The sequence below is a fragment of the Chlorocebus sabaeus genome, chromosome 24, assembly GCF_047675955.1.
Source record: "Chlorocebus sabaeus isolate Y175 chromosome 24, mChlSab1.0.hap1, whole genome shotgun sequence".
In the NCBI taxonomy this organism is placed as follows: Eukaryota; Metazoa; Chordata; class Mammalia; order Primates; family Cercopithecidae; genus Chlorocebus; species Chlorocebus sabaeus.
Genome location: NC_132927.1, coordinates 81,457,497 through 81,527,816, shown reverse-complemented (window position 1 = coordinate 81,527,816; position 70,320 = coordinate 81,457,497). Strand labels below are relative to the sequence as shown.

Here is a 70,320-nt window from a genome sequence, read left to right as displayed (position 1 = left end):
GCTAGGGGAATATGGTCCTAGAGTCAAACACAGGGGCATCTTCTGTTTCCACAGTTTCTAGATTGTGGCAGGAATGGAAGCTTCCTTGAGAGGTGCATTGGATATCTTTTTGCTGTGTAATGAATCATCCCAAAGCTCAATGACCATGCATTCAGGTCATGATTCTGTGGGTTGACAATTTGGGCTGGGCTCAGCAGGATGGTTATTCTGCTAGGCTTGGCTGGGTTAACTCTTGCTTCTGTGGTCAGCTGTTGGTTCTGTTGTTAGTTGGTGGGTCAGCTGGGATCTGGCTGGTTCTTATTGGCATCACACACAGGTCTATTAGTTGACTGGTTTGGGGCTGGGGTGCTTCAACACTTATCCAGTTTCTTAGCCTCACCAATACTTGTTCACATGGTTCCAGTTCTCCAAGAGCACCAGAGCAGGAGCTCCACAGCTTTACTTTGAATACCTTCTTTGATCAAAGCTAGTCACAGGCCAGTCCCTAATGAGGGGGCTGGGGGAGGTGGTGAAATTGATCTACTTCTTGACTGCAGGAGCTGCAAAGGATCTGTGGCCATTTCTAATCTGCCACAGCAGGACAGTTCTGCAGTACCATTGTGAGAGCCATTGCTGAGGCTCGACTGAAACCCTGCTCTTCCCACTGTCACAGTGCTCTTAATTCTCTCCATTCTGCCTTGATTCAATCCCCTTTTTACCAAAAGTAGCCAGGATAAGTTTTTGTTATCCACAGCTGAATCCTGTCTCCTGCAGTATTTGATACCAGAAGTGACTGCAGAGAACAGACCTTTGAGGGTGAGATTCTGGGATGGTTTCTGCGACCTGGTTGGGTTTGGGGGCCATGAGGATGAAGGGATATTTGGAGTCCATGGCACCTGGTGAAAGTTATTAAGTAACCACCCATGCTCACCCAGATTGAAGTGCCTGTGCAGTGTGGGTCTGGTATGGCAGCACAGTACAGCGGGCAGGAGGGGCACAGGGCTGTGGGATGGGGCGGCTGCTCTGAGCTGCACTGGAGAGTCTAATGAAACAAGATGACATAGTTGGGCTTTTCAAATGCTGAGCTCAAGCCATGGTCAGAGAACAAGAAGGTTTCCATAATCACTAAAAGAATCTCTTATCTCTTAAGGCTGTTGAGTCTGATGTGCCCTCAAGTCAGCCTCAGGGCATTATTGGGAGGTTTGCTGAATGCCGATGTAGACTGGACTTTCATCCTCCCTCAGGTCTCTTATGTGAGAATCAGGGCATGGACTGGGAATCAGGAGGGGAGCGATGAACTGCATACCCTGACAATCACGCCAAGCAGAAGTAGCCCCTGTTTGATGGGTCTGGTCCTGCCTTGTTTGAAGACCTTGCTGTGACCTCACCTGATGTGGTTACTTTGCAAGTAGGTGCTGACTTCCATCCCACTCCACCACTACCAACCTCACCGCTTCCAAACCTGCAATTAGAATCAGATCCCGGCATGTCCCGGGGGGATCAGCACAAACCTAATTTGGGAAAAGAAGGCTTACACATCAAAAGGTTTGCAAGATTTGTCATTTATATTGTTAGAAGACTGGGGGTGTGTAGGGGGGTGGCTTCTGCAAACACTAAACCTGGGAGAGAAGCACAAACTTAAAGATTAGAGTCTGTTGAGCTGTGTGCATTTACAAGAGATTCTGAATTCAGTATTTTTAGCTTAAGAAGCTGGAAGTAGCCGGGTGCGGTGGCTCACACCTGTAATCCCAGCACTTTGGGAGGCCGAGGCCGGCAGATCACAAGGTCAGGAGATCGAGACCATTGTGGCTAACATGGTGAAACCCTGTCTCTACTAAATATACAAAAATTAGCTGGGTGTGGTGGTGGATGCCTGTAGTCCCAGCTATGTGGGAGGCTGAGCCAGGAGAATGGCATGAACCTGGGAGGTGGAGCTTGCAGTGAGCAGAGATCATGCCACTGCACTCCAGCCTGGGCAACAGAGCAAGATTACATCTAAAAAAAAAAAAAAAAAAAAAAAAAAGCTGGAAGTGCTTTTAACATTTTTCTTCATTGGTTGATTGAAGCCTGAGCTCCAGAGTCACCTCCATCAGTGGAGGCTGAGCCGCTGAAGCGCCTTGGCATGACGTAGAGGAAGGAGTGGAAAATGAGGAAAGAGGTACTCATCCCCTGACTCTCCCCCATGAAGACCCTGAGAAAAAGTCCCTCACCATGGCCTGGGAAATAGGTGGGAGAGCAAACGCTGGCTTTTGGCCCAACCCCAAGGCTGTCCTCCTCAGGTGGGAGTGAGAGAGGGAGATGCTGCTGTTAAAACGGCTCCCTGCCTGCAGTGGGGATGATGGGCAACATCCTAAAGGGTCAGATCATAGAGAGAGAAGCAAAAATGAATGGACTTAGGTTGGTTAGAATGAATAAGTAAGTCTAGGAGCTAACTATTTGGGGATGAAATCAAAATAAAATAGAAAAACAATGAGAAAACCCAATCAAGGAGAGAAAAGAGGGACTCGCCCTCCACGTCGACTGCCTGACCCTCTTCCAAGCACACTTTCCTTCTTTTCATTCCTGCTCTAAAACTTTTGTTTTTTTTGAGATGGAGTCTCGCTCTGTCACCCAGGCTGGAGTGCAGTGGCCCGATCTCCACTCACTGCAAGCTCTGCCTCCCGGGTTCACACCATTCTCCTGCCTCAGCCTCCCGTGTAGCTGGGACTATAGGTGCCACCACCGCGCCCGGCTAATTTTTGTATTTTTAGTAGAGACAGGGTTTCACCGTGTTAGCCAGGATGGTCTCGATCTCCTGACCTCGTGATCCGCCCATCTCGGCCTCCCAAAGTGCTGGGATTACAGGCATGAGCCACTGGGCTCAACCTCATTTTTAATTTTTTAAAATGTTAAAAAAAAATTGTTTTTGAAACAGCTCACTCTGTTGCCCAGGCTGGAGTGCAGTGGCACAATCTCGGCTCACTGCAACCTCTGCCTCCTGGGTCCAAGTAATCCTCTTGCCTCACTTTCCCAAGTAGCTGGGACGACAGGTGCACACTGCTGTGCCCGGCTAATTTCTTTTGTATTTTAGTAGAGACAGGGTTTCATTGTGTTGCCCAGGCTGCTCTCGAACTCCTGAGCTCAGGCAATCCACCTGCCTTGACCTCCCAAAGTGCTAGGATTACAGGCGTGAGCCACCGCGCCCGGCCTAGATCCTGTCTTAAAAAAAAAAAAAGAAAAAAATCTGTCAATAAAAATAACATATTTTAAAAATAATATTGATAACAAAACTCCAAAATGTAGCACAATAACATAAAATTACAGGCTGTAATGGCAATCATTGCAACGTTATTGTCGTTTGCAATAACGACAATGCAAAAATATTAAATAAGATATTGGTAAATAGGATCAAGCAGCACATTTTTAAAAATCACACTCTGGGCTGGGCGCAGTGGCTCACGCCTGTAATCCCAGCACTTTGGGAGGCCGAGGCAGGTGGATCACGAGGTCAGGAGGTCAAGACCATCCTGGCTAACATGGTGAAATCCCGTCTCTACTAAAAATACAAAAAATTAGCTGAGTGTGGCGGCATGCGTGCCTGTAGTCCCAGCTACTCGGGAGGCTGAGGCAGGAGAATGGCGTGAACCCGGGAGGTGGAGCTTGCAGTGAGTGGAGATCGTGCCACTTCACTCCAGCCTGGGTGACTGAGCAAGACTCCTTCTCAAAAAAAAAAAAAAAAAAAAAAAATCACACATTACAATGGCTTGCGCCTGTAATCCCCATGTGTTGGGAGGTCAAGGTGGGAGGATTGCTTGAGGCCAGGACTTTGAGACCAGCCTGGGAAACGTAACAAGATCCTGGCTCTACAATGTTTGAAAAATTGCCTGGGCGTGGTAGTGCACACCGGTAGTCCTAGCTACTCGGGAGGCTGAGCCAGAAGGATCGCTGGAGCCTAGGAATTTGGCTTTACAGTGAGCTATGATCACACCACTGCACTCCAGTCGGGGTGACAGAAAAAAACAACATCCACTTAAAAAAAAACCCACACAACCATACTCTGAAACTGCATGACGTCTACCATGGAATCATGGAATGTAAGGGTGGCTCTTTTTTTTTTTTTTCTTTTTTTTTGAGGCGGAGTCTCGCTCTGTCGCCCCAGGCTGGAGTGCAGTGGTGAGATCTCGGCTCACTGCAACCTCTACCTCTCGGGTTCAAGCGATTCTCCTGTCACAGCTCCCGCATAGCTGGGATTACAAGTGCATGCCATCATGCCCAGCTAATTTTTGTATTTTTAGTAGAGACAGGGTTTCACCATGCTGGCCAGGCTGGTCTCCAACTCCTGACCTCAGGTGATCTGCCCACCTCAGCCTTCCAAAGTGCCAGGATTACAGGCATGAACCACTGCGCCCACCCAGGATGGCTCATTAATGGAGAATATTTTAATACAATTCACCATATTAACAAATCAGAAGGCACAAGTTATTAACCTCTCCTTAGATACTTGAAGAGGCATTTTATAAAATTTAACATATCTTATTTTGTTGAGGAAATTTACATACAGTCAAATGGACAGATTTTTAAAACAATCTTAAACCTACGGAAAAGTTTCAACTTATTTTCTGGAACCATTTGAGAGTAAGTTGCTGACCCGATGCCCCATCACCCTCAAGTGCTTTAGTGTGTGGTTCCCATAGCAAGAATATTCTCCCAAATAATCAAAATCCAACTCTCAAAGTCAGGAAACTGGCCGGGTGTGGTGGCTCACGCCTGTAATCCCAGCACTTTGGGAGGCTGAGGGGGGGCGAATCACGAGGTCAGGAGATAGAGACCATCCTTGCGAACACAGTGAAACCTCGTCTTTACAAAAAATACAAAAATTAGCCGGGTGTGGTGGCGGGCGCCTGTAGTTCCAGCTACTCGGGAGGCTGAGGCAGAAGAATCTCTTGAACCTGGGAGGTGGGGATTGTAGTGAGCCAAGATCGCGCCACTGCACACCAGCCTGGGCAACAGAGCGAGACTCTATGTCAAAAACAAACAAGCAAACAAACAAAAAACCACCAAACAAAGTCAGGAAACTGACACTGATGAAGCAGTGCCTTCTAGTTGTCAAACTCCCTGCAGATTTCATCACTTTCCTCACACGATCCCATCTGGAACTCCACACTGCATTCGGTTGCCCCATCTCTCCAGTCTCCTTCCGTTTGGATTCGTTCTTCAGTATTTCCTTGACTTTTATGTCTGGACACATTGGAAAAATCACATGCCGGTTATTTTGTAGGATGTTCCTCAGTCTGGATCTGCCTGAGGTTTCCTCGTTGTTAGACTCAGAATGTACATTGTTGTTACGAACATCTCAGAAGACAGGCTGTGTTCCCAGGGCACCCCATCAGGTGAACACACATTTCACTTTGCCCTGTTACAGACGATCTGCACCTTGATCAGTTCTCAGAATGTGAAGCTGCTCTCTCTCTCTCTGTAATTACTGAACATTTTGTGAGAAGGTATATTGAGACTATGCAAATATCCTAGTCCTCATAAGTAATACATATCAGGGTGGATTCATGAATTCTTATTTATTCAATGCATTCTAATTGTAACTTTCAGTATTTATTTTATAGCCAAATCATCCCAGATTTGACCACTTAAGCTAGCTCCTATGTCTTTTTGACATACCCCCTTCATTTGTTTTTTTGTCTGTTTGTTTGTTTGTTTGAGACAGAGTCTTGCTCAGTCACCCAGGCTGGTATACAGTGGCATGATCACAGCTCACTGCAGCTCCACCTCCTGGGTTCAAGGGATCCTCCCACCTCAGCCTCCCAGGTAACTGGGACTATAGGTGCTCACTACCAGTCCCGGCTAATTTTTCTCTGTTTTGTTGTTGTTGTTGTTGCTGTTGTTGTTTTCAGACAGAGTCTGGCTCTGTCACCCAGGCTGGAGTGCAGTGGCGTGATCTCGGCTCACTGTAACCTCTGCCTCCTGGGTTCAAGTAATTCTCCTGTCTCGGCCTCCCAAGTAGCTAGGACTACAGGTGTGTGCCACTATGTCTGGCTAATTTTTTATATTTTAGTAGAGACGGGTTTCACAATGTTGCCGAAGCTGGTCTCGAACTCCTGAGCTCAAGCAATCCGCCTGCCTTGGCCTCCCAAAGTGCTGGGATTACAGGCGTGAGCCACTGCACCCAGCGAGTCCCAGCTAACTTTTACAAAGTTGTTTGTAGAACCAGGGTCTTGCTATGTTGCCCAGGCTGGTTGCGAAGTCCTGGGCTTAAGGGATCCTCCCATCTCAGTCTCCCAAGCATCTGGGACTACAGGTGTGCACCCACCACACAGGCCCCTTCATTCTTGAAGCACAACTTACTCTCTGATAAACATGGTGTTCCAGGGCTCCCCTTATATGTTCCCTGAACCAACCTAGTTACTAGCCATTCCTTCAAGGATCCCTAATTCCTTTTAGTGGAGGAGGTATTCCAATATACAGATCTTAAGTGTACAATTCAATGAGATTTGAGAAATGTATGCGCCATTGCAGACAATAGCCTCCATCAAAGTATAAGCCATTTCCATCACCCCAAAAAGTTACTTTGCTCTTGAAGATTATTCCTAACCCCATAAGCAATCGCTCTTCTGATTTCTCTCAACATAGATTCATTTTGCCTCTGAATTCATGATTATATTCAAATGAAGAATTCATTTATTCTTCATTTGAATAGAAATATTAAGTACACATGTTTTTGAGTTTGGCGTTTTTTATTCCATCTAAAGTTTTTGAGGTTCCTTCATGTTGTGGCATACATCAATCATTCATTTTTGTTTTTGCCGCGTAGTATTTCATGGTAGGGCTCTACCACGATTTCTTTATCACCTTGATAATGCTGTAGCATTATAGGCATTGGTCACCATGCCTGACCCTTCTCTCTTTCTCTCTTTTCTAGAGACAGGGTCTTGCTCTGTCACCCGGGCTGGAGTGCAGTGCTGATCATAGCGCACTGCAGCCTCGAACTCCTGGGTTCACGTCATAGTCCTGCTTCAGTCTCCCAAATAGCTAAGACTACAGGAGTGTGCCACCAGGCCTAACTCTGTGTGTGTGCGTGTGTGTGTGTGCATGTGTGTGTGTGTGCGTGTGTGTGTGTGCATGTGTGTGTGCGTGTGTGTGTGTGTGTGCATGTGTGTGCGTGCATGTGTGTGTGCATGTGTGTGTGTGCATGTGTGTGTGTGTGCAGATGGGGTATTGCTATATTGCCCAGGCTGGTCTTGAACTCTTGGCCTAAGGCAATCCTCCCACCTCAGCTTCCCAAAGAAGGGGGATTACAGTGTGAGCCAGCATGCCTGGCCTTCTAGTTTCCATTTCACTATGGAGATTTCATGTTTGTCCATTCATGTCGCTCATTTGCTCCTTTAATCTTGGGACCTATTTACAACAGGTCTTTTAAAGTTAAGGTCTGCTAATTCCAACATCTGTTCACCTGGAGATCTGCTTCTATTTACTTCTATTCTACTGGCAGATCATCTTGAACATATCAGGCTTGACTTCTGCTTGTTTTTAAATTTATTTTTATTTTGTTTTGAGACAGGGTCTCACTTTGTTGCCCAGGCTTGAGTGCAGTGACGTGATCATGGCTCACTGCAGCCTCAAACTCCTGGGCTCAAGTGATCCTCCCACCTCAGCCTCCTGGAGAGCTGGAACTACAAGTACCCACCACCGCACCTGACTGCTTGTGTTTTGATAATATAAAATAATGTTATTAAAAATTCATATGGCTCCTGCCTATAATCCCAACACTTTGGGAGGCCAAGGCGAGAGGATTGCTTGAGCCTAGAAATTGGAGACCAGTTTCTGCAACATAGTGAGACCCTGTCTTTAAAAAAAAAAAAAAAAGTAAAAAATTAAAATAAATTAGCTGGGCATGGTGTCACGTGTCTGTAATCCCAGCTACTTGAGAGGCTGAGGTGGGAGGATTGCTTGAACCTAGGAGGTTCAAGTGAACCATGATTGTACCACTGTACTTCAGCCTGGGCAACAGAGTGAGACCCTGTCTCAAAAAGAAAAATGTTTATTCTTAATTGTAAATTGAGCAAAAGTATACATTATAAAATGATACATCTGATACCATCCCTTATTTGTAAAAATTTGACAATGGCTATATAAGCATAGAAAGGACTAGAAGGAAATATTTTACGATCATAGTAAAGTTATCCCTGGTTTGTTGAGATAATGATTTTAGCCTTCTCCGAGCCTTCAGTTTTCTGCAATGAATATGCTTGTAGATGTCCTCAGTTTTCCTTATCTAAAGTTTTTGTTTTTATGTGATAAGAACACTTAACGTGGGATCTACCCTCTGTACAAATTCTTAAGTGTAGTACACTACAGTATTGTTAACTATGGGGCGATGTTGTACAGGAGATCTCTAGAACTTACTCATCTTGCATAATTGAGACTTTATGCCCATTGACTAGAAACTCCCCATTTCCCCCTTCTCCCAGCTCCTGGCAGGCAAACAACATTCTATTCCCTGACTTTATGAGTTTGACTATTCCAGATACCTCATATAAGCGGGATCAGGTAGCATTTGTCTTCCTGTTTTTGTTTCTGTCTTCCTTTCCTGTTTTCCTGTGCTTCATCCCTCTTCTCGTGTTTTCTTTTTTGGGTTTCATTCATATTTTTGTGTTGCTATGCTTTGATTCCTTTCTCCATTTCTTCTGTGTAACTTCTATAGCTATTTTCTTTGTGTTTACCATAGGGCTTATATAAAATACCTTATAATTAAAATAGTGTGTTTTAAGCTGATAACTTCAATCACATAAGCAAATTCTACACTTTTACCATTACTCCTACTTTATGTTACTGATGTCACAATTAACATCCACTTATATTGTGCACCCATTAAAATATTTTTAGTTGTAGTTATCTTCAATAATTCTGTAATTTAACTTTTATGTTAGAACTAAAGGGATTTACCCACCACCATGACAGTAATACAGTATTCTGTATTTGTCTATATATTTACCCTTGTCAAAGAGTTTTATGTGGCTGGGCACGGTGGCTTACGTCTGTAATCCCACCACTTTGGGAGCCCGAGAAGGGCGGATTACTTGAGGTCAGAAGTTTGAGACCAGCCTGGCCAACGTAGTGAAACTTCGTCTCTACTAAAACTACAAAAATTAGCTGGGTGTGGTGGTGCGTGCCTGTAATCCCAGCTACTTGGGAAGCTGAGGCAGGAGAATTGCTTGAACCTGGGAGGCGGAGGTTGTAGTGAGCTGAGATGGCATCATTGTACTCTAGCCTGGGCAACAAGAGCGAAACTCCATCTCAAAAAAAAAAAAACAAAAAACAAAAAAATAAAAACAGTTTTATGTTTTCTTATGCTGTCATGTTGCTGTTTATTGTCCTTTCATTTCCAGTGAAATAACTCCCTTCATTATTTCTTATAAGGCAAGTTAATAGTAAAGAACAGTGTCAGCTTTTGTTTGTCTGGAAAGTATGTCTCTCAGCTTCATTTTTGAAAGACAGTTTTTTCCCAGGTACAATATTCTTGCTTGGTAGTTTTTAAAATGTCAGCACTTTGTGTATGTCATCCCATTCCCTCTGGTTTGCAAGATTTCTGAAAAATTAGTTTATTTCTTATGGAGATTCTCTTAAATGTGATAAGTCACTTTTCCCTGCTGCTTTCTAATTCTCTGTCTCTGGCAACTTGATTTTAATGTAGCCTTGCTGTAAATTTCTTTGAGTTCATCTTATTTGGGACCTTTTGGGCTTCTTGAATCTGGATGCCCATTCTTCCCCAGATCTAAGGAGTTTTCAACCATTATTTCTTTGAATATAATGGTTCTTTCCCTTATCTTTCTGGGACTCCCTTAATGCATCTATTGGTCTGCTTGATGGTGTCCCATAAGTCCCTTCTACTTTCTTTACTCCTTTTTTCTTTTTGCTGTTTGCTCCTATGATTAATTTCCAGTGACCTTTCTTTGAGTTCACTGATCCTTTTTTCAGATGGATCCAATCTGCTGTTCAGCTCCTCTTGTGAATTTTTCAGTACAGTTATCTTATTCTTCAGCTCCACGATTTCTGTTTGGTACTTTTTAGTATTTTCTGTCTCTGTTGAAATTCTCCCATTGTTTATACATTGTTTTCCTGTCTTCAGTGAGCAATTTTATGACAGTTATTTAAAATTCTCTGTCCAATAAATCATATAACTCCCTATCACTAGGGTCAGTTTCTAGAGATTTATCTTATTCCTTTGTTTGAAACATCGTTCCCTGTTTCTTCATTTTCTTTGCCTTTCTGTGTTGGTGTCTGAACATTAAACAAAGCAGGCCTCTGTCAAGTTTTCATGAACTGGCCAGGTACAGGAGAAGACCCTCACCAATCAGCCAAGCCAAAGATTCTGGGAGCCTCTCTAAACTTCCTGCTGACCCAACCCACCTTCTTTGTTTTCTTCAGCCCCCAGGTGTCTAGAGTATGCCAAGTCCTGTCAGCACTTTAGACAAGTGACTGAAAGAAGTTCTTCAGGTAGCCTCCAGAAAATTGGATTGTTGGGTGTTCTGTTCAACTGTTTTCTTCCCTAGGGAGAAGCTTGAATCTAAGATGTGTTATGTTTTTTTCCTATTCACTCTGTGCTGAGTTGGGCTGTGGTGACTAGTTGCACTCTAGATCATCCCACCATGTCTCTTCTCATGGCCCTGAGGCAGTGGGGTTATTTCAGGTCCCTTCCATGCTCTGAGACAGGCTAGACAGAAGTCAGCCCCCTGGGTAGCCCTCAGAAAAGTTGAGGTATTGAATACACAGCTCGTTTCTCTCTCACTCCATGGTAAGTTGGGAGCTAGGGGATTTCCTCGCAGTCATACTGCACTGTGCTGGGCGTAGGGATCATGCCAAGAGGGTGTCTTGAATTCCCTACTGGTTTCAATGTGAGTAGATTCATCTCACCTGGAATGCAGGAGACTCTAAACTAGTTTCTGGATTTCTTGCAAAGGGAATTTTCATGAATTGTTGTTGAGTTGATGTCTTCGTGGTTTTGAAAAGGAGAGTCCAGAGCCTCCAATTCCATCATTTCGCTGATGTCACTCCAGGCTTGGTTTTATGCTTTGTAAGGGTGAATCTGTTTGGGTTTTGTTCTTAGTGCTATGCTTTGGCCCTTGTTCTGGAGTGTGATTCTTATTCTTAAGCCACGGCCTTTCTGATTTCTCAACTGATTGCCTGAGGGGCTCAGTGAGGTTTCTCCACCCTAGCTGGGCAAGAACTGCAATGTCACCTCGCACTGCACACTGCTGGGCTTGTCTGTCAGCTCTCAGCGCCACAGCAGCAGCTTCCCGCTAGGCCTTGTGAAGGATCACCCTGCACATGTATAGCCTGGACTCACCCAGGGATCCGAGGGACCCACATGCAGCCTCTGTACCCTCATTCTACGTAGCACGCTCCCCTTCACTGCCCTGCTCTACCAATTGCAGCCACCTCAGCGCCCAAACGCTGACCTCTGCTTTCCCAGCCAGTGATCTCTGCTGCGGCTTTACCTCTCATATCTTGGTAGGAAAACCCAAGGTAAAAAGACAGGGCAAACTTGGACTCACTTCAGGTATTTCCCTTCTCTCAGGTTATCACAGTCCTGCCAGTTGTCCAATTCCTGTACATAATTGCCTTATACATTTGGCCCAATTTTATCATTGTTTATGGCAGGAGGCTAAGTATAAATCTCATTACTTGTCGTGGCCAGAATCAACTTGCATTCTCAATAATACTTCTCAATGTGCTGCCATACATTTATGTCAGCCTCAAAGCTACCCCTTTGCCAAATGGGGAAGATACTAGAAGCATCTCTGTCAAGGTGAAAACTCAGGAAGGTGTCTTCTATCATCACTGTTATTTAATTTTTTTGCAATTGGGAGAGAGAAAGAAATTAAGTTTAAAAAATGCAAAGGAGGAAATAGAATATCACTTTTTGCAGATGACATGATTAAGTCCCTGGAAAATCCAAGATAATCAATTTAATTTCTATTACAAACAATATTTAAGTTTTGTGGCTAGAGGCCAGATGCAGTGGCTCATGCCTGTAATCCCAGCACTTTGGGAGGCCGAGGCGGGCGGATCATGAGGTCAGGAGATTGAGACCATCCTGGCTAACACAGTGAAAGCCTGTCTCTAATAAAAATACAAAAAAATTAGTCAGGCGTGGTGGCAGGCACCTGTAGTCCCAGCTACTGGGGAGGCTGAGGCAGGAGAATGGCGTGAACTCGGGAGACAGAGCTTGCAGTGAGCCGAGATTGGGCCACTGCACTCCAGCCTGGGTGATAGAGCAAGACTCCATCTGAAAAAAAAAAAAAAAAAAGTTTTGTGACTGGGACAAAAGTAACATGATAATTAGCCTTCATCTATATAAAAAATGACTTGCTAGCAGGAATATTGATGAGAAAAAATATCCCATTTACCATAGCACCAAAAAAAAATTAAAACCTAGGAATAAACTTAAAAAGAAACATGTACAATCAAAAGGAATAACACTTTAAATCCACTGAGGGACATGAAAGGAGACTTGAGTGAATGAAAGGCATGTCCTGTTCTCAGACCCAGTGGCTGAACATCATAAGACAACAATCTTCACTGCTAGGAATTTATCCTGTGGATATGTTCTCATGTGTATGAAATGAGGTACGTGCAAGGTTATTCACTGTAGCATTGTCGGTAACGGTGCAGGGCAGGCAAGCCCCCAAACTGGGGCTTAGCCCAGGAGGGTTCCAGCCGTGCATGGCAGCAGCAGAGGAACTGTTCCTTGTGGAGCAGGGCCACCCATAGGTAGTGCTCAGAGGCAGCTCTGCACTCAGATTTATACCCACTTTTAATTACATGCAAATTCAGGGGTAGTTTATGCAGACATTTCTAGGATGAGGGTGGTAACTTCTGGGTTGCCAGGTCATTGCCATGGAAAGATGCTGTAACTTCTAGGTGTTGCCATGGTAATGGTAAACAGACATGGCACACTGGTGGGTGTGTCTTATGGGGAGGTGCCTCTGCCCTGGACCTGTTTTAGCTAGTCCTCAATTTGGTCCAGTGTCTGAGCCCTACCTCCAGAGTTCAGTTCCGTTTTCTACCTCAATAGCAAAAGTTTGGAAACAACTCAAAAGGTCGATGAGGCTGGTTAAATATTACACACCCAGAGTGGCGGATACTGCCATTAACAAAAACGAGGCTGGGTGGAGTGGCTCATGCCTGTAGTGTCAGCAGTTTGGGAGGCCTAGGCAGGGGGACCTCTCGAGTTCAGGAGTTCAAGACCAGCCTGGGCAACAAAGCAAGACCCAGTCTCTAAAAGAACATGTGAAAATTACCAGGCATGGTGGCACATGCCTTTAGTACCAGCTACTTGGGGGGCTGAGGCTGGAGGATTGCTGAGCCCAGAAGATCCAGGCTGTAGTGAGCTATGATTGTGCCAATGCACTCCAGCTTGGGCAACAGAGTGAGACTTTGTCTTTAAAACAAAACAAAACAAAACAAAACAAAAACAAAACCCAAGAAAACAAGAACAAGACAACTTGCCAGGCACTGATAAAGGATGATCCGCAAGATTGATGGTTCAGTGGAAAAATCAAGGTGCTAATGGGACAGTATGTGATCACTTGTGATGTATGTGTGGCATGCACTTGTGTGTCTGGTTTTGTATGTTAGAAATGTTTTATCTTCAAGTAAAAGAAAATCCAACCTAACATGAGGCCAACAAACAGGGGTTTATTTTTCTCCCTTGAGACCCAGAGGCAGTGGCCCCAGTCCTGACTCAGCTGCCCAACTATGCCATTGCCATCTTAGGCTTCTCTTTCCATTCTGCTCTCTGAAGCAGAATGGCATTTCCCTCAGTCTTGCTGCCTCCTATTTGCAAGATGGCTGACTCATCTCCAAACATGATGGCAATGCAATGTTCAAATTAAGAAGAAAGGGGAAGTGCAAAAAGGTGATTGGTCCTACATGTTACTGGAAAAGCAAATGCTTTCTGATTGTACCACTCAGCAAGTGTTTCTTGTATCTCATTGGCCAGAATGGAGTCACATGACTGTTTCCTAGCTGCAAGGGAGGCTGGGAAATAGAGCATTTAACTTCCAGGACTCTGCAATAGAGAAAGGCAAAGGAGAATAGGTCAAGAATGAGTGGTAGGGCTGGGTATGGTGGCTCATGCCTATAATCCCAGCACTTTGGGAAGCTGAGGGGGGTAGATTACTGGAGCCCAAGAGTTCAAGACTAGCCTGGGCAACAAGGTGAAACCCTATCCTGGAAAAAAAAAAAGAGTGGTAGGTGACTCACTTTACTACATTGGTCATACTTAGAAAGTCTTCAAAAAGACACATATGAAATTGGTAACTGGGAGTTCAAGACAAGCCTGGCCAAATGGTTAAACTCCATCTTTACTAAAAATACAAAATTTCGGGTATGGTTGTGGGTGCCTGTAATCCCAGCAACTCTGGAGGCTGAGGTAGGAGAGCTGCTTGAACCCAGGAGGCAGAGATTGCAGTGAGTTGAGATCGTGCCATTGCACTCCAGCCTGGTCAACAGAGTGAGACTTCGTCTCAAAAAAAAAAAAGAAAAGAAATTAAAGTAATCACACCTGTATCCCATCACACACACACACAAACACACTTCCCAAAGCCCCAGCACAGCAGTATTCACAGCACCCATATCCCAGACCTGTGGGGAACAGATAATCCACAGGATAGGATATGTCTGTTGTTCCAGAAAATGAGAGGTTAAGGGAAAGTGGTCCCACCCATTTGATGAAGCTCTGAGACAGCTCAAAATGGGAACACAAGTAAATTGCAACCCAGTTTTATAAAAATCTTGAAGTATCAACTAACCAAAATCCAACAGAATACCAAGGTCACATAAAGTTTATCTCAGGAATATCAGAAGGGTTCAAATCAGAAATGTTAATACAGAAATTCACCAGGTTCAAGAAGAAAAGTAAAGTCCTCATGGGGGCTGAGCGTGGTGGTGCCTGCCTGTGGTCTTGGCTACTTGGAGGCTGATGTGGGAGGATCACTTGAGCCCAACAGGTCGAGGCTGCAGTGAGCCGAGATCATACCACTGCCCTCGAGCCTGGGCAACACAGTGAGACCTTGTCTCAAAAAAAAAAAAAAAAAAAATTGTAATCATTATATAGATGTAGAATATGGCATTTGATAACATTTACTATACCCATGATTTAAAGATTTTTAAAAGCAGAGAATAAGAACGAGAGGGCATTTTCCTATGACTGTCTTTCTCACACCCGTGGCCGGCATCACAGGGAGACTGCCCGTGACCTCCCTCTAAGGTTAGGAGGCACTGGGTGGCTGCTGTCAGTTACTCTTCCATATCATCCTGGAAGTCCTGGCCAATGCAACAAGACAGGAAAAAGAAATCGGGCTTCGAGGAGCAATACCAAGGGAGGCAAAGTCATGTTACTGTGTCTTTCATGATAACGTGATTGTTTAATGTTGAATTTCCCAAATAACCAACAGTTAACTGTTAGCACTAATCAGAGGTCAACAAGGGGGCCCAATATAAAGACGTCAATAGCATTCTTTAAAGCCAGTAAAAATAAATAAATAAATAAATAAATAAATAAATAAATAACAGGGAAGAGCTTATTTTCCGAAAGAACAAAAATTATAAAATATTCAACAATTAACCTTGAAATCCACCTATCTTTTATGGGGACCAAAAAACAAAAAAAACAAACAAAACAAAACAAAACAAAACAACAAAAAATAAAACCAAGCAATCTGAAATCTCTTTCCAGGCCATGTCAGAAGACTGGGCGAGAGGGTGCCATTCAGCCCCGTGTGGAGAGGCCTGGCGGGAAGTGCCCACTGTTGCTGTGGCTGTGCTTGCCAGGTTCCAGTGCCCACATTCCTGCAGCTTTGGAGGCCTGGGGGAGACTCTGGGCTGTGGCAGGTGTCATGGCCCCTCTGTGCCTGCCTTGAACCTCAGCTGGCCCAGTGCTTTGAGCTGCCCCGGCCCCCTCTGCCCTCCCCATAAGCAATGCTGGGACCTGGCTTTCCCATGGCGGCCCCTCCCCTGCTGGGCTATGTGGCTCAGGGACAGGACGCCCTGGCCCCTCGGCCCTACAGCTCAGTCACAGGTCAGTGGGCCGTGCTGGTGCTCTCTGTTCAGACCTCCAGGGCCTGAGCTCCTGAGATGCCAGGTGCTGACCAGGCCTGTCTGGGATCTTCCCAGCCACCAGGTTGGGATGCCAGGGCGTGCTGGAGCCTGCCCGCCCAATGCCTGGCTCAGCCAAGCTGCTTCAGGTAGGGGTGTGTGTGTGTGTGTGTGTGTGTGTGTGTGTGTGTGTGTGTGTGGTGTGTGTTGTAGAGGCAGGGGGACAGGGGTTGGACCTGCAGGGAATGGAGTCGGCTCCCTGAGCCTGGAGAGCAGCTTGAGCTTCTGGAAGGACTTGGAGGGGATGGGCCCAGGGCTCCTCCCTTCTGTTTAGTCACTTGGGCTTTGGATGTGCTGTGTGACACTAAGTCAGTGACTTCACCTCTCTGGGAGGCTGCATCCCAGACAGGGGCTGAGCATCTCATTCTGCAGGCTCTTGGTGAGGGCTCTCCTTGTTGTGGTTTGGGGAAACACAGTATTTGACTCCAGCTTGGGGCTGGAATGGCAGGGCCCTGAAACCCAGCCAGGGAAGGCCAGAGAGGCAAGGGCTTCTCAGCTGATGCAGACACAGGTCAGGTCAGGGGCACAAAGGAGGGTGTAGAGCTGGGTGGGACTCAGAAGGAGGGCAGTGGCAGGACAGGGTTTGTAGAAGCAGCAACACCTGAGTTTCAGTATGGGGGACAGAACCTGGGTAGGGGGCCCTGTAAATAGCCAGACATAGCCTGGTGGGTGTGGGCTCTATTGAGGTTGTGGCCACAACAAGAACTTGGGTTTGATCTTGCAGGTACTGGGGAGCTATGGTGTGCTTTAGAGCACAGGAGGGGGCATGTCAGATGTGTGTTTGAGATGCTGTCTTGGCAGCCAGGATGGAGACAAGGTGAGTTGGGGAGCTGGGAATGGGACAGGTGAGGAGGGGTCAGCACTGGAGTAGGGCCCGGCAGTGCTCAGAGTAGACGGAGGTTTAGGAGGTTGAACTGATCAGTCAGGGAGGGAAAGAGGTGGCCTGAACTGCCAGGGGAGGGGTGCCTCTGAGAGATGGAGGTCTCAGGCCACTGGAGACCCGCATCACACTTTGGAGAAGTGCCAGGGCTGGAGACAGATGCATGTACAGGGTGGCATCACTGCCCTGCTCCCGGGATGGGGAGACCGAGGCTGGGGAAGGGGCTTAGGGATTGGCAGGATCTCTAGCACAGAGAAGGTGACCAAGCTGTGGGCATGATGAGTGTTCAGGAGGAAAGATCAGATCCCAGGTGAGGGAAGAGGGCTCAGGGAGAAGGTGCATTGTGGGCACAGAAGAAAGAAAGACCTCCCTGGGGCACCCGTGGGACAGGAGCCAGGTGGGGTGTGGCCCCGGGGATGGGGGTGGTGTATGCACCCTCACAGGGTTGGCCTGGTGGGCCAGGGCCAGGTTGCATGGGCTGAGAGAAGCTGACAGCCCTGTCTGTGACCTCCGGGACCCCTGGGTCTGCCTCTGTGGGCCCCTAATCCTGGGCTCACAGACCCGCCAGCCTCCATGGGTGCTGGCCTATGCCTGGTGGGCATGGTTGGTGCAGGCTCCAAGGGGGCCTGGCAAAGCCTGGAGCTGGCTCAGGGGAGGCCACTCCTGGCCAGGGAGTCTCCTGACCCCCACCTTGGAGGGATGTACCAGCCCCGGGGAGGCTTCTCAGACTCATTCTGGAGTTTCTCAAGGGTGTGAGATCAGTTTGGCCGAGAAGGGTGCCCTGAATGTGAGACTGCTTGTCAGGAAGCGCTGCCAGGCCCAGTGAGATGTGGAGATTCAGCAGGGAACACCCGGCCTGAGTGGGCTGTCCTGGAGGAAGACAAATTACACCCTTCCCCTGATTCCTCAAGGACTAGACGTGGTCCTGCTATGCGGGAGGTGCCTTTCTGTGCAGCCGAGGCTGTAAAATCTGGAAGGGCCTGGCCCAAAGTCACGAAGTTACTGCAGATCAGGGCCAGGGGCCGAGCCTGCACCTTCCTTCCACCCCAGTGCTAGGTGAAGTGTTCAATGTCTGTTTAAATCTATAGAAAAGGGTGAACTGGAGAGCTGAAGATTGACCAAACTTCTGGCAGTTAAGTCCCTGGGAAACGGCACCAAAAGAGATAATAAAGGAACCAAAAGAAGAAACCACACAGGAGCAGATGGAGGCACCAACTGCACAAAGAATGGTGACTGCACGCAGGCAAGATGCACACAGTAGGTGGGAAACTTCTGTAACAAGTATGTCCATGGGCAGATCACCTTTACCTGTGAGGAGTTTGCGTGCATGAGGGCAACCTCGCAGTGACACCCACCACAGAATGCTGATGGCTCAAACCTGGTGGAAGTTTATTTAGGGCACGGAAAGCCAGAAACAAGGGCTTGACTGGCAGCAGCTCTGCAGCAGGTGGAGATTTGGACAGTGAGGGCTGTCCTGGAGGAAGTCCCAAGGTCCTCACTTCGCTCTGTAGGCCACCCTTGGTGTGGACAACAGCTGCAGACAGGAGACACGGAGGGGGCACACAGAGGTCTTAGAGTCTGGCCTCAGGTGATGTCCATCACACCTCTTTCTGTCGGTGAGAGCTAGTTACTCGGGCCCCCAGGGTGCAAGGCTGAGATGGCATGGCATGCAGACCACCTAGTAGGATCTTCTTGCCAGCTCAGGGGACAATGCACACGTGGAGAAGTGCAGTTGGCTACTAGGCATCTGGGAAAATGCACATACTTGCTCTTTTTCAAAGAAATTCAGGTTCCAAAACCAAACACCATTAGAAAATAGACACCCGTCAACACAATCAAGATTAGAAGGTCTATGGTGAGACCACTGATGGAGCATGAAGCTGGCCAAACTCTGGAAAGTGGCTGATGTTACGTATCAAGAATCCAAAATCCCGCAAGGCATGGTGGCTCACGCCTGTAATCCCAGCACTTTGGGAAGCCAAGGCGGGTGGATCACATGAGGCCAGGAGTTCGAGACCAGCCTGGCCAACATGGCAAAACCCTGCCTCTACTAAAAATACAAAAATTAGCCGTGTGTGGTGGTGTACACCTGTAGTCCTAGCTACTCAGGAGGCTGAGGCATGAGAATCACTTGGTCTTGAGTGATTGCAGTGAGCAGAGATTGCACCACTGCACTACAGCCGGGGTGACAGAGTGAAGTGAGTCTCTAAATAAATAAATAAATAAATAAATCTGAAATTCTAGAAATCTGTTTAATGACTCAAGATGTTATCTTTCCAAAACTCGAATCTGGCCCTGTCACTCCTCTGCTCAAACATCTCCAATGGCTCCCCACTGCTATCCTGGCCATGTTACAGCCCAGGCCCCTCCCTCCAGCCTCATCTTCTGTGCTGAGGAGCACCGTCCTGACCAGTGCCCAACCTGGGCCTGGGGCACAGAGGGGTCGGCACAGGTAGGCTGAGCTGAGCTTTGGGAAATGAGGAGGCCAGGCGCTGGGAGTGGTGGCCTTGCTCCAGGCCGAGATGAAACAGCTGGCAGCTCAGCCTGCCCTCCACCTGACCCCCGGGCCCAGCCTTCCCTAGTGGGCCACGACCTTCCCACCAGGGCCCTCGGCCCTGCTCCTGCTGGCCCCTGCAGACCTCAGCTGAGTCCAAGCTCCTGGAGGGCAGGGAGGGTGAGCCTCTCGTGTGTCCCCAGCGCACAGCTGCGCCAGCTCCCGGTAGGGATTTGTTACAGGAGTGAATGGGGTGGGGGTTGGAGGAAGGGTTGGAGGAGACGGAGGCAGGCCGTGACGCTGGCTCCTGGCGCACCCTCCAGGCCCTCTCCATCGCGGCTCCGCGGCTCCGGCTCTGGCCCCACCCCAGCCTCCCCCGCCCTGCCGGGAACCTGGGGCCTCAAGGACCACGCAAGCTGCCCACACCTCTGCGGCTCCGCGCTCTCCTCTCGCTCCCCTAGCCTAGCCTGGACCCTCCGCTCTCCAGGGCTCAGCAGCGACCCCGATCGGTCACTCGCTATGGCCACCGCCGCGGCAAGCCACCTGCCCCAGGACGCCCAACCAACCCCTCGGGGTACCAAGCCCGGGGACTTCGTCCCCAATCCCAGGCCAGCTAAGCCACCCCACAGGGGCCCTGCCTGTCCCATCTGCAGCCTGCTGGGGTGTCCATGCTTGCGGTGATCAGGAGGGTGGCACGGCCCTGGGGTTACAGCCGGCGGAGGGGCTTCCCAAAAGAGTCCTTAGCCTCTCCCGCCTGCGGCGGCGCAGCCCAGGCGGGGCTCGGCTCTCAGAACCCCCTCGCGGCCTCGCCAGGTATGCGCGCGGGGCCGGGGGCGGGTGCTGGAGCCGGGCCGGTGCCGGGCCCGCTGCGACACGCTCGGGGACGCGGTGCACAAAGGCGCCTTCTGCCGCCCCCCGACCCCGCCCCGCACTGCCCCCGTCCAGCCTGGCGGCCCGCCCCTCCCGCCCCGGCAGGCGGTGGGGGGGGGTCAGGGTCCCCGCCTCCCGGGCCCGCCACCCCCGCCGCGGGCGACGTGCCCTGTCCGGGCGGCGCGCAGGCGCGGGCTTGTCCCACCGCGCAGGAATCCGCCGCCGCCGCGCGCGTTTCCGGCCCCAGCCCCGCCCGCGGTGCCGGGGAGCGGGTGCGCAGCCGCGTGTTGGGCCTCCGACCCCGGTGGCCCCCGTCATACTCACTTTCTCCACCCGCGGAGGCTTTGCTCAGGAATCCACTCTTGCAGCCAGGGAGCTTCCGGGCCCCCTCCTCCAGGAAGCGTCCCTGGCTGCTCCGGTGAGCACGTGTCTCCTCGTCCCCCTGTCTGGGCACCCTGAGAACCCAGCCTGGCCGCTCCCCTCTCCTATGTCTGCATAGGAAGGCGCCCCATTGGAAACGGACCCCCCTCCCGCCGCCAGACCCTGGCAATCCCATGTCCAGGCTGGAGTTGGAAGTAAGGACCCACCAGGAAGGAGGGTGCCCACCGGGTCAAGTGGGCAGTAGAACACGGCTGGGTCCCAGGGATCCCCACAAGCCCAATGGCTCCGTGGCTCTGCCCGGCAGAGGCCAGGCCACCCTGCAGCCGGCGCCCACCTTTAGCGCCTTCTCCCTGAGCCCATATGTGGCAGAGGGGGTGGGGCCAATCCCAGGCCCACCGGGCACCACGGGCCTCTGGGAGGGGACGCTAATGACTGTAATTTCCACTTAGCAGATCAGGACGGCTGGCAGAGTGGAACTGCCCTCCTACCTCTCAGGTGCCCCGGCGAGACCCTTCCGTGGGCCTCTCTATCTGGACACCTGGCCCTGGGCCCCTCCCACGTGGGATTTTGAGGCTACTCTCCCCTCCCCCAGGCTCAGAGGGTGGCCCTGTTTCCTGTGGGACCCCTTGTCCCCTTGTCCACTGGTTGGGGTGCTCAGTGGTGCTTGAACAGGGGTCGGGGACGCATGAAGGTGTACTGAGTGGGTAGCTGTCAGCCGGCTCCAGCGGCTGGGGGAGCAGGAAACAAGCACATTATAGGGTTGAGGGTTCTGAGCTGTGTGCCAGGCTGCAGCCTGTGCTGGCTCCTTTGTGGTCAGAAGCCCAGGGCATTCTGGGGTCTGTCTTGATGCTGAGCAGGCCAGTGTCCTGAACAGCACCAGGCACCCAGGAGTCTCCCGGTGGGACAGTTGTGGCTGCCGAATGGGGGGTGCTAGGGCAGGAGGGTGAGCATGTGAGGCCAGGCTGGCAGAGAGGAGCTGGGACTCTGTGTCCTGGGGCAGACTGGGGAGGTGGGGGAAGGGGCTGCTGTGGCCATCACAGGTTGAAGGTGAGGACTGGGCCATTGCCCAGTGATGGTCTTCTCTGCCCGATTAGTTTGGGCACCAGGCCCTGTGCCCAGCTGGCAAGAGGCTAGGCAGGAGCTTCTGGGGCACCTGGGGAGCAGGCCCAGGCGCTGGGAGCTTGGGTTCCTGTGCTGAGGGAGTCAGCTCTGTCTCGCCTGGGCCTGCCTCCTGGCCTCCCCTGTGGCCTGGCTGGCAGGGCCTGGGTGTGGCCTGGCTCCCTGGAGCTGGCAAGGATCAAAGGGTTGAAAGCCGTCCTCCACCCTCGCCCACTGAGACAGGAATCCGTGGCCCCAGGGGACGGAATCCACAGCCACATTCCCAGTGCCCTGGTCCCCGCAAGGCAAGGGTGGGGCAGGGCTGGGGTGCCAAGATTGGCACCGTAGAGCGTGGGAACGTGGTGCTGCTGGCACCCAGCCCACTGCCTGAGCAGAGTGGGCGGCACCCTCCTCTCGGCCCAGTTGTGGCCTTTGCCCCTTCTGACCTGCCCTGATGGCCTCAGGCACCAGGACCTCAGCTGCCAAATGGGTTTCCACCTTGCCAGGAGGTGGGGGTTTCATCCTGGTGGCCCAGGAGGCCTGGGGGTCCTGAGGAGGTTGGGGCCTGGGTCTCTGTGGCTCAAAGCAGTGGGCACTCCCGACCCCCAGGGCACTCTGGGCTGGGGGACTCGGCCTCCATCTGGGGCCAGTGGGGGCCACAGGAGGGAGAGGGTGTTGATAGCTGGGGCATCCCTACGAGGGGTCACACTGAGCCCAGGCCCCTGGCACACACAGATGTGCTCACACACGCACACAGCCGAAAGCAGAAAGGCAGCCTCTCAAAGGCAGCCTCGCCATTTCTGGCCACAGCCCACAAGCTCCCCAGGAGGGTTTGTCCCCAGCTGGCTGGTGCAGGACTGAGTTGGCCCTGTGGACCCCCCACCCATGGGTACAGGGTCACCTGCTGGCGGAGACAGCAGCCTTTAGGCGCCTGTGCTGGGTGGGGTGGGTCCCTGCTCCCGGGGAATGGAGACCAGCCTGCCGGAACCGGGCCCCAGCTTTGTCCTGTAGTCCCATGCTCAGCCCCAGCAGTGATGGCTTCCCACGCCCACTGTACAGGTGTGAGACGGAGGCCCAGAGAGGCCAGGTGACTTTCCCAAAGCCACCCAGCAGGTTGGTGGGCTTGGAGAAATCCTGGAGACCCAGACTTCCCGCTCCCAAGAGCCAGGGCCGGTGGCATCCCCCTCTCTGGCCTGTTTCCTCACCTGGAGAGTGGGCCCACAGTGACCACCTGGCTGAGTTGTCCTGAAGCCCGGAAGGTACCAGCCAGGGGTCAGTTAGCCTCTTCTGTCCCCAGCCCCTGGGCTCCCAGATAAGCAGCACTGCTGTGTCCTGAGCCCGAATCTGAGGCAGGGCGCCCCCTGGTGGTTCGACAGTGCCTTTCTGTGCCCTTGGGTGATAGGACCTGAAGGAGGAGAAGGTAAGGGAGAGGACAAGCCTGGAACAGGTGCTGGGAGGGCTGCAGGCCAGGGCAGAGGGGCTGCTGGCTTGGAGCAATGCCCCTGGGGGCTGGTCCATGCATGAAGGGCCTGGGGAGGACATTGGTCCCACCAGGAGGCTGCAAGTCAGGACCTTGGAAGGGTTCCCGTGGGCAGTTGAAGGCCATTAGGGCCCAAGGATACCGTCCCCTGGAGGATGGCAGTAGGGGAAGCAGGACTGGTGCACCACACACTGCCCACTGCTGGGGTCAGGAGTGTGGGCAGCCAGGCTTGGGGGAGCGAAGGCCAGTCCCAAGGTGTCCGTGTGTTGGCCAGCGAGCCCATCCCCCTTCAGACCTACACCCTGGGTGCCTCTAGAGGCCTTTCCATGATGCTCAAAGGCCCACACTACTTGACCCTGATCATCCCAGTGGCAGCCATCCAGGCATCAGGCCAGGTCTGGCACTGGACAGCCATGGGGCTTGTTTGCTGGGGATGTGAATGAATGAATGAATGAATGAATGAATGAATGAGGAGCCTCTCGGGGCTGCTGTCCATCCTGGCCCCCAGCTTGCCTCCCACAGCATGAGGTCCTTGTCAGTCAGCAGGCTGTGATGGGCAGGTACTGAGGAACCTGGGGGAGGAGCGACAAGGCTAGGGGTGGGTGGGGGCCCTGGCTCAGCCATCCCAGCCGCTGACACCAGGGGAGGGAGCATCCCTAGCCTTCGGAAGCTGTGCAGGGTGGAGGCCATATGGGGATGTGGTGGGGTGGGCCAGCCCATGGGACCCCTCTGGGCTATGAGTCTGGGTGGGAAGCGGTCTGCCTGGTCTCTGGGCACAGGGTGAAGGGACAGGTCTCAGTTCACAAGTTTGTGGTCCCCTGGTCCATCTCCTACCCTGCTGTGAGGGCAGTGGGTTCAGGGGGAATCTGGGAAGCAGGCTTGAGCCTGCTCAGGGAGGGGCAGCTGGGCCCCCACCTACCCAGGAGCTTGCCAGCAACCTGGGCAGGGAGGCTTGCGCCCTGGAACTCCTGGTTCTGCAGCGAGAGTCCCTGCAGACCCGGCCCCCCCAGTGTGTCTGCACAGCAGGACCCCAGCTCCCTGGACTGTCAGTCCTTAAGGCTTCTTCAGAGTGCCCCAGCCTGAGTGCCTGGCACCGTCAGGGGTGGGGGGTTCCCTGGGGTTGGCTGACGTGGCTGGCCCCCCTTCCTGGGCTCTCCTGTCACCTGAGCTGGGGGACTTCTTGGCCTGGAGGGTGAGCCGGGGACCATCTGCTGTCAGGGCACAGGCCTGCCCTTGCAGGGTGCTGAGCCCGCCATACTCCCTCTAGCCCCCAGATGGCAAAGCACTCCTTGGCAAGGGCTGATGAGGGGACAAGCTGGGCCAGCCAAACCTGGGGGCGGATCCCAATGTCCCCAGGGGCTGGCATCTGCGACCTCCACTGTTTACACACCACACCCGAGGAGTGGATTGCCCAGAGTATGCACGCGCACACAATGCTGCCAGCACACACATGATGCACACTTGCACGAGCACAGGGTACACACACATGTTCACACCAGCACTCACACACAGGCACACACCTTCACACATGGAGGGGCACACAGCACACTGCCATGCGTGACATGCATGCCCATTCATACCAGTGTGTACATGTGAGCCTCCCTGAGTTCCCGGCTGGGCGCCCTCTGCACCTCCAAAAGCCAGAGCATGATGATGGAGGACACTGCCGGGAGTGGTGGGGTGTGAGGGGAGTGGGGGTTGGGGGGTAGATGTGCCTCTGTGGTGTTGGAGCCTCTAGGCCTCAGTTTACCTTCCATGCAATTGTAACAACCATTTACAAGGCACTTTGAATCTCAACAAACCATTCTGAGATGGCCGTTAGCGCCGTTTGCAGAGATGGGGAAACTGAGGCACAGAGCATTTGGTAATGTGCTTAAGGCCCTGGGGCAGGAGCTGGGCAGGGTCTGCCCTGGGCTGTCTCCGGTGGTTGTGGGGTGAGGGGAGTTCACATCTGCCTGCGTCCCGAGCACAGAGTGCTCGATGCAAGCTGCCTGGGAGGGGGAGGGACAGGGACAGGGCGGGCTCCAACAGGAGGAACGAGGTGGGTGTGCGCCCCACCCCCGTCGAGGGAGCCTGTCCTCCCCTCGGCCCCCCTGGTTGGGGCCGGCCAAGAGCGGAAGGGGTCACGGGCCGTGGCCGGCTCTCCTGGGAATTCCAGGCGCGTGTGTCAGCGCGCTCGGCTTCGCCCCCGCCCCCAGCCCTCCGCCCCGGGCTGGCGGTTTGGCGAAGAAAGCTAGATTCCCGAGGGGGCGGGGTGGGGGGCGGCTCCCAGGGTCTGGGATGGGGTTGGGGACCCAGGAACCCCTCTCCTCCGCCCACTCTTCCACTCCCAGAAGAGAGGCCCTGGCGGGAGCGGGTCCCCTCTCCACCTCCTTCCAGAGGGCTCGCCATTTCTCCAGTGAGGGGACTGAGGGAGGGCTTCATGGGGAGGGGAGCTCTGGGGCCCCGAGTGCCGACACGTGCACCCGAATTCTCAGCACCTCCCTGCCCTGCCCGCAGACAGGCTCGGTGAGGTCCCCAAGGTCAGGAATGACGCTTGTTTCTGCGCAAACCTCTGCCCGAGAACGGGAGGTGTCTGCAACCTGGATACGAATTCCAGTGTGTCTCCACTTTCGAATCTGAAAAGTGGGAACAATAGCAACACCCACCTCGGGGTGATTGTGCAAATAAAAGAGACAAGAGGCGAGGCCAAGGGCGCTCTGCCTGGGAAGCGGGCCGGCGCCCTACTAAGGCGCGCGTGCGTGCTGGAACCCAGGAAACCCAGCGTGGGGCCAGCTCTCCGGCCCCCGCCAGCTCGCCCAGCGCCAGCGCACCAGCCTGCCTGGGCTCGCTCCAGCCTCTGCGGAGGCTCCTCTGGGCCGCGCAGACGTAGCCTCCCCGCCAGCCCCAGGCCCGCCCCGCCTCTGCTCCGCCAGCGGCCACGACAGGCCCAGGCGCGCTCCAGCCCGCGGCGGCATGAGGGTGGGCAAGGATGCCACCGCCGCGAGGCTGCCCGCCTGCCCGGAGCCTGCCCCGCCGGGCGGGAAGGGCCAGGGAGGCTCTTGGCCGGGGGGCAGAGATTGAAGGGCATGATGCGGGCAGGAATGCTCCGGGTGGTTCCGGGCCTGCGGGGAGGGGACAGGGAACTCGGGACCGAAGGGTGGGGAGCTGTGAGGCCCGGGTTCTAGACCAGGGAGGGAACTGGGGAAGAGAATCCTGGGAATCGCTGGGGGAGAGGGGTTTTTCTGGACCGCGGAGGCCACGCGAATCCTCCAGGCCCCAAGGGCGGGCTCCCCATTCCTCCCTGCCCCCGTGGGCGCAGCACGCCCATTTCCCTGCCTGGGAAACTGAGGCTCCAGGTCTGCAGTGCGTCTGATGGTGGGGAGATTGGCCGAGAGAGCCGTGTCCGAGGACGGCGTGCTGAGGGTCCCCGCGCAGAGCCGACTGCAGCCGGGAGAGAAGCGGCCCCGAGCGCTGGAGCCGAGGTTGCGGGCAACAACACCTCCCCGCTGCGGTCTCGACCTCTGCGGCTCACGGCGCACTCTCGGGCGCGGGCGGGGGAACTGGAGGTCGGATGCCCTGGAGCGCGGGCCGGGCGGGCGCAGCGCAGCCGCAGCCACCAGGCGGCAGGGCAGCTCCGGGACCGGCGGGGCTGGGGGACGTGGTTGGGGGAGCTGGGAAATACGTGTCAGTTTCTTAGGTCCGCCAGTCTCCTGGCCTGCACAGCCCGTCCCAGGAGCAGCCCGGTAGGGTCGTAAGTGGCACCTAGGCCCTTGCCTGACACCCTCACCTTATCCTGGAGAGACTGTGGCAAGAGAGGGACGGGGAGGCCGCTGTCTCAGAGATACCAGGTGGAAGAAGTTTCTGGTCTGGTCCGCGTGCCTCACCCTGCACCCTGCCTCTGATGGGCTGTGTAACCTTAAGCAACTTTCTCAGGCTCCTTGTGTCTCAATTGCTTCTAAGAAAATGGGAGGTGGGGGTGGGCGCGGTGGTTAACGCCTGTAATCCCAGCACTTTGGGATGCCGAGGCGGGCAGATCACCTGAGGTCAGGAGTTCAAGACTGGCCTGGCCAACATGGTGAAACCCGGTCTCTACAAAAATACAAAAATTAGCCGGGCATGATGGCGGGTCCCTGTAGTCCCAGCTACTCGGGAGGCTGAGGCGGGAGGATCACTTGAACCCAGGAGGTGGAGGTTGCAGTGAGCCGAGATCAGGCCATTGTACCCCAGCCTGGGTGACAGAGTGAGACTCCATCTCAAAAAAAAAAAAAAAGAAAAAAAGAGAGAGAGAGAAAGGAAAGAAAGAAAGAGAGGGAGAGACAGAGAAAGAAAGATGAGAGGAAGGACAGTGAGAATACCCAAGCTGCAGGGAATTGTCCCCCAGAGAAACAGGCTGTGGGAAGCTGGTTCTCTCCGGAGAAGAGGAACTGACCACCAGCCTGTTAGAGCAGGGGGGCTGGTAAGCCTGGGGCCCTGCAGGTCAGGCCCAGCCCTCGGGTTTGGAACTGGGCAGTGGGAGTGTACCTCCCCCACCAGGGCCTGGCCACCACCCTAGAGTCCAGTTTAGCTCTTGGGGTGCCATTGAGCATTGCCCAGACACCCTCAACAGCAGCTCCTACCAGCATGTCCTGGCTGGCTGGCTGAGTTGTCCTCCTGCCCCAGGCAATGGAGCTTGGCAGTAATGGGAAATGGGAGGTGACATGGAGGGGATTGGGGATGGAGAAGGCCCAGGACACAGTTGCTGAGGGTCTGCACCTCACTGCATAAACCTGATGGGGGCCAGGTCCAGTGAGAGCAGGGGAGGTCACAGGCCTCTGGTGCCTTGCCCACAAGGGAAACTGAGACAGGGAGCCATGACCAGCCCCTAGAAGCCCAGGACTCCCCCACATCAATCCCTGTTGTGTGGTTGTGGTTGGGAGTACTTCAATCATTGTGACCAGGGGACCAAGAGATTTTCCGGCTGAGGGTGACGGGGGTTTCTCTGAATCAAGAAAATTTCCAATGAGTGGCTGAGCCTGGGTCATTAGCTATTCACTGTCTGGGGAACTGAATGGGCCCCTGCGCCATGCCCAGTATGCTGTTTCCCAAGGCTGGGCTGCAGGCACAGAGTCTGAGGGGCTGCTGCCTCCTGTGCAGTGGACACTGCCAGCTGCCTGCCCTCCCAGAGCCAGCTGCATGGAGGGAGGAGCAGGGCTGGCTGGACCCCCTCTCCCCAGCTGTGGCAGTGCCTGGAGTTTCACCATCATGCAGGAAGAACACAAGGTCGTCTCTAGGGTCTGAGACTTCCCTCGCTGGGTTCAGGCTGGTTTCAGGCTGTCCCAGGTCGCTGGAGGGAAGGGCCATGGGTGAGGGCTCTTTGAGTGCCTCAATGCTGGACGCTCCCCTGTTCTTCCTGTCGGTGTTCATAGGGGGCTGTTCAGGGTCCCAGGTGTGGAAGGGTGAGGCCCAGAGCATGATGGGCTTGGGCGGCTGTGGGAAGTGAAGGCAGAGGGCAGGCCTGTGTCCCGGAGAGTACCCAGCTACCGCCTGACCCCCTCCCTGGGCCCTGCTTGCCAGAGGAGGGGTGGTGTGAGAGCACAGACTTTGTTTGACCTCATACCTCAGGCCAGAACACCGGGACCCCGAGACCACAAGGTATGGCTGCCCCAAGGCTGTGGTGACTTAGAATGTGATTAGTGGACAAAGCGGCCCCACTCTTCCGTCCAAGCCCAGCCCTAGGACTGGCCACTGGACATCATGTCACTAGACAGGTGGGATGCTGTAGCATCCTCACTGTCCTGAGACGCACCATCACTTGATGGCAGAAAAAACTGTTACAGACCTCTGGGCAGACTAAACGACTTCTATTAACAGAGTAACTTAGACATAACCAAACCCAAAATGTACGCTTTGACAAAAGGATGTCCAAGGCCTGCCCTCACTCCCCTCTGGTTCCAGCTATCGAGGGCTCAGCCTTTCCAAGCTCTCCCTCCACTCATCCTGCAAAGCTGGACTTTGACATCTGCCTCTGTGAGCCCTCTCTGAATCTGCGTGGAAAAGGATCACTCCGCAGGCCTGGGAGTACACACTCTGCACGGTCCAAAGAAAGGCCTGGCCCCTGCTGGCTCCTGGAAGGAGCCCTGTGCCCATGGAGAGGATGACATCCCTGTCCTCAGCCTGTGGTGGATGGATGTGGGGGTGGGCTGCACCAGTGATCTGTGACAGCCCTTAGGTCTGGTCATCAGGCCTTGTTCTGCTGGTCTCCAATTCACTAAGGCATGGGGTTTGGAAGCAGCACCCCAGTTGGAGTCAGCCCCCCAGGATGTGGGGCTTGTAAGGAAAAGGAAGCGGGGAGAGATGGGTGGATAGAGAGGTGAGTGGATGGATACAGGGATGGATATATGGATGTATGAAAAGATGGACAAATGGATAGAGGAATGGATGGATAGAGCTGGACGGATGGAGGGATGGATGGATGGAGGGATGGACCGATGGAGGGGTGGACAGATGGAGGGGTGGACGGATGGAGGGATGGATGGATGGAGGGGTGGATGGATGGAGGGGTGGATAGATGGAGAGCTGGACGTATGGAGAGGTGGACGTATGGAGGGAGGGATGGATGGATGGAGGGGTGGTTGGATGGAGGGATGGATGGATGGAGGGGTGGACGTATGGAGGGAGGGATGGACGGATGGAGGGGTGGACGGATGGAGGGGTGGATGGATGGAGGGGTGGACGGATGGAGGGGTGGACGGATGGAGGGATGGACGGATGGAGGGGTGGACGGATGGAGGGGTGGATAGATGGAGAGCTGGACGTATGGAGAGGTGGACGTATGGAGGGAGGGATGGATGGATGGAGGGGTGGTTGGATGGAGGGATGGATGGATGGAGGGGTGGACGTATGGAGGGAGGGATGGACGTATGGAGGGGTGGACGTATGGAGGGAGGGATGGATGGAGGGGTGGACGGATGGAGGGATGGACAGATGGAGGGGTGGACGGATGGAGGGGTGGACGGATGGAGGGATGGATGGATGGAGGGGTGGACGGATGGAGGGGTGGATGGATGGAGGGATGGACGGATGGAGGGATGGATGGATGGAGGGGTGGACAGATGGAGGGGTGGACGGATGGAGGGATGGATGGATGGAGGGATGGACGTATGGAGGGGTGGACGGATGGAGGGATGGATGGATGGAGGGGTGGACGGATGGAGGGATGGACGGATGGAGGGATGGACGGATGGAGGGATGGATGGATGGAGGGGTGGACGGATGGAGGGGTGGACGGATGGAGGGATGGACGGATGGAGGGGTGGACGGATGGAGGAGTGGATGGATGGAGGGGTGGATGGATGGAGGGATGGATGGATGGAGGGATGGATGGATAGAGCTGGACGTATGGAGGGGTGGACGGATGGAGGGGTGGACGGATGGAGGGGTGGATGGATGGAGGGGTGGATGGATGAAGGGGTGGACGGATGGAGGGATGGATGGATGGAGGGGTGGACGGATGGAGGGGTGGATGGATGGAGGGATGGATGGATGGAGGGGTGGATGGATGGAGGGGTGGACGGATGGAGGGATGGATGGATGGAGGGGTGGATGGATGGAGGGGTGGACGGATGGAGGGGTGGATGGATGGAGGAGTGGACGGATGGAGGGGTGGACGTATGGAGGGGTGGACGGATGGAGGGATGGACGGATGGAGGGGTGGATGGATGGAGGGATGGATGGATGGAGGGGTGGACGGATGGAGGGATGGACGGATGGAGAGCTGGACATATGGAGGGATGGATGGATGGAGGGATGGACGGAGGCAGGGGTAGACGGATGGAGGGGTGGATGGATGGAGGGGTGGACGGATGGAGGGATGGATGGATGGAGGGGTGGACGTATGGAGGGGTGGATGGATGGAGGGGTGGATGGATGGAGGGATGGATGGATGGAGGGATGGATGGATGGAGGGGTGGATGGATGGAGGGGTGGACGGATGGAGGGATGGATGGATGGAGGGATGGATGGATGGAGGGGTGAATAGAGGAGTGGAAGGGTGGATAGAGGGATGGATGGATGGATGGGGGGTGGATAGACGGATGGATGGGTAGATGCAGAGATGTGTGAAGGAGCAAGTACAGTAAATTGTTAGCTAGCATTCAAGTGGTGAGTGTTTGGGGTTACACTGTGTGATTCTTTTCATGTTGCTGTATGTTTGAAAATATTACACAATGTTGGGGAAATTCTTTATAGACAAGCCTTGTGACACACACACACACATGCACACGTACATACACTGCTAAATAACATAAGGTGAAGAAGAGATCATAATAGAAACCTTAAAAACCCAGAACTGGACTGGGTGCGGTGGCTCACACCTGTAATCCCAGAAAGTTGGGAGGCCGAGGTGGGTGAATCACGAGGTCAGGAGTTTGAGACCAGCCTGGCCACATGGTGAAACCCCATCTCTACTAAAAATACAAAAAATTAACCAGGGATGGTGGCGCACGCCTGTAATCCCAGCTACTCAGGAGGCTGAGACAGGAGAATTGCTTGAACGCAGGAGGCAGAGGTTGCAGTGAGCCAAGATCGTGCTGTTGCACTCTAGCCTGGGCAACAGAGCGAGACTTCATCGAAAGAGAGAGAGAGAGAGAGAGAGAGAGAGAGAGAGAGAGAGAAAGCAAGAAAGAAAGCAAGAAAGAAAGCAAGAAAGAAAGCAAGAAAGAAAGAAAGGAAGGAAGAAAGAACTGGATGATCATGAAAACATTGCACACCCAGCTTGTGGGGGGCCACAGAAACAGGGCTTCCAGGAACATTGCTACAGATGCTTACTGTGAAAAGAAGAAACCTTAAGGTTTGTAAGCTGTCTCCATCTCAGAAAGTTAGGGGGCAGGATTGACTGTGAAGAGGCATAAGGGAACCTTTTGGAAGATGGCAAGTTTGTTTGTTTGTTTGTTTTCTTTTTAGACAGAGTCTCACTCTATCACCCAGGCTGGAGTGCAGTGGCGAAATTTCGATTTTCCTGCCTCAGCCTCTAAGTAGCTGGGACTACAGCCATGCGTCACCATGCCTGGCTAATTTTTGTATTTTTAGTAGAGATGGGGTTTCACCATGTTGGCCAGGCTGTTCTCAAACTTCTGACCTCTGGTGATCTGCCCACCTCGGCCTCCCAAAGTGCTGGGACTACAGGCGTGAGCCACCGCGCCTGGCCAGGAGATAGAAACGTTTTCTAGCTCAGTTGTGCTGGTGGTTACACAACTAAATGCATGTTTCAAGTCAGAACTGTGCATACCAGAGGAGTGAATTACACTGTATGTAAATTATACCTTAAGTTAAAAAAAAAACAAATTTTAAAAAGAGAAAGTTGGGAGGTAAACAAAAACAAAAACAGTGTAAGCCCAGAAAGTTGAGAAAATGGATATAAAAATAAGATCAGAAATCAATGAAATAGCAAAGATGCAATAGAGAAGAACAATTAAGACAAAAATTGGTTCTTCGAAAAAAATTAACCAACAAAATGGATCAACGGTTCTGGGAAGAAGGAACAAAGAAAGGAAAGACACAAATAATATGAACAAAAAAGAGGCCAAGTTGCGGATTTAAAAGATAATAATTACCACAGACTCGTGGAAAATTTTGCAGATCATTTATCAGATAAAGGACTTCCATTCAGAATATATAAAAAATTCAGAACTGAACAATTAAAAAAACCCAAAAAAAACAAAACCCAGTTTAAAAATGGACTAATGCTGGGCACGGTGACTCACACCTGTAATCCCAGCACTTTGGGAGGCTGAGGTGGGTGGATCACTTGAGGTCAGGAGTTCGAGACCAGCCTGACCAACATGGTGAAACCCCGTCTCTACTAAAAAAATACAAAATTAGTCGGGCGTGGTGGTGCATGCCTGTAATTCCAGCTACTTGGGAGGCTGAGACACGAGAATCGCTTGAACCCGGGAGGGGAAGGTTGCAGTGAGCCAAGATCATGTCATTGCACTCCAGCCTGGTCAACAAGAGTAAACTCTGCCAAAAAAAAAAAAAAAAAAAAAAAAAAGGGCTAACAGCTGGGTATGGTGGCTCATGTCTGTAATCCCAGCACTTTGGGAGGCTGAGGTGGGAGGATCACTTGAAGCCAGGAGTTCAAGACCAGCCTGGACAACATAGGCCCTGTCTTTACAAAAATAAAAATAAAAAGTTAGCTGGGCGTGGTGGCGTGTGCCTGTAGTCCTAGCTTCTTGGGAGGCTGAGGTGGAAGGATTGCTGAGGCCCAGGAATTGAAAGTTACAGTGAGCTATGACCGCAACACTGCATTCCAGCCCGGGAGACAGAGTGAGCCTCTGTCTCAGAAAGAGAAAAGGAAAGGAAAAAAGAAGGCTAAAGATCTGAAGAAACAGAGCCACAGAAGGTATACAGATGGCAGATAACATGAAAAGACGCTCTACGTAATTTCTCATTAGGCGAGTGTAGATTAAACTGCAATGCCATCCCATTGCACAGCCACACAAACAGAACACCACAGAAGGTATACAGATGGCAAATAAGAACGTGAGAAGACGCTCCACATAATTTCTCATTAGGCGAGTGCAGATTGACACCACAATGCCATCCCATTGCACAGCCACAAAATGGCTAAAACATAATCACACAAGTAAAATGACAATGCCACATGCTGACACAGATGTGAAGCACAAGAAATTCTCATTTACTGCTGGTGAGAATGCAAAATGGTGCAGCCCTTGTGGAAAAGAAACTGGCCGTTTCTCACCCAGAAATGCCACTCGCATAAATCTTCACAGCAGCTTTATTTATTTATTTATTTATTTATTTATTTATTTATTTGAGACGGAGTCTGGCTCTGTGGCCCAGGCTGGAGTGCAGTGGCCGGATCTCAGCTCACTGCAAGCTCCGCCTCCCAGGTTCACGCCATTCTCCTGCCTCAGCCTCCCAAGTAGCTGGGACTACGGATGCCCGCCACCTCGCCCGGCTAATTTTTTTATATTTTTTAGTAGAGACGGGGTTTCACCATGTTAGCCAGGATGGTCTCGATCTCCTGACCTCGTGATCCGCCCGTCTCGGCCTCCCAAAGTGCTGGGATTGCAAGGGTGAGCCACTGTGCCCAGCCAGCAGCTTTATTTATAATCACTAAAAACTGGAAGCAAATCCATTGTTCTTCAGTCGGTGAGTAGATCAAACCTGCAGCCCATGGATGGAATAGAATACTATTCAGCAATAAAAAGGAAAAGGCCATCAATTCAAATATCATGGATGATATCCAATGCATTTTTCTTTGTGAAAGAAACCAGATTCAAAAGGTATTATCCGTACTAATAAGCATGGTTGTGCCTTTTAATTGATTGATGAATCTCATTAATCAAATGCATTGATTGAATTGCATATTGGTTGATTGATTAATTACATTAATATGACATTCCAGAGAAAGCAAAGCTAGAGATAAAGAAAACAGATTGGTGGTTGCAGGGGTTGGGGATGGGAGTAGCACAGGGGAATGTGGGGGTGATGAGCCTGTTCTGAATCATGACTATGTGGATAACATGACTGTGCATTTGTCCAAACCTGTAGAACTGAACACCAGGCCGGGCGCGGTGGCTCAAGCCTGTAATCCCAGCACTTTGGGAGGCCGAGACGGGTGGATCACAAGGTCAGGAGATCGAGACCATCCTGGCTATCACGGTGAAACCCCGTCTCTACTAAAAAAATACAAAAAAAACTAGCCGGGCGCCGTGGCGGGCGCCTGTAGTCCCAGCTACTCGGGAGGCTGAGGCAGGAGAATGGCGTGAACCCGGGAGGCGGAGCTTGCAGTGAGCTGAGATCCGGCCACAGCACTCCAACCTGGGCGACAGAGCGAGACTCCGTCTCAAAAAAAAAAAAAAAAAAAGAACTGAACACCAGACAGTGGACTTTTTGGATATGTATATTAATGTATTTTTATGCAAAAACAAAGCAATTCTCAGAAAAGATAGTCTTCCCATGCATACATTTGGGGCTGGAAGGACCCGTTTTTCGAGTGAAGTCACAGAGGCCAGAGGACAGCAACCTCAGAGCCTGTCCACCTCAAAGCCAAAGGAAGGGGCTCTGCTGAGGATGGAACTGCCCTCTGTGAAGGTGGAGGATTGACAGGAGCTGCCTGGCTGTGGCCCAGGCAAGCCCAGTGCCCGGGCCAGAGCTGGAGCCCACAGCTGCAGCCGGGAAGATGCCCCCAGCACCTCCGAGCAGTTTGCACGTGGCATCGGGCCCCATGGGTCCGGTCCACACCCCTGTCTTGCCTCAAGGAAGCCCAGCCCAGAGACTTGAGGCAGCCTGCTTGGGGTCTCACAGCAGTAAGGTGGCCCAGGACTCTGGACCCGTGGCCACCCATGCTCCTGGCTGGCCTGGAGTCACGTGTGGGGGTTTGTGTGTGTGTCCCTGTGTGAGTGTGTGTCTGAACGCATGTATGCAAATGCATGCCTGTGTGTGCATCTGTGTCTGTGCACCTGTGTGTGAATGTACATGTGTGTGCACCTGTGTATGTGAGTATGCGTGAGTGTGCAGCTGTATATGTAGTGAGTGTGCATGTGTGTGCACCTGTGTGTGTGTCTGTGTGTGTGCATGTGTGTGTGCACTTGTGTGTGTGTCTGTGTGTGTGCGTGTGTGTGCACCTGTGTGTGAGTGTGCGTGTGTGTGCACCTGTGTGTGTGAGTGTGCATATGTGTGTGCACTTGTGTGTGTGTCTGTGTGTGTGCGTGTGTGTGCACCTGTGTGTGAGTGTGCGTGTGTCTGCACCTGTGCGAGTGTGCATGTGTGTGTGCACCTGTGTGTGAGTGTGCGTGTGTGCACCTGTGTGAGTGTGCATGTGTGTGTGCACCTGTGTGTGAGTGTGCGTGTGTGTGTGCACCTGTGTGTTTGTGTGCACCTGTGCGTGTGCATCTCTGTGTGTGAGTGTGCATGTGTGTGTACGTGTGTGTGTGCACCTGTGTGTGTGAGTGTGCATGTGTGTAAAGATGAGATCCTTCAGGTGGGTGAGGCAGTGGACAGGTGCCAGCACGAGCAGGGCTGGAAGGTGTGGCTTTGGGGTGAGGGGCTAGAAGATGTGGCTTCAGGGGTGAGGCCCTGTCCAGGTGGGTGTTGGGTTCCTCCACCCCGGAAGGAAGTCACACCCCTGAGCAGGGGACACAGGCCAAGGCTGTGGAGTCTGTAGGTGAGGAGGCAGGAAGTGGAGCAGCACCTCCCCAACCTCCTGCATTCTCTGTGAGGCACAGGAGTGCCCTCCACTGCCCTGCCGTGGGCCAGTCAGAGCCGTGCAGCAGAAATCCTTTCATGTGCACACAGGAGTGTGCATTCTCACACACACACATATACACATACTGGCATGCCTGTGTTCACATGCATGGCCTGTTCGTCAGCCCTCCAGCTCCTGCCCAGACTCCACCAGCTCTGAGCACCTAGTGAATGCCCCCTACCTGCCCTCTGGCCTGCCCCTCACCCTCCTCCCCGTGGGCGGGCAACCCTGCCCTGCCAGCCTCACGTGGCCTCTTAGCCCTTAGGCCCTAGGATCCTCCGGACCCTTGGCCCCAGTCTCTTCTGAGCCCTCTCAATGCCCCGTGCAGTGCCCTCAGGCTGGATGTCCTCTAGGCCTCGCCTCTCCGACAGCCTGAGGGGTGGCTGTGGCTTGGGGATGTCCACTCCCCAAGTCCTCCTCTCCCACGGACAGCCCTGAGCCCTCCTGCTTCCCTGCCCTCTGTCTCCTGGCCCAGCTTCCTTGGCCCATGGCCTTGCCCACTCTGCGTCACCCCTCACTCCTCCCTGCCTTTGCACTCACTGTCCCCTCGGCCCAAGATGCCCTGGCCTGCCTCAGCGGGCTCCACTCAAACCCCGTCCCTCTGCGAAGCTTCCCGTCCTACTCCAGGATTTGGGCCTGGCCCGCATGCCCAGGGCGGTGACGGTGGCCTTTCTCCAGGACCTGCTGATGGGAGGAGCCCCCTCCCATGACTTTGGGTCCTTGGAGGCAGAGAGCTCCCCCACTCAGAAGCTGCCCGGGGCAGGGCATGCCGCAGGCCTGCAGGTCTGTCTGCCAGAAACCTCCAGTTTCTGTGGGGGTCAGCCCCCACTCCACTGGTCCCCCTCTACTAGTGACAGGTGAGGGGTCAGCCCCCACTCCACTGGTCCTCCTCTATTACTGACAGGTGAGGGGTCAGCCCCCACTCCACTGGTCCTCCTCTATTAGTGACAGGTGAGGGGTCAGCCCCCACTCCACTGGTCCTCCTCTATTACTGACAGGTGAGGGGTCAGCCCCCACTCCACTGGTCCTCCTCTATTAGTGACAGGTGAGGGGTCAGCCCCCACTCCACTGGTCCTCCTCTATTAGTGACAGGTGAGGGGTCCCGCAGCCCAGGAGCCTTGGGTCCCTGACTCTGGGTTGTTAACTGGACCCCTGGCAGCTGAGCTTGGCTGGAACCCCAACAGCCTGCAGAGGGAACCAGAATGTTTCCAGCATGGGTGCTGAGTGCTGACGTCAGCCAGGGTGCTTTCCACGTAGGGTTGCTGTCTCCCCAGTGGTGTCTGGGTTGCAGTCCTGGTCTCAGCTGCCAATCTGGACACTGCACCTTTAGGAGTTTCCCTGGGCTGAAGGACACTGGCAGGGACGCAAGGGCCGCCCCTCTATCATGTGGCCTCCTGGCGCTAGCCATCTCCCAGCCACCCTCCCAGCTGCCAGCCCTCCCGTGGGGACGTCGGAACAATGATTCTAAAACAGGACAGCTCTGAGCTTTCTCCTGGCTGCCTGAAGGCTACCAGGACTTCTTGCCCAGACATTTGGGGCTGGAAACTTCTTGTGGTGGCAGGAGGGGCTGTCCTGTGTGTTGCAGGACATTTTCCAGCATCCTTGGTCTCCACCCACTAGAAGCCAGTGGCACCCCTCCCTGCTGTGAAGTCCAAACATGTCTCCAGAGACCCTAACTGTCGTGGAATGGGGGACACTGGACCCCCCTCACTGGCATGGGGAAGGGGAAGTGCATTTGGGAGCCACTAGGCCGGGCTCCCCCATGAGGGTTTCCGTGCTGAGCTGAGCTCGTGCTGGCCTGGATGGGGGCAGGGGAAGCAGTTGCACTTCTGCTAATCCACAGGAGGACCTGGGGGAGCAGCCTGCTCCCTCAGCTGCCCCGCCCCGTCCCTGTCCGCTGCCCTGAAGTCTCCGGGTGGCCCTTATCTTGGGCCTTTCCTGTCTCAAGGCACCATTAGGGCAAAACAAGCAGTTCCTAAAAACGACCAAGAATAGGCCCCAAGGGCTTGGCAGGGCTGTGGGGTGAAGGGAGGGTCTGGGGGAGCTCAGGGCAGGGTTTGTGGGGTGAAGGGAGGGTCTGGGGGAGCTCTGGGCAGGGGTTGTGGGGTGGAAGGGAGGGTCTGGGGGAGCTCAGGGCAGCAGGGCTGTGGGGTGAAGGGAGGGTCTGGGGGAGCTCTGGGCAGGGGTTGCGGGGTGAAGGGAGGGTCTGGGGGAGCTCAGGGCAGCAGGGCTGTGGGGTGAAGGGAGGGTCTGGGGGAGCTCTGGGCAGGGGCTGTGGGGTGAAGGGAAGGGTGAAGGGAGGGTCTGGGGGAGCTCTGGGCAGGGGCTGCGGGGTGAAGGGAGGGGTGAAGGGAGGGTCTGGGGGAGCTCTGGGCAGGGGCTGCGGGGTGAAGGGAGGGTCTGGGGGAGCTCAGGGCAGCAGGGCTGTGGGGTGAAGGGAGGGTCTGGGGGAGCTCTGGGCAGGGGTTGCGGGGTGAAGGGAGGGTCTGGGGGAGCTCAGGGCAGCAGGGCTGTGGGGTGAAGGGAGGGTCTGGGGGAGCTCTGGGCAGGGGCTGTGGGGTGAAGGGAGGGTCTGGGGGAGCTCAGGGCAGGGTTTGCAGGGTGAAGGGAGGGTCTGGGGGAGCTCTGGGCAGGGGCTGTGGGGTGAAGGGAGGGTCTGGGGGAGCTCTGGGCAGGGGTTGTGGGGTGAAGGGAGGGTCTGGGGGAGCTCTGGGCAGGGGTTGCGGGGTGAAGGGAGGGTCTGGGGGAGCTCTAGGCAGGGGTTGTGGGGTGAAGGGAGGGTCTGGGGGAGCTCTGGGCAGGGGTTGCGGGGTGAAGGGAGGGTCTGGGGGAGCTCAGGGCAGCAGGGCTGTGGAGGACACCCAGGGCTGTGAGGAGGGTAAGTCCCCCACCTGTGGAGACTCTGTGGGCCCCGCCCAGGCCTGGCACCCAGCAGGTACTTCACAGAAGAGCTGTGCCTGGGCAGATGGCTCCCGGGTGTGGTGGGACGTTCAGCAGCATCCCTGGCCGCACCTAGCCACCGCAGCTGGCTGCGCCTTGCTCCTTCCTGAGTCCTGGAAGCTGGCCCTGGATGTGGCACCTGTTGGCCCCAGCTGGCTCCAGGCCCTCAGGGAGTGTCGCAGGGACTGTTGAGCTAGGGTCTGCCTGCTGCTGCTCCCCCCCAGGGAGGAAAAAGGATGGTCAGTGCAAGCCAGGGACCGCCCAGAGGCAGGAGCAGATGCAGGTCGAGTGGACGTGCCCCAAGGTCCAGCTCCACGGGGGTCGGGGGGATGGCCAGGCTCGAGGTGGGTTCCCTAGGGAGGTGCATTCTGAAGGGGACCAGCCCCCCATGCTGCGAAGGGCAGTGAGAAGGATGCAGCCCCCACCAGGCCCAGCCCTTCCTTGGGGCACCGGGGGAGGGTCTCTGGGGAGGGGCTTCGGGGCTGGGCCTGAGCTGTGGATGGAAGGGTGTGCTCTGCGACTGAGGAGAGTTTCAGGGGCCAGCTCTGGGGTTCAGGGGTCACATGATACCAAGCCCTCACCCCAGAAAGCCACCCACAGCCCACACTGACAGTGGACCCCCAACCTCGGCCTCCCACAGCTGCAGGGTCTTCCTCCCCACCAGTTCCTAGAGAGGAGAGATGGGAGTGACAGTCCCCAGAGAGGGGACAGCCAGGAGCCCAGCTCTGGGAAGCCCCCAGGGGCCTGCTTCGATCTCTCCTGGACCCTCCAGGTAACAGATGGGCTCTCAGAGCATCCCCTGCTAGCCCAGAGCTCGAGACCACAGGGGAAAAGCCCCTCCCCTGACCCTAGGAGCTCTCGGGGGCATCGGGCAGCCCAGATTGCAGCCGAACCCAGCGCCAAGCAGAGAGGGCAAGAGAATGACAAGCATGGTCCTGGGGGGCCGTGGACGCATGGTCACTGTGGGAGCAGTGGTGGAGGCGGCTGTGAGTTGGACCCTGGCAGGGAGCAAGACCCAGAAGCTGATGGAGGAAACAGGTAGAGGAAGGGGAGGCTGTTGGGGTGGGGATGGTGGTGCCGGGGGTGTGGCAGGCTCCGGGACCCAGCTGGACACAAGCACCCAGATTCGCCTGGCCAGGCCTGGGCAGCCCAGCCTCAACCACACCAGGCATGGGCTGCCCAGAAGAGGAGCCACTCCGCCTAGGGTGGGCCCCAGAACCTGATGGGCCAGGGTCCTGTCCTGGGATTGTTCCAGAAATCAAGGCTGGAGCTTGAGACTGGGGGCTTCCCCAGGTCTCCCACCCTGAGGGGAGAGCAGCTGGCGGTGGACACCACCCTCAGGGAGCTGAGAGGCCAGAGGTGGAGAGGGGCTGGGGGCTGGATCTGCAGCCCCCAGGCCCCCACTGCAGCCCCCAGGCCGCCCTTGGCTGCCGGCTTAAGGCCTATCTTTAGCCACCATGGCCTCGTAGGGTGCCCTGCAGCCCCCTCTTGGCCCGGGCGAGCCCTGGAGGAGTTCTTCACTTGGATAGGTGCATGGTTTACAGTGAGGGGTTTGGCTTGCCAGCAACCGCGTGCCCCTTGGAAGCCCCTTTTTCCACCCCCAGCAGCCCTGCTCCTACCCCCGCAGCCACCCCAGCAGCTAGTCCGAAGCTCCCCGTCTCCAGGGATGCTCCCAGCCCCGCTCCAGCAGAAGACCTTTCTGGAAACACCCTTAGGCTGAGCCTCTGTCCACTCCACTGGTGTAACCAACAATAGGGAGCTCCCAAGGACCCCAAAAAGGCAGACATTGTAAGGGGGAAACTGAGGCCCAAAGTGTCCAGCAAACAGTTGTTCTAGTCTCTGTGAGCTGTTCTAGCAAAAGACTGAACCTGAGGAGAGGGTCATCAGACCTCCCATTTGTCATAACCAAGGCATTCGGAAGTCATGGGTAACCTGGAGACCCACCCCTTGTGACTGGTGTCTGAAGTCAGGGCAGTCAAGGGCGACTGAGCCCTTAACCTAACCCACAAGTGAAGTGCCAGAGGTATTGTGAGTTACAGTATAGAAGAAAAACTTTATTCCATACCCCCAGCTTCTCTGGCCTTGGGGCTCCACCTCCTTCCCAGTTCAACATCCCCTGACCCTTTTCTCATTTGGGGTAGTCGAGTCCCTGGGCTTGGCCAGTGGGCACCTTGCTCAGCTGCCAGGGACCTGCCCTTGCTAGGTGGAAGAAAAGCTGGCATCGGCCGGGCATGGTGGCTCATGCCTGTAATCCCAGCACTTTGGGAGGCTGAGGTGGGCGGATCACGAGGTCAGGAGATCGAGACTATCCTGGCTAACACGGTGAAACCCTGTCTCTACTAAAAATACAAAAAATTAGCCGGGCGTGGTGGTGGGCGCCTGTAGTCCCAGCTACTTGGGAGGCTGACGCAGGAGAATGGCGTGAACCCGGGAGGCAGAGCTTGCATTGAGTGGAGATCGCTCCACTGCACTCCAACCTGGGCGACAGAGCGAGACTCTATCTCAAAAAAAAAAAAGAAAGAAAGAGAAGAAAAGCTGGCATTGCAGCACATGTCCCCAATTCCGCACCCCCTTCCTGCTTAGAACAGCACCCAGAATTAGCTGGCGCAGCAACATCAAAGACTACATTTCCCAGGCTCCCCTGCCGCCAGGTGTGATCACAAGACTACATTGGGCCCAGGAAGGAGGGAAGATGGAGCAGGTAAACTGGGTGGGAATTCTGGGAAGTCTCCACACAGGGGACAGATTGTGCCCTGCTCTCCTTTGCTTCTGCCTCATTCCTGGAACACAGATGTGAAAGCTGGAGCTCAAGTTGCCACCTGGGACCATGAGGTAAGGCTGGGGGCTTCCCATGGTTGTGGGGCTGTCGTGCCAGCCCTGAGAAAAAGGAAACCCTGTGGATTAAGTGGGTTAGGCAGAGTCGTCTGGGGTTTCTGGGGTCACAGGCAGCCTGTCCTGGGCCTCACTAGGACACACTATGACTATTGAACCATGACTCATGATGCACACTGGGAGTATACCCTGGTCAAAGGAACAGGCGTTGGCAACAAGGAGTTTCAGAATTATCCAGTTCTTGGGTTGACACTTCTCAAAAGCCCCTATCTTCCGCTGCCTCTTCTGTCTCGGGGAGGCCCTCTTCAAAACTTCCCTAAAAATCCCTTCCCTGGCTTAAACCTGGGGCCTCTTGTCTTCTCACCAGAGCAGCTGTCCCCACAGAAACCCCAGGACACCTCCGCCTTTCCCCTTCCTGCTTGGCCTGTCATCTGGTCCGCATCCCCGGCTTGCATCACCAACACCCAGGGGTGGGAGAGGCCAGGACAGAGCCCTCCTCCAAGGGAGTGAGCGAGGAGTCAGAAAAGGCCGGGAAGACTTCTTCTGAGGGATGGAGTCACCATCCGAGCAGAGGGGTCCGGTGAGGCGTGAATACACAGACACACCTGATGCAGGGGGCTCCGTGACTGGAAACTGACACACAGGATTTGCCCTGTAATCATCAGCACAGAGGCAGAGGGGGTGACTTGTCAAATCTGGGACAATTTGAGCATCCTCAAGAACAATGACTAGGGGCCAGGCATTGTCCCAGCACTTTGGGAGGCTGAGGCGGGCAGATCACCTGAGGTTGGGAGTTCAAGACCGGCCTGACCAACATGGTGAAACCCCGTCTCTACTAAAAATACAAAAATTAGCTGGGCGTGGTGGTGTGTGCCTGTAATCCCAGCTACATGGGAGGCTGAGGCAAGAGAATCGCTTGAACCTGGGAGACAGAGGTTGCGGTGAGCTGAGATTGCGCCATGGCACTCCAGCCTGGTCGACAAGAGCAAAACTCTACTCCTCCTCATCCTCCAGGAACCCCTGGGTGTCCTCCAGTGCATGGCTGAGGCCAGCCATTGTCTCAGGGCTCGGGGAAGTGCCTGCCGTGACCCTTCAAGTCCACACTGCACTCTGGTGTTCGCTTTGCCTTCTAATGTGCCCCAGACTGAGAGTGACTTGAAGCGGGGCATGTGGTGGGGCCCCCCGGCCCGGTGCCAGTGTGGCCCATGGAACATGCTTCATAAATCTAAAGGAGCCACTGGGCGTTGGACTGGGAGGGGTCTGCCTGTGCCAGGCCTGGCCCCCAATCCCAGGCCCACATCCTGAGGGCCACCACATGGTCACCACCCCCAGTGCCTGAGCCTTCCCTAGGGCCGTCCTCCTTAGGATCTGGGCATCTGCCCCCCACACCTGTTGTCCTGGGAAGCTGGGAGGCCTGGGGCCCCCACTCTCAAAGCCTAGCCTTCCAGCCACTGTCTCTCTACAGTTACAGAGCGAAGACCCCCCCACCACCCCCGCTACCGTCACCAGAGGAGCAGCCCTGCAGGCCCACACAGTGTGGTCACACCTGGCTTGGGAGACAGCCACACCCCACATGCAAGGTAGCCCTTGGGAACTTCTGCTCCACACCCACCAGGTGGGGAAGGCCAGAGCTGGCTGTTCAGGGTGTTTTAGTGCCAGACAAAAGCAAGGCCCTGTGGCTGCCCGGGAGGTGGAGCAGGCCACACTGGCCCCATGCACAGGGGCTCTTCGGGTCCCTGGTCCCATCCTCCCAGCTCTTTCCAACTTTGCCCCCCGGCCATTTCTTGCTCTGACCCTCCCCTCCCTTATTCCTGGCCTTGTCTCCCCTGGGCCCAGGTCGTCCCAGACTGACTGGACAAGTTAGCAAATCACCGGCTTTGGCTTCTGGAGGGTCCAGATGGGCCAGGAGAAAGGCTGGTGAACCCACTGGACAGCAGGGTGGTTTCTGATGCACACATCAGGATGTGAAGTTGCGCCCCGTGTCTGCAGGTTGGACCTCACCACTGCTGTGTCTGGGCCGCAGGGAGCTGTTCTGGTGCGTGACTCAGCCGTGGGCTGTTCTGGTGACTTCCTGTCTGAAACCTGCTCTCCTGTCGGTGAGGGGTTCTCTGGGTATGAATCGCTATGCCGGGGTCAGAGCAGGGAGAGCCAGCTCCCTGACGGGCTTCTCAGAGACAACCCCAGGTGCTGCACGGCCTGGGGCAGCCCCCACTGGTCCTGGAGGCCTGGTAGGAAGAAGCAGGGCTGGTCCACACCCCCAGGCTCCTGCCTGTCCTCCACCCCAGCCTGGCTTCTCCACATGGCAGGGGCAGGGGAGCTGGTACACGGCTGCCAACCCCCCAGCTCATGCCCACAGCTCCTGCCACCCAAGAGGCTCAACTTTCCTTTCCCAGAACCCAGTGAAGGACCCAAAGAGAGGATTCCGCTGACCTCACTTGAATCAGCTATTCCCTGACTGCCTGGCAAAGGCCAGAAGGCATGGAGGGTGACAATGGCCTGAGCTGGGTCCGGGTGCCACTCCTGGACCCCTCAGCTGGGGGTACAGAGGAGCCCCGGTGAACATGACAGACCACCCAGTGGGGCACAGGAGGAGGCAGGTCCCAGGGAGCTGCTGGGGCCACCGACAGGAACCCACAGCTATCCCTGGCCATCACCCCCGCTGGCCTGATGTGGACTCTGCCTAATGCTGCTCTGAGGGTGGGGCTGCCCTGGCCCAGAGACCCGGGAGGCCAGTGACCCCATGAGCAGCGGCCTGTGGAGGCACGTGTTTGCACCAGATCCCCTAGAGGATCACAGCCCCCTGGGCAAGTGTTTCTGGAAAGCCAAGGTGGACCCTGCCCTGAGACCTGCGCCTCCCGGCCAGGGCAGTGGGGAAGCCCAACTTTCCAGGGATTCCACTGCCACCCACACAAAACCCTCTGAAATCGCTGTTCAGAGGCAGCCTCCAGCCATGCGGCCCTGCAGCAGGGGGCAGCTGTGATCCACGTGTCTGGGGGAAAGTGCAGACTAGGGGCTCAGCCTCCACCGGGCTCTCCTGGCCGTGGGCGCACCCACCCAGGACGGTGGCTGTCTTCACTCAATGACCGTCCCTGCTGCAGTGCTGGGCAGTGTCGCTTGGAGACATTTGTGGTCCCCAGCTGCTTTCCCCAGCCCAGCCCTGTCCCCTCTGCTGAAAGAGCCTGGTTTGGATGGAGCTTGGCAGGCTCGGGAGTGGGCACCTGGTGGGGGGGTCTGTGCCCTGAAACCCAGAAGCAGCTTGGAGGTGAGTGGGGTTGTGGGTGCTGTCCACAGCCAGCTGGCGTTTTCTAAGGAAACTGGGCCCACCAGGGCCGGGAGCCCCACAGTGAGGGGGACTGTCCCAGGCCACTCTGCCTGCCCACCCTGCAGTTCCCACACGGAGAAGCTCACCCGCAGAGCCCCTGGGCCAGGCCAGGCTTGGTTCTGGATGAGGAGCGGTTGAGGTAGGGCTAGGCGAGGAATGTGGAGTGCGGTCGGCTGTTCTTCCCACATGGCCCTGCCCCAGGAAGGGGGAGGCGGGGAGAGGAGGGTGCTTGTGTGCAGTGGCTGTGCTGAGCCTTCCAGGACATGCAGGTGCCATCCTGGTCCCGGGGCTGCAGTGGGCACACTCGGCCTCTCCACTCCTGGCACCCCAGACAAGGACTACTGGGAGCACACAGCCTCTGGGAAGTCACCCTGCTCCGTGCTTGCCTGGCCCGAGAGCTGGCAACACGAGGCCTGAGCTGCAGAGGAGCTGGATTTTGTCTTTCCAGGGCCCCTCCCTGCCACGTGTCCTGCCTTGCCTGTCTGGGGACAGCCGCCGTGCCGCGCCAGGCCCTAGCCCCTGCCTGGGAGCTCCTGAGTGAGTGGAGCCTGGCTCTGGTGCTGTTATTGCCAACAGAGGTAAGTCTGGGGTTTCCTGCCACTCCCACCCCCAGGAAGATGACGAGACCACACTGTCATCACCAGTGAGATACCCCAGCCCGGGTTGGCTAACCCCAAGCTCAGCCCTGTTTGTGGTTAGGGGAGTTCTAGAGAGAACATAATTGAACCCCTGCTACTTCCTGAAACCTCAGCTAGGACTGCAGGGAGGGGTGTGAGGCCAGCCGCACAGGCGGGGCCCTGGGTAAGTAGCTGGGCTCTGCGCACTGGGGAGTGGGCCTGGGGGCTCAGGCCCTGGGATGGGGCTGGGGGCTGGGAGCTGGAGGGGGCAGAGGGGGATCTGAAGGCAAAGGTGATTTGTTGGTAAAAATGGAGGCTTTGTTGAGGGTTCTTAATCTGGGGTCCCTCCCAAGAGATAACCCAGGACCCCCAGTGACCACAGGTGTGATGGGGGTAGAGGATTTGGGGGAGAGGGACAATCGCTTCCATTGTACCTTTGTCACCGCCACCTTCCTGGAGACTTTCTTCTGGAAAAGGCTTCCCTGGCTACTGGGCCAGATGGTGGTGAGTCAGGGGGCTGGACTTGTCCCTGGAATCTCTCCTTGGCCACTTGCTTCCATGATTGGTGGGGGGCACTGAAGGGCCAGGCTTCTCTCTGTGGGGCCTGTGCTGCTTGTGGGGTTACACAGAGGGAGAAGCAGGGCAGTGGGGGCTGTGCTGGGGTGAGTGGCAGTTGGCCCAGTCACGTGACAAGATCCTGGGTCTGGGCAGGTCACCGGCCTCTGGGTTGGTATCCGGCACACAGGATACAGCAGTGGGGGCCATACATTCTGTCAAGTGCATGACATGGGTCTGCACCACTACAAGGGGCTGGGACTGACTGCTGAAGACCGACCAGTTGGGCTGAGCACAAAATGATGTTTCAGAAGATTGGCCAGGCCTAGGTGGGAGGGCAGAGGCTCCTGGAAGGAGTTGAGGATAAGGGCTGGGCACAGGGGCTCACACCTGTAATCCCAGCACTTTGGGAGGCCGAGGCAGGCGGATTACCTGAGGTCAGGAGTTCGAGACCAGCCCGGCCAACATGGTGAAACCCTGTCTCTACTAAAAATACAAAAATTAGCCAGGTGTGGTCGCACACGCCTGGAATCCCAGTTACTCAGGAGGTTGGGGCAGGAGAATTGCTTGAGCCCTGGAGACGGAGGTTGCAGTGAGCCGAGATCCTGCCATTGCATTCCTACCTGGGTGACGAAGCAAGACTCGTCTCAAAAAAAAAAAAAAAAAAAGGAAGAAAAAAAAGATAAGAATAGGGATAGGATAAGATGAGATGGGATAAGATAAGAACTCAGAGTGCCTGAAAGACTCACCTCACCAGCAGTCAAATAAACGCAAATGTGTCTCTGAAAGATACATTAAAAAAAATCTATCAAACTGGGGCCAGGTGCAGTGGCTCACGCTTGTAATCCCAGCACTTTGGGAGGCCAAGGTGGGTGAATCACTTGAGGTCAGGAGTTCAAGACCAGCCTGACCAACATGGTGAAATCCCGTCTCTACTAAAAATACAAAAAATCAGCTGAGCGTGGTGCTGTGTGAGCCTGTAATCCCAGCTACTTGGGAGGCTGAGGCGGGAGAGTTTGAACCCGGGAGGCGGAGCTTGCAGTGAGCCAAGATTGGGCCATCGCACTCCAGCCTGGGCAACAAGAGCAAACCTCCGTCTCAAAAAAAGAGAATCTATCAAATTGGGAAAAATAAGAAAGTTGACTCTGGGATTTGGACGGGCGTGGTGGAGCAGGGAGGTTGGAGCCGGTGACTCAACATTTCCCTCCCTAGGGTTTGTCTCAAACGTGACGGCAGAAACGAGGTCACAGTGAAAGACGGAAATGGCTAGAAATGGCCAGCAACCGTGAAACAGCTTAGAAATTACAGGCAGTCCAGCCGGGTGCAGTGGCTCACGCCTATAATCCCAGCACTTTGGTAGGCTGAGGTGGGTGGATCACCTGAGGTCAGGAGTTCAAGACCAGCCTAACCAATATGGTGAAACCCTGTCTCTACTAAAAATATAAAATTAGCCCGGCATGGTGGCACATGCCTGTAATCCCAGCTACTTGGGAGGCTGAGGCAGGAGAATCACTTGAACCCAGGAGGCGGAGGTTGCAGTGAGCCGAGATCGTGCCATTGCACTCCAGCCTGGGAAACGAGAGCGAAACTCCATCTCAAAAAATAAAGAAAGAAAGAAATTACAGACAATCCACAAGACAGACCTCAGCAGCCTGAGGAGCTGTCTTTGGCACACAGGATGGAATGAGGAACTGCTCCCTGCACATGGCAGGGGTCAGGGCTCCTTCTCCGTCCTCCTGTGTCTGTCTGAAAAGTTTCATAATAAAAAGCTACAAAATAGGCCGGGCGTGTGGTGGTTCATGCCTGTAATCCCAGCACTTTGGGAGGCCGAGGGGGACGGATCAGCTGAGGTCAGGAGTTCAAGACCATCCTGACCAATATGTGAAACCCCATCTCTATTAAAAATACAAAAAATTAGCCAGGCGTGGTGGCGGGCACCTGTAATCCCAGCTACTCGGGAGGCTAAGGCAGGATAATCACTTGAACTCTGGAGGCGGAGGTTGCAGTGAGCCGAGATCGTGCCATTGCACTCCAGCCTGGGCAACAAGAGCGAAACTCCACCTCAAAAAAAAAAAAAGTTACAAAATAGATTTTAAAAGACTGGAGGAGCACAGCAACTGCAGGCCAGAGAGCTCCAGGGACAGTGGCTGGGTGAGGTCACGCTAGATCCTGTTACTGGAATGTCCATCCCAGCAGCATGTGGCGCTTCTCTAATCTGGAAAATGGATTCATTGGCCGGGTGCGGTGGCTCACGCCTGTAATCCCAGCACTTTGGGAAGCTGAGGCAGGAGGATAGTTTGAGCCCAGGAGTTCGAGACCTGCCTAGGCAACATGGTGAACCCCTATTTCTATTAAAAATACAAAAAATTAGCTGGACATGGTGGTGTGGCTGTAGTCCCAGCCACTCGGGAGGCTGAGGCGGGAGAATCGCTTGAACCTGGGAGGTAGAGGCTTCAAGTGAGCCAAGATCGTGCCACTTTACTCCAGCCTAGGTGGCAGAGCAAGACTCCATCTTAAAAAAGAAAAAAGAAAAGGCAAAAGAAAAAGAGAAAGAATGAACATGGGTTCGTGGAAGAAGCACGGAAAGTGCAAGGCAGAGCAGCCTCGGAGCCCGCACACTGAGAGCAGGAGAGAGGCGGGCTGGACACTGGAGAGAGAAGTCCAGAGAGCAGTGGAGGGCTGGCCTCAGTGGGCTGCCAAGGTGTGGCTTAAAGATGGAGTTGAACAGGGATGCATTTGCCCAGCATGGAGGCTGGGAGATGAGGGACTTGGTCATTTGCTGAGGGGAGGTGGAGGCAGGGGCCCAGGCCCAGCAGGGGTGGGAGATGCAGCTGGAGCTCAGGGGTGGATGGACGGGGGTGTCAGGCTGACCTGGGCCCACCCACACTGTGGCCTTGTGGCTGGAGTCATCCAAGGGACCTCACCATGGCCATCATGTCTGGCCACGCTGCTCTGAATCCAGGTGGAGTTGGACGGTGATAAGGGGGCTTCAGCCTGTCACAGTCCCTCAGAGCAGACCAGAAACAGAGTTCCCCAGAGTCCACCAGGCCAGGCTGGCATTGCTGGTGCTGTGAGCATGGTAGGCTGTCCCCTACCCGAGCCTCCGGCGGGCTAGGGGCACCTTGCTGCCATTTCAGGAGTGAAAGTCTACACTGGGCGCCTTTCCCACAGGGCTTGGTCGCTCCCACCCATCCCACAGCTGAGAGGAGCCCCACCGGTGGGCCAGACAGCTGGGGCGGTAAGAGGAAGGGGCGGTCTCCATGCACAGCCCAGGCAGGGCTTCCCCTGCCCCAGGAGGGCGGTGCCTGCTTCCTGAGTGGAACAACACAGGAAACCTCTGCCTGGCCTTGTCCTTCCACTTGAAGACCCAGCCCCAGGGGAAGCTGAGAGAAGACCTGGGCCCCACGGCACCCTCCCCAGGAAGAGTAGTGCCTGAAATGTGGGCAGCCTGCTCTAACCCATGCCGCTTTCTGTGGAGGAAACAGCCCTGGCCCCGGGCCGGGACAGACCACTACACTGCAGCTGGCGGGTGGGGCCACTGGGCTGGCCGGAGAGAGGGCCCTGAGCCCCTATCCTGAGCTCACTCACCTCGAGGGGAGGCAGAGGCTCCCCGAGGCAGTAGGAGTAGCAGGTGTGGCAAACTGATGGTGAGCAGGTGCTGGCGGGACCCCGGACCCTGGTCCAGGAAGGCCCTCAGAAGAGGCCGGTGGGCTGCCTGAGGCTGTGGACCTGTCCGGCAGGGAATGCCAGACAAAGCTTGAATGTGTTCTGAGAAGTGAAGAGCTGGTGCAGGGCTCCCCCGACGCCCAAGCCTGGTTGGCCATGCATGGTGAGGAGCTGGACCTCGGTGCGAGCCAGTTGGGATGTCCCAGTGGGCCCAGCTCTCTGGCTGCCCTGCCCTGGGTTGGTCCCACCAGGCCTCCTGCTGGGCCCACTGACTCTTTCCAGGCATCCTTGCCAGGCTGTCGGTGCCCAAAGGTCAGGCACGTGGCGGGATCTGGACACCAGCAGCTCGAGCCACATGGGCCACACGGGACCAGTTGGATGGGAAGGAAGGTGGCTCCGGCTCCTGCCCCTGGCTAGTCTCTGCTCTCAACATACAGGCCTGGAGCCCAGAGGGGCCTCTTTGTGAAAGCCTCCGCCTGGGGCTGGGCCAGGAGGGGAATGTGCATTTTCACTTCAGCTGCCACTTCCTTTGGTTTTGCAGAAGTGCTTGCAGCCCTCTGCCCCAGGGTTGCTGGCTGGCATTGGGGTGACCGGGCGGCACAGCCCTGGACCAGCAAGAGCTCATCCTCCCAGGTTTGGGAGGGTTTCCAGAACCCTTGGTCCAGTTAAAGGCAGACTCCCCGGGAGCCCCTTCCTGGGCGGCTCAGTCATTCTGATGGGGTCCAGGGGCCTCAGGCAGCAGCTCCGTGTGCTCACTCCAGCTCATTTGACAGGAGAGGTCCCTGTCTGGTGTTATTCAGAATTTGAAAGGTGGGGAGGGGGCGGCTGCAGAATTGGAGTAGACACCTGTGAGCAAAAGTGTGCGGGCTTCTAGGGCCCCTGGAGCAGGGCTCGGCAGCTGAGGAGGGAAGCCAGGCCTGGTGTGAGCCTGGTGGGGCCCCCACACCCCTGGGGCTCAGAAGGAACTGGACTGGTCGCAGGTGGCTCTGGCGTGTCCCCAGCCTACTCAGCCCCCCTGCCTGACTGGGGGTCTGCCTTCCTTGGCCCTTCTGGTTCCACTCACTGCTTCATCACCTACTGACCCCTCTGTTTTGGGCATGGCCACAGAGCCCTGCATCTCGGAGCTGGGCGCAGCAGCCAGACGACAGGGCCACACAGATCTTAGCAGAGCAGCAGCCGGGAGGGCAGCGTCCAGCACACAGGCACCCAAAGGAGAGTCTGAAGACCCTCAGCGCTGCCCCACCATTTCCACTCCGGGGGCTGGCCCGAGATGCAGGGAGCAGTGCATATTTATTCCAGCCACTGGGAGGGTGGGGGCAGAATGGGGAGCCCAGGAACCCCTCCAGCCCACACCACCCACCGCCAAGGGGGCATCACTTTGGAGATGGCTTTTCTGGATTCTTTCTTGACTCAGTGTCTCATTTTTTAATGTGTTTTCAAGGTATTGCTTTAAATTCTCCATGAGTTAACGAGCTTCCTGTAGTCATGGCTTCCTGTTTTCCAGTTGTTAAAAAATGACGAGACAAGTCTCAATCATTTTAGGAGTTTTATTTGCTGAAGTTGAGGCCACGTATCCGTGACACAGCCTCAGGAAGTCCTGATGACATGCCCAGGGTGGTCGGGCACAGCCTGGTTTCATGCATTTTAGGGAGACAAGAGATATTAGTCAATATATGTGAGACCTACATTGGTTCCGTCCAGAAAGGTGGGGACAACTCGAAGCAGGGAGGGGGCTTCCCAACCGTCTGTCTCTCACCTACCTGTGGGTAGGTCACAGGTAGATGGGAGACAAATGGTTGCATTATTTTCAGTTTCTGTTAAGTCTTTCCAAAGGAGGCCATCAGAATATGCATCTGTCTCAGTGAGCAGAGGGATGACTTTGAATAGAACGGAAGGCAGATCGGCCCTGAGCAGTTCCCAGCTTGAAGGGGCCTGAGATACTTTTCTTTAACAGAAATATACTTGAAAGGGCAGCTGGGGATGTCAACACACAGGCAGCCCTACCTGCTGGCCCAGAGCCCTTGGTGTGGGTGTGCCTGGTTTCTGCCTCACTTTCGAGCAGCTTCCAGAGAATTCTTGCAAGAGCCCTGTGGGACGGGTGGGAAGAGCAAATGGCTCCAGGGAGCGCCTCTGGCCAGCCTCTCAACATACAAGCCTCAGGCCCAAAGGGGCCTTGCTGTGTAGGGGCTCTGCCTATAGCTGGGGCCCAGCCCTGCGCTTTGAGGCGAGTGTGTCCCAGGGGACTGACTGCACCTGCTGGCTTCCCATGAGGGTCTCGGCTGACAGAGGGCAGTACCAGGCAGCATGGGGTGGGGGTCGGGCCTGGCACTAGGCAGGCAGGATTGGAGTTCGTGAGGCAGCTGCCAGGCTCAGCCTCCATCCCTGCACTGCAGGGCCCGGAAACAGCAGAGTGAGACCCTCAGGCTTTGCAGGGCTTTGAGAGAGGCACAAACACCATCTGAGAATGGGTTCAGGGCACTCTCCTCCCTGCAAGCCCTCTTTGGCTGGTCAGGGTGGTGCCTGTTTTAGAGGCACCTCAGGTTAGGGAAGGAAGCAGAGGGACAGGCCCCTGGATGCCCTGCACCATCTGCCGGCATGCCCTGAGCCATCTGCTGCCCGCCCGCCATGCCTCCCTCCTCCGGGCCCCTCATGCCATGGGTGACACAGCTTCCAGGCCAGGTGCACGTCACACCTCGGGTAGCCAGGAAAAATTCCTAGAAGCGGTTTATCCAGGTCAAAAGTTAAGCACATTTAAGATTTTTGGAAACATGTTGCAAAATTTTGCTGCAAGTCAATTCATACTTCCATCAGTCCCGTGTAAGCATACCCACTGCCTACTCTCAAACACTATGAGTTTAAAAGTTCTTTATTTTTGCCAACATGATAAGCCAAAAAGATTTTAAAAGGCTGTCTTTCAGATATTCATGTTTGCATTTCTTTGATTAGAAGTGGAGTTGAGCATTTTTCAGATTTTAGGAGCTTTTTCTTTTTGGGGCGGGGTCTCTCTCTGTAGCCTAGGCTGGAGTACAGCAACGCAATCACAGCTCACGGCACCCCTACCTCCTGGGCTCAAGCGATCCTCCCAGCTCAGCCTCCTGAGTAGCTGGGACTACACGTGTGCACCATCACGCCTGTTGGTATTTTTGTAGGTGTGGGATGTTACTGTATTGCCCAGGCTGGTCTTGAACTCCTGGACTCTAGCAATCCTCCCACCTCAGCCTCTCAAAGTGCTGGGATTTACAGGCACGAGTTACCACACTGGGCCTTTAGGGGCTATTTTTATGTCTTCTGTGAAAGCTCATCAACTTTCTTTTCTCTCCCGGCTTTATAAAGGTATAATTGACAAGCAACAACAGTACATAGGCCAGGTGCGGTGGCTCACACCTGTAATCCCAGCACTTTGGGAGGCCGAGGTGGGTAGATCATTTGAGGTCAGGAGTTTGAGACCAGCCTGCCCAACATGGTGAGACCCTCGTCTCTACTAAAAATACAAAAATTAGCTGGGTATGGTGGCAGGCAACTGTAGTCCCAGCTACTCAGGAGGCTGCGGCAGGAGAATAGTTTGAACCCGGGAGGCAGAGGTTGCAGTGAGCCGAGATTGCGCCACTGCACTCCAGCCTGGATGACAGAGCAAGACTCCATCTCAAAAAAAAAAAAAAAAAAAGAATCGTACATAGTCGCAGTGCCTGATGTGATGTTTGGATGCCTGTTGGCTTGGAACCTTGCTTGTATTTATCCCGTGGGATGCAACGGCAGATCCTTAACACTTAAAAAACACCTGCACGTTGTGCACATGTACCCTAGAACTTAAAGAATAATAAATAAATAAATAGTAAAAAAAAAACACATACAAATCAACGGGGCACTTAGTAAATTAGTAAATACTCACTAGCCATTTTGTCAGTGGGTTAACTTGTCATTTAATCTGATTTCCCTAAAGCAATTTCAACCTACTCTTTCTCCAGGTCATTTTAAACTCTCAGAGTGAACATCTTGATAGGACCGACAAGACGCATGACATGTACTTAGAAAGCTTATCTTAGAGCCACACTGAGATTGGAGCCTGCAAAATAATGCCAGGTGAGAGAGCCTTCTCCAACTTTGAACATGTAAGAGGAAGCCCATGAGAATTTTTCTATGAAGCATGTTGTCTCATAATTCAAAAATTAACACATAAAAATAGATTATCGAGATAAAAATTAGCTCAACAATAATAAATCTAGAGGTGCTACGTGGAGAAATGAAGGGCTGATTTCGTAATTCTTTTGTGAAGTTCTGGGAAGCCAGGAATGGGAATGAGGGCATAGTTGGTGGCTCCGGGGAGGGCGACGCAGTACTGAGTCAGGGGGCTGTCCCACAGGTCCCAGGGGAGCCCTGCATGGTCCAGGCCATGAGGAGCTGACCAGCAGCTCCCCCTGATTCATGCATCTCCTGGGGCCGTTGCTCCTACTTCTGACCTGCCAGGAAGACTCTCTTCCCAGGAGGTCACTTGTGGCAGGAGGCGGGGGAGTGGGGGACATCCTCCTCACCAGATGGGCACAGAGCCACAGACACCACGGACCTGGTGTCCAGAGGTGAAGGTCCCAAAGCTGCATGAGGCCTGGAGCAGGGGGTGTGGGACTGAGGGACACTGAGGCCCTGACTGAGACCACACGGGCGAGACAGTCTGTCGGGCGGGGGAGCCGTAGGAAGTCGGGGAGGGGCCGGACCAGAGCGGCTCTTGCAGGCTGAAGCTGGAGCGGCCCCTCTGGCCACCCACCGGGGTCTTGCCTGCGTCTCCCCTTGTGTTTTGGATGCTGGCTCTGCCTCCCAGGCGTGTGATTGTCATGAAAGAGATGGGCCTGTGTCGGGGCCAGAAACTGCCTCTGAGCTCAGGACTCGCACAGCGAGGCTGGGGCGCTCGTTTGATGGGAAAAGAGCCGTCTGGGTGAAGAACAGTGAGTGCAGACACAGGCGCTGGGCCTCCCACCTGAGAACTGTCTTCATTGCCCCCCGCCGCCCACCACAGCCCTGTGTCTTGGGCGAAGTGGTGACAACTGGGTGTGAGACAGCCCAGTCATACCCACTCTCTCCCTCTGCCCAGGGAGGAAGGTGAGCAAGGGGCACGACACTCACATCTGGAGAAACCCAACAAGCGCAGCGAGGCTGTGGGGAGACCGGAGCCCTGCACACCGCCGGCGAAGGTGGGCTGGCGCGGCCACTGTGGAGAACAGCGCGGAGAGATGCCCCAGAAGATGAGACGAAACTGCCATGAGATCCAGCAATGCCAACTGTGGGTCTGACCCAGGAGAACGGAAAGCAGGGACGTGAACAGACCTCCTCCTGTTCTTAACACCATTATTCTCAGCAGCTCAGCTAAGGCTCAGAGGCAGCCGAGCGTCTGTCAGCAGAGTCATGGATGAGCAGAATACGGCACACGCCACGTTTGGAGGATTGTTCACAATGGAAGGGCACAATGGAATATATATATATAAATTTTTTTTTTTGGTGAGACCCTGGAGGACACACTGAATACAATGGAATACCGTCCTGCCTTTGAAAGGAAGGGAAATCCTGGCACACGCTGCAACAGGAGGGAGCTTGAGGACATCGTGGCGAGTGGAGCAAGTGAGACACGGAACGACACACGCTGAGGAGACGCACAGATGCCCACCCAGGTGGGGAGGTGACAGGGGAGCCCAGCGCACAGAGACAAAGTGGAATGGAGGCCTGGGGGCTGGGAGCGAATGCGGAGTGAGTGCTTCCTGGGGCAGAGTCTCTGTTTGGGAAGACGAGAAGGTTCTGCCGACGGATGTTGGCGATGGTGGCAGAAGAATGTGAACGTGCCCAGTGCTGCTGAAAAGCGGTTACAATGGCAAATTCCTTGTTATGTGTATTTTGCCACAATTTTCCACTTTTTCAATTTTTTTTTCCTTGAGATTGAGTCTCACTCTATCACCCAGGCTGGAGTGCAGTGGCACAATCTCGGCTCACTGCAGCTTCTGCCTCCCAGGTTCAAGGGATTCTCCTGCATCGGCCTCCCAAGTAGCTGGGATTACAGGTGTCCGCCACCATGCCTGGCTAATTTTTGTATTTTTAGTACAGATGGGATTTCACCATGTTGGTCAGGCTGGTCTGGAACTCCAGACTGCAGGTGATCCACCTGCCTTGTCCTTCCAAAGAGTTGGCATTAAAGGCATGAACGGCCCATGGGGCCAATTTTTTTTTTTTTTTTTTTGAGATGGAGTCTCGCTCTGTCGCCAAAGCTGGAGTGCAGTGGCACAATCTCTACCTCCCAGGTTCATGCCATTCTCCTGCCTCAGCCTCCCGAGTAACTGGGACTACAGACAACTGCCACCATGCCTGGCTAACTTTTGTATTTTTAGTAGAGACAAGGTTTCACCAGGTTGGCCAGGCTGGTCTCCAACTCCTGACCTCGGGTGATCTGCCTGCCTTGGCGTCCCAAAGTGCTGGGATTACAGGCGTGAGCCACCAGCTGAATTTTTTAAATGCACAAAAATAAGTGGCCTGGTGCGGTGGCTCACACCTGTAATCCCAGTACTTTGGGAGGCCAAAGCGGGCAGATCACCTGAGGTCAGGAGTTCGAGACCAGCCTGGCCAACCTGGTGAAACCTTGTCTCTACTAAAAATACAAAAATTAGACAGGCGTGGTGGCGAGTGCTTGTAGTCCCAGCTATTTGGGAGGCTGAGGCAGGAGAATCACTTGAACTTAGGAGGCAGAGGTTGCAGTAGCAGAGATTGCGCCACTGCACTCCAGCCTGGGCATCAACGGTGAGAGACTCCATCTCAAAAAAAAAAAAAAAGCAACACAATGGGGCCTCAGGACTGACCTTGTTCGGGGTGACTGGCCCCACTGTGCTGGAGGTCAACAGGCCCTCAAGTGTAGGAGGGAGGTCAAGGAAACTATGACATCCGCATGTGGAAGGTTACTGAGGCCAAGGGGCTGGACGGTACCCAGGGACCCCTGACCTCGAGGGATCTGGATGGTGCCCAGGGACCCCCGACCTCACACCAGGGCACAGCTGAAGTTTGCCCCGCCTGGGGCTGCTGCAACCTGAGAAGCGTGGCAACGCTCTGTCCATCCTTCGGGTGCTGAGGCCAGGTCTGTCCGCGGCTTCCTGCTGATCTGGAGGTTCCATGAGCTGTAGCCACAGAAGGCCCAGAAGCATGAACTCAGCCGGAGTGGGCAGCCAGGACACTGGAGCCAACAGTGCTGGCAGAGCTCTGGGAAGTCACGCCACTGCACACCCTGCGTGACCTCTAGCAACCCTCTGGCTGGAGAGGAAGAGTTTCTGACCTTGGAGAGCTGTGTTTGAGGCAGGTTGCTGAGATAACTTTGATCTCCTTTTCTTTTGCCCTCTCCCACATTTAAGGACTTTTTTGGACTCCATTGGGCCCACCAGATAGTCCAGAATAATTTCTTTTCTTTTTTTTTTTTTTTTTTGAGAGGGAGTCTCGCTCTGTGGCCCAGGCTGGAGTGAGCGGCGCCATCTTGGCTCACTACAAGCTCCGCCCCCCGGGTTCCCGCCATTCTCCTGCCTCAGCCTCCCGAGGAGCTGGGACCACAGGCGCCACCACCACGCCCGGCTAGTTTTTTGTATTTTTAGTAGAGACGGGGTTTCACCATGTTAGCCAGGATGGTCTCGATCTCCTGACCTCGTGATCCGCCCGCTTCGGCCTCCCAAAGTGCTGGGATTACAGGCGTGAGCCACCGTGCCTGGCCGAATAATTTCTTTATTTTACTGTCAGCTAGTTAGCAATCTTCATTCAACTTGCAACCTTAGTTCCCCTTTGCCATGTAACCTACCATATCTACATGTCCCAAGGATGAGGATTCAGACTTCTTTTGGGTGGGGTCTTTATTCTGCCTGCCACCAAGATGAGGAGTATCACATGACATGTAATAAGAAGATCAATTCACCAAGAAGACAGAACCATTTGTGACTCCTATGCCCCAATTAACAATAGCTTCAAATACATAAAGCAAGCATTGAGAGACTACAAGGAGAAGTGGACAAATCCACCACCCCTGCAGGAGCTTTTAATTGTCTTTTTTAGTAATTGATAGTTCACACAGCCAGAGATGTGGTAAGACTACAGATTAGCCAGGCGCAGTGGCTCACACCTGTAATCCCAGCACTTTGGGAGGCCAAGGAGGGCAGATAACCTGAGGTCGGGAGTTCAAGACCAGCCTGACCAACATGGAGAAACCTCATCTCTACTAAAAATACAAAATTAGCCGGCCTTGGTGGTGCATGCCTGCAATCCCAGCTACGCAGGAAGCTGAGGCAGGAGAATCCCTTGAACCCGGGAGGTGGAGGGTGCAGTGAGCTGAGATCGCACCATTGCACTCCAGCCTGGGCAACAGAACGAGAGACTCCATCTCAAAAACAAACAAACAAACAAACAAAAAAAAACAACTACAGATTAGGAATTAGGATGAGGCAGTGCCCAGCTATGGGGCGAGATGGGGAGTGGAGGTAAAGTGGGAACAGCTCTGGAAGGGTGTATGTGGTAGCAGCGCCTAACAGACTGCTTAGAAGAGCACTCACACAGCAATTACAGGATCAACATTATTTTCAAACACACAAGCAACTTTTTTTTTTTTTTTTGAGACAGAGTCTCACTCTTGTTACCCAGGCTGGAGTACAGCAGCATGATCTCAGCTCACTGCAACCTCCGCCTCCCGGGTTCAAGTGATTCTTCTGCCTCAGCCTCCTGAGTAGCTGGGATTACAGGTTAAGCCAGCACGCCCAACTAATTTTTTAAAATTTTTAGTAGAGACAGGGTTTCTCCATGTTGGCCAGGCTGGTCTCAAACTCCTGACCTCAAGTGATCCGCCTGCCTCAGCCTCCCAAAGTGCTGGGATTATAGGTGTGAGCCACTATGCTGGGCCTCAAGCAACACTTTTGAAAACTGACCTCAGTGAGTTACAAAGATTCAGTATTACCCAGACGCAATGGCTCACACCTGCAATCCCAGCACTTTGGGAGGCTGACACAGGCAGATCACCTGAGGTCAGGAATTCAAGACCAGCTTGGCCAACATGGTGAAACCCCATCTCTATTAAAAGTACAAAAATTAGCCAGGCGTGGTGGCACGTGCCTGTTATCCCGGCTACTTGGGAGGCTAAGGCAGGATAATTGCTTGAACCCAGGAGGCAGACGCTGTGGTGAGCCGAGGTTGCGCCATTGCACTCCGACCTGGGCCACAAGAGCGAAACTCCATTTAAAAAAAAAAAAAAGAAAAAAATGATTCCATATTGCCCAGCCTGCATTCTTCGCCCATGAGGCTGCTGGGTTGGAGATCCGCTATCTAATAATTGCTCTAAAAAATCCATTTGGAAATGTTTTAAACACCCGCGTGTGTCTAGTCTGAGCTACCATGAAGCTTCTATCCTTCCTTCCCACAGTAGAGTCTCTCCCAGGTGGTTTCCAGGGACTCCCGTTCTCACTCTTGTCTCTGTCCTACAGGAAACGCCACCCCAGTGACCAGCACTACCCCGTGGGCCTCGCCGGGCCTCCCCGCCAAGACCTGCAACAACGTGTCCTTCGAGGAGAGCAGGATAGTCCTGGTCGTGGTATACAGCGCAGTGTGCACGCTGGGGATGCCGGCAAACTGCCTGACTGCGTGGCTGGCGCTGCTGCAGGTGCTGCAGGGCAACGTGCTGGCCGTCTACCTGCTCTGCCTGGCGCTCTGCGAGCTGCTCTACACCGGCACGCTGCCGCTCTGGGTCATCTATATCCGTAACCAGCACCGCTGGACCCTGGGCGTGCTGGCCTGCAAGGTGACCGCCTACATCTTCTTCTGCAACATCTACGTCAGCATCCTCTTCCTGTGCTGCATCTCCTGCGACCGCTTCGTGGCCGTGGTGTACGCACTGGAGAGTCGGGGCCACCGCCGCCAGAGGACCGCCATCCTCATCTCTGCCTGCATCTTTATCCTCGTCGGTATCGTTCACTACCCGGTATTCGAGATGGAAGACAAGGAAACCTGCTTCGACATGCTGCAGATGGACAGCACGATTGCCGGGTACTACTACGCCAGGTTCACCGTTGGCTTTGCCATCCCTCTTTCCATCATCGCCTTCACCAACCACCGGATTTTCAGGAGCATCAAGCAGAGCATGGGCTTAAGTGCCGCCCAGAAGGCCAAAGTGAAGCACTCGGCCATCGCGGTGGTTGTCATCTTCCTGGTCTGCTTCGCCCCGTACCACCTGGTTCTCCTCGTCAAAGCCGCTGCCTTTTCCTACTACAGAGGAGACAGGAATGCTGTGTGCGGCTTGGAGGAAAGGCTGTACACAGCCTCTGTGGTGTTTCTGTGCCTGTCCACGGTGAACAGCGTGGCTGACCCCATTATCTACGTGCTGGCCACGGACCATTCCCGCCAAGAAGTGTCCAGAATCCATAAGGGGTGGAAACACTGGTCCATGAGGACAGACATCACCAGGCTCACCCACACCAGGGACATCGAGGAGCTGCAATCGCCCATGGCCCTTGCAGACAACTATACCTTCTCCAGGCCCGTGCACCCACCAGGGTCACCAAGCCCCACAAAGAAGCTGATTGAGGAGTCCTGCTGAGCCCACTGTGTGGCAGGGGGGATGGGAGGTTGGGGGTCCTGGGCCAGCAGTGTGGCTCCTGTCCTCCACTAAGCCCACCAGCCACAGTGCCCATGTCCCCTCTGGAAGACAAACTACCAATTTCTTGTTCCTGAAGCCACTGTCTCCATGACCTCTGGCCCCAGGCTTTCCCACATGGAGGTGGCTGCATGCCAAGGGGAGGAGTGATACCTCCAGGCTGCCGGGAACCCAGATTGCGTGTGGCAGGCAGCGGGGCCTCTTCACCAGCAGCCCTCCTGGTTGGCTCCCTTGGCTGTGGGCAGGGAACAGCGCTGCGGGCAGAGGTACCTAGTGGCTGCCCTGTTCGCATCAGGGGTGATGACTTTATTTGCAGGGCATTTCTGCAAGCATTGCTCGGATGCAGTGGCACATTGTGGGCCCTCTGGGCTCCTGCCTCAGAACATCAGTGGGCACCATGCTGGGGGTCACCCAGCACCGTGGCAGCGCCCAGCAGGGCATAGGGCAGCCTACCACCTCCAAGGGGGCAGGAGTCCTCATCTGGGACTGGGTCTGTGCTGAGCTGGAGGGCCTCTAGGCAGATGTGGGGCAGGGTGGCCAGTTGCTCCAGCTCCCAGAGGGCAGCCCAGACATCCTCAAGCGGGAGCCCCAAACGTCCACGCCCAGAACGACAGTTGGCAGGACAGGCATGACACAGCCATGTCAGAGGCAAGGGGTGCCAGGAGTCCCCAGCCGCATCCTTGGGGAGAAGTTGGTGAGGGGTCCGCACAGGGTGGGGCCCCCACCTGCAGCACGTCACCGAGGCGAGAGTGCAGCAGCTGGCCTGCTTGTCTGGTGGAGAAAGCCAGCTCCCTGCACCCTCGGGCCGAGTCAGATCTGGGTCTGCCCCGAAGGCCTTGCCTAGGCCAGGTCACACTGATGCCCTGGTTTCCCCATCTGTAAAATGGGGCCAATGACACCTACCTCGCTGGGTCACCATCGAGATCAATCCTCCTCCCTGCCCTGACACCTCGGGCACATCGCGTGCACTCAGAGCACAGAGGCAGGCAGATGCAGCACCTGGACGGGGAGCCCAGCGCCCAGCACAGCGCGGGGCTTCCAGGGAGGCGGTGCGGGGCGGTGGGGCTGAGCCACGCTCTCGTTTTGTCAGGCAGCTATGCAGTTGCTCTTCCTTGTTTTGTTTTTCTTGTTTTTTTAATATTTATTTTTTTAGAGACAGGACTTTGCTCTGTTGCCTGGGCTGGAGAACACTGGCACTGTCATAGCTCACTGCAGCCTCAAACTCCTGGGCTCAAGCGATCCTCCCCCCTCAGCCTCCTGAGTAACTGGGACTTTGACAGGCATGCACCACCACACCCAGTCAAAACAGCCGTCTTCCCCTTAAGAGTCATCAGAAAAATACATTAGGAAAATGTGTTTAGAAATAAAAGCACAAGGCAGGGCGCAGTGCTCACGCCTGTCATCCCAGCACTTTGGGAGGCCGAGACGGGAGGATCACTTGAGGCCAGGAGTTTGAGACCAGCCTGGGCAACATGGCAAAACCTTGTCTCTTTTTTTGGAATATAAAAAAATAATAATAATAAAAATGCATTTTAACTTTTACAGTTAACATTTCTCCTACTGTGAGAGGAGTGTGCCCCTAGGCTCCCATGACAGCCGTGACCAGGGACTTGAAAAGTTGGGGCTGAGGTTCTGGACCAGTCTGGAACATTCAGGGCTGGGGCGAGAGGGACCATAACGATGTCCAGCCGGGGCTTTCCTGTGGCTGACCAGTTCCCACAAGTTGATGGCTTAAAACAACAAACCGGGCTGGGCACCGTGGCTCACACCTATAATCCCAGCACTTTGGGAGGCCGAGGTGGGCAGGGCACATCACCTGAGGTCAGGAGTTTGAGACTAGCCTGACCAACATGATGAAACTCCGTCTCTACCAAAAATACGAAAAAAAATTATCCGGGTGTGGTAGCATACACCTGTAATCCCAGCTACTCCAGAGGCTGAGACAGGAGAATCGCTTGAACCTAGGAGGCAGAGGTTGCAGTGAGCTGTGATCGCACCATTGCACTCCAGCCCGGGTAACGAGCAAAATTGCTTCTCAAAAAACAAAACAAAACAAAACAAAAATGGTTCTCTCACAGCTCTGAAGGCCAGAGTCCACTTTTTCACCTTTTGCTGCCACAGAGCAACAAATAAGAGCCTCACTCCCATGCCAGATCCCAGCATTGGGGACCGGGCACCGTCTCACCCACCGGTAGGGACAGCAGGGCTGGGCTGAGATACCCAGAGTACCTGGCTCAAGTGAGGGACTGCCTGAACTGGCTGCTGTCACAGTGGCAGGACAGTCACCAGGCATAGCCAGGTAAGGTGGTACCTGCAGCCCCAGCTGTTCAGGAGGCTGAGGTGGGAGGATCATTTGAGCCTGGGAGGTGGAGGCTGTGGTGAGCTAGGACTGCGCCACTGCCACACAGGGAGGCCAGGAGACAAAGGCCCGATGGGACCTGGGGGTGACACCTCTGTGGGGGTTTCAGAGGGCTCCTGGGAGCAATGTCTGCGGCAAAATTTAAAAATGGACCCCGGGCCTGTGGGACCCACGACAGCCACGGTCAGGTGGAGAAACTCTGTACAAAGACAAACCACTCAGAGTGAAACCCGGGGGTCGGGGCTTACCTGACGGGAGGGGCAGCTACGGCGACCTTGCCCAGGGTGAGGCCCAAATGGGACCAGGCACCCAGGAAGGGAGGCCCAGCCCAGCCCTTATTGCTGAGACCCTCGAGGCTGTGGGCGGAGGGCAGCAGGCTGAGTCCCTGCAGGACAGGTGCGGCTGGGGAGGTGGAGGTTATGGGCCTGCCTCGCTGCTCACCACCCAGTGTCTGCTCACCGCCCTGTGTCTGCTCACCGCCCTGTGTCTGCTCTCTGCCCCTCATCTGCTCTGGCAGTGAGAGAGGGTCACGGCATGGCTTTGTCATCAGCCACTGACCACTGACCACAGGCCCTGGCCCTGTCATCCTGCTTGTCCTGCTGGTGGGAGCTTCTGAGGTCGCCAGCGCTAGGAGCTGCCCTGTGTGGAGTCTGCACTCACTCACCATCTACTCCTTCCTTCACCCCGCTTGCCCTCACTCAGGCACCCCCCCACAAGGTGCTCCTGGGGCACCCCAGGTAGTGAGGAGGCCACAGTAAATGTCACTGTGAGCCATGCAGGGAGGCGGGAATGAGGAGGGGGAGCCCCGAGGGCCACCCCTGCCTCCAGCACCATGCCCTGCCCTCCAAGCTCGGGCCACAGTTGCCTCTTCAGACAGCGTCCAGGAGGGGCAGCGCTGCTCTGCTCACAGCCCTGTCGTTACCTGAGTAACAGTGACAGGGAGAGAGGACCACACGCCTCCCCGCTAGCTGGAGAGAGGCCCCTCGACCTATGGAACTGTTCTCCCAGGTCCTACTGTAACAAAGACACCTGCACACCAGCGGGAGGAGTGGTTCAGAAGCAGCACCTCAGGCTCTCCGGAAGGCACTGTGTCCTGTCCACGCCTGCTCCCATGCGACCATCCCCACTCCGCCTGGCCCGGCAGGGGCTGTGGACCCCTCGCAGTGACAGCCCAGGGAGAGACCGCATAGGCCAGGGAGGCAGGGAGAGTTTTGTTGGGAATTCTGGGATCCTACTGCCTGGAGTTGGTGCAGGGGAGCACAGCCCGAGGAGACCACATCCTGGTGGCCCTGCAGCCGCCTGGCCTGCGGGAGGGACATGCCTGGAAGGGACAGCATGAGGGGGGACCACATATGGGGGACTCTTTTTTCTTTTGAGACAGAGTCTTGCTCTGTCACCCAGGCTGAAGTGTCGTGGCATGATAGCTCACGGCAGCCTCCACCTCCTGGTCCCTGAATAGCTGGGACCACAGGTGTGCACCACCACACCCAGCTGGTTTTTGTTTGTTTGTTTGTTTGTTTGTACAGACAGGGTTTTACCACATTGCCCAGGCTGGTCTTGAACTTCTGGACTCAAGCAATCTGCCTGCCTCAGCATCCCAAAGTGCTGGGAGGGATTACAGGCATAAGCCACCACACCCATCCTTTTTTTTTTTTTTTTTTTTGAGACAGAGTCTTGCTCTGTCACCCAGGCTGGAATTGAGTGCAGTGGCCCAAGCTCAGCTCACTGCAGTTCAAGCGATCCTCCCACCTCAGCCTCCTGAGTAGCTGGGATCACAGGCGTGTGATCTCGCTCTCTCTCTCACCATCTACCCCTTGCTGGGCACCATGCCCAGCTGCCCAGCTAATTTTTAAATTTTCTGTAGGGACAGGGTCTCACTATGTTGCCCAGATTGGTCTTGAACTCCTGGCCTCAAGCAATCCGCCCACCTTGGCCTCCCAAGGTGCTGGGATCCAGGAGTGAGCCAGTCCCCCAGTCCTAGCAGTACTCTTGAGTAATGAACGTGTGAATGAGAGCACTCTGACTGGTCGCGTGGGGCGGCCACCCTCCTGAGGGACAGCGCACTATGGACAGGTGATTCCACCACTTCGTGTCTCCTTTTTTCATCCGTAATTTGGGAATGGTGACAGTGACTGTCCCACAGGCCTGGTGGGGTATTAATTCAGATAATACACGTCCCACACCTCAGATGAGCCTGGCACAAAGCAGCGCTCAAAAACACAGTTAGACCTTCACTTAACTTCCTCACTTCCTCCTTGGTTTGCCCCAGTGGGGGACCCTGCCGGGAAAGACGGTCTTTGATGAAAGGTCCGCCTGTTCCCAAGAGCGGCCCTAGAGGGCGCCCAGGCAGCGGGGCTTGAATGGACCGGGCGGGTTTCGCTTTCCCGCGAGTAGCCGCCCGCGGCCGCCAGGGGGCAGCAGCTGCAAAGGGCGCCCGAGGGCAGCCGGGTTGCGCCTGTGGCCACGCAGTGCAGAGGCGGCCCCATCAGAGCGCTCGGGCGCGCGGGCGCGGAGCCGGAGCAGTGACCCCGCCACCGCGGACCCTTCACAGGCGGAACATTTTGCACATTCTTCCAGACCTTTCCTAAATCCTTACCTGCCTGTACAGGCACTCGCGGAAAATACGTGATACTGCCTTGTGTGTATAAATTTATCCAGCTTTTTATTTTGAAATAATTCCCAATTTCGGGGCCGGGCGCGGTGGCTCACGCCTGTAATTCCCGCACTTTGGGAGACCGAGGTGGGCGGATCACGAGGATAGGAGTTCGAGACCATCCTGGCCAACATGGCGACACCCCATCTCTACTAAAAATACAAAAAAATTAGCTGGGCGTGGTGGTGTGCGCCTGTAATCCCAGCTACTCGGGAGGCTGAGGCGGGGAGTCGCTTGAACCAGGAAGTCGGAGGTGCAGTGAGACTCCGTCTCAAAAAAAAAAAAAAATCCCAATTTACAGAAAGTGGCAAACACCGTGCAAAGAAACCTGGATATTCCTGTCCTACAGATTCTCCAGCTGTGAACATTGCCCGGCTATTCCTTCTCTCGCTCCTGTTTTGTGCCATTTGAGAATAAGCTGCAGACTCCAGGCTTGCTCCCCTGAACAGCTCAGAGAGTATTCTGGAAATAAACGAACTCCCTCCCAAGTAATTGCAGTGAACCTTGAAAACTCAGGAAGCCACCACTGATCCAATGTCTCCATCGATTCCGCAGAGCCCCTGCCAATTTCCCCGCTGCCTCAGTGAGTCTTTGTGGATCTAATGGGTCTTTGTGGGACGGCCCTCTCTCTAGCCTTGTCCGTTTCCTGTGGCTTCTTCATTTCCAGGAGGAACCCCTCAGAAGTGAGACTTCCCTCTTATAGCATCCTACCGAAGGCCGGGGCCAATCTGGCCATCACCGGTGATGACAACCCTCATCACTTGGGTACGATGGTGTCTGCCACCATTCCCCACTGAAAAGTTAATTAGTAAGCATTTTGCATTCATTAATGAATAAGCAATTATTACACCGTTTCTGGGGAGAGAATGTGAGGTTTCCACTATGAGGTCAGGCTTACCCTTCTCTCTCATGTATGTATGTGCAGCTCTCTGTCCATTTTGTCTTGCTATAAAAGACTACTTGAGATTGCATAATTTATAAGAAAAAAAAAAGTTTACTTAGCTCACAGTTTTGCAGGCTGAGAAGTTCAAGGGCATGGCCCTGGTGAGGACTTTCATTCTGTGTCACGAAATGGTAGACAAGGCAGGGCACCGTTGCTCACGCCTGTAATCCCAGCACTTTGGGAGACTGAGGTGGGTAGATCACCTGAGGTCGGGAGTTCAAGACCAGCCCGGTCAACAGGGTGAAACCCCGTCTCTACTAAAAATACAAAAATTAGCCGGGTGTGGTTGCATGTGCATGTAGTCCCAGCTACTCAGGAGACTGAGGCAGGGGAAATGCTTGAACGTAGGAGTCAGAAGTTACAGTGAGCCGAGATCGCGCCATTGTACTCCAGCCTGGGCGACAAGAGCAAAACTCCATCTCAAAAAAAAAAAAATAATAATAATCCAAGATCTGGGCACTAGGGGTGCTCACTGTTTCCAGAGCTGTAGAAAATATGTATGCCTATACACACACGTAGATATACATCTGTATTTCCAGCCATCCATATTGAAACTGGATTTGTACTGATATCTCCAATTTCAATCCACCCAGCCAGAAGTTGGTCCAACCCAACCACTTTCCTAATTTGCAGCTCCCTTCTCTGAAACAAGAGTCCTCAAATTCTTCATCCCCGATGCTTTTACTTATTTGTGCAATCCCCAGCCCTCTCCAACATCTCTTTCTTGGTTTCCTTGGCAGGTTAAAAGCCGGACCTCAAGGAGGAGGGAAAGAGGAAGTAGGAAAAAGGAAGACATGAAGGGTCTGAGAGTCCACTCTGTTTGCAACTGAACAGCGAGCCTGCCAGCGAACATGGGCAAGACATGAGACACCTGGGTCTGAGACAAAGACTTTGTTCCTCATAGCACAGCAGGCAGCACGAGTTTCATATCCCCCCAGCCCCCCAGCCCCACGGACAATGAGGAGTGGCCCCGGTCGATGCTGTACACACAGCTAAGGAACCCTGGGTTAGGAAACACCAGTCGTTTAAAGGACTGCTAGCAAACCTGCCCAGTTTCTGCCCAGAGGGAGAAGCTATCTTTATTATCTTGGACAGCAAGCAAATTTGCCCTCTACCTGGAGAGAGACACATGCGTGATGCTGAGGATTCACGTGTGGACTCTGGGACCCCAGGGCCTGAGCTGAGACCCCAGCACTGCCCTTTACTCTCTGGGATCTTGGACAAGTGACCCAACCTCTCTGTGCCTCGCTGTCCTCATCTGGAAAGTGGAGACAATAACCGTATCCAGGTCACTGCTTTCTTAGGAAGATTAGCAAGACCAGTATACAATGTGCCAGGGTCATCTATGCTGGGAAGGGCTGAGTGGGCTGCAGACAGGGCCATGGATGGCCTCTCTGAGCAGGTGCTTTTGAGCCCAGACCAGTGGAAGTGGGGAGCAACCTTGCAGCTGGCCTGGGTCAGGCGCAGGGCAAAGGCCCAGGGCGGGGAGCACTTCAGGTGTGAAGTGGTGAGAACCCACAGGGAGCAAGAGACCGGGAAGCCAGGCACCAACAATGGAGCGCCCTCTGAGCACCTGAGGCGGGGTGCTGGGGACTCCTGAGCAGAGGCCAGTGCAGCCAACTTGCATTTAAGGGCCCCCTGGCTGGCATGGAAGTGCCTGGATACTCAGGAACAGCTACAAGCGTCTGGAGGAGGCCCAAGGGTCCAGGTGAGCGTCTGAACCGGGCAGCAGCGGCGGGGTGGTTGCAGGTGGGCAGACCCCACCTGCAACCTGTGTGAAGGTGGAGCCGAGGACGCTGGCGGGCAGATGGGAGGTGGAGGTGAAAGAGGCTGCAGGAGGAACCCAGTGCTTCGGAGGAGCCTCAGGTAGCTGGTGGTCTTCCTTTCCTGTTAACATAAATTTCGTGGTTTCAAACAGCCCCTGCTTATTTTTATTTTTATTTTTTTTGAGATGGAGTCTTGCTCTGTCGCCCAGGCTGGAGTGCGGTGGCGCATCTCGGCTCACTGCAACCTCCACCTCCCGGGTTCACGCCATTCTCCTGCCTCAGCCTCGTGAGTAGCTGAGACTACAGGAACCTGCCACTGTGCCCGGCTAATTTTTTGTATTTTTAGTAGAGACGGGGTTTCACCGTGGTCTCGATCTCCTGACCTTGTGATCCGCCCACCTCGGCCTCCCAAAGTGCTGGGATTACAGGCGTGAGCCGCTGCACCTAGCCCAATCTATACAATTTTAATCATCTTGACCATAAAATATAATTTCCATAAGCCTTTTATAAACTTTTATTAAGGACTGGGTTAATACTCCAAGAAAACCTTGTTAATCCGACACAGAGGCCATATGCTGGTCTTGCATCAGCACGCCTTCAACATTAATGGGTAACTTATCTCTCAAAATCACCTCTTACAATCTCACATGCCCACCTTTTCCGCGGTAGTCCCTGGGCCTTGAGGAACTGAACCGTTTTAACTGGTTTTGGTTTGATTTCTGGCCTGTGTCTCAGGAACGTGGTTTATTTTGATTGGCATCTTCTACTGGGTCTGAGGATGAGGCTTTAACTGCTGTCAGTGTTTAAGATTTAGCAGAACTTTGGCCAGGGGTGGTGGCTCATGCCTGTAATCCCAACACCTTGGGAGACCGAGGTGGGTGGTTGGGAACTCCTGAGGTCAGGAGTTCCAGACCAGCCTGGCCAACATGGGGAAACCCTGTCTCTACTAAAAATACAAAATAGGCGGGCGTGGTGGTGCAAACCTGTAATCCCAGCTACTCCGGAAGCTGAGGCAGGAGAATTGCTTGAACCCAAGAGGTGGAGGTTGCAGTGACCAGAGATCGTGCCACTGCACTCCAGCCTGGGTGACAGAGCAAGACTCTGTCTCAAAAAAAAAAAAAAATTAACAGGACTTGGTGTCATTTTTAGACCCAGGAGTCAAAGGCCTGTAACCTGATGGCATAAGGACTTTAAAAGCACATACAGAAAATTACACAGATATAATAAATTTAATTTAAAAACATTTTAATCTCAGTTTTTCTAAGAAAATCACAACTTAAGAATTATTTCAATAAAGTGTAAAAAGCCAAAGGCAAAAGAAAACACCTTCTGCAGTATGAGTGCTGTTCCCTCTGGGGAGTCCATTTAGATGACCAGCAAGTCAGAGCTCATGACAAGGCACTTGAGTTAGTTACACATAGGAAGAGTGTTTCCTGGGTCATAAGTGAACATTTTTGGATCCATAG

The 70,320-nt window shown here is 54.4% G+C and overlaps 1 protein-coding gene across 7 annotated transcripts; it reads left to right on the top strand.

Annotated features, from left to right (window-relative positions):
* Positions 1 to 44,153: 44,153 nt before the first annotated feature.
* Positions 44,154 to 69,992, top strand: GPR132 (G protein-coupled receptor 132). Of its 7 annotated transcripts, none has more exons than XR_012091107.1 (4): positions 46,308 to 46,457; positions 54,460 to 54,574; positions 59,968 to 61,399; positions 67,829 to 69,992. XR_012091107.1 is itself a non-coding variant. In XM_037984638.2 (4 exons), exon 4 carries the CDS (start codon positions 60,102 to 60,104, stop codon positions 61,074 to 61,076), a length of 975 nt encoding a protein of 324 aa, XP_037840566.2. In that variant the 5' UTR covers positions 46,313 to 46,457; positions 54,460 to 54,574; positions 55,578 to 56,151; positions 59,968 to 60,101; the 3' UTR covers positions 61,077 to 67,815. The 7 variants fall into 7 exon arrangements, 5 of the variants coding, with proteins under 5 accessions (XP_072867479.1, XP_072867480.1, XP_037840565.2 ...); XR_012091106.1 differs by having other exon boundaries at positions 59,968 to 66,728; XM_037984638.2 differs by lacking the exon at positions 67,829 to 69,992 and adding an exon at positions 55,578 to 56,151 and having other exon boundaries at positions 46,313 to 46,457; positions 59,968 to 67,815.
* Positions 69,993 to 70,320: the final 328 nt, after the last annotated feature.